General features: G+C 31.8%; 6 protein-coding genes across 6 annotated transcripts; 4 read left to right on the forward strand and 2 right to left on the reverse strand.

Annotated features, from left to right (window-relative positions):
* The first annotated feature begins 1737 nt into the window (after window positions 1-1737).
* On the forward strand, window positions 1738-19393 carry LOC124934868 (diacylglycerol kinase 1-like). Its single transcript, XM_047475362.1, has 15 exons — window positions 1738-1921; window positions 3144-3230; window positions 3330-3436; window positions 14780-15016; window positions 15094-15216; window positions 15293-15421; window positions 16220-16305; window positions 16923-17046; window positions 17774-17822; window positions 18007-18089; window positions 18406-18473; window positions 18566-18637; window positions 18726-18813; window positions 18878-18994; window positions 19067-19393. The coding sequence occupies exons 1-15, from the start codon at window positions 1738-1740 to the stop codon at window positions 19391-19393; spliced, it is 1881 nt and encodes a 626-aa protein (XP_047331318.1).
* Window positions 19394-22797: 3404 nt separating this feature from the next.
* LOC124934869 (vacuolar protein sorting-associated protein IST1-like) lies at window positions 22798-24032 on the forward strand. The gene is made up of 4 exons (XM_047475363.1): window positions 22798-22980; window positions 23062-23165; window positions 23242-23401; window positions 23477-24032. Exons 1-4 carry the CDS (start codon window positions 22798-22800, stop codon window positions 23996-23998), a joined length of 969 nt encoding a protein of 322 aa, XP_047331319.1. The 3' UTR covers window positions 23999-24032.
* A 19390-nt stretch (window positions 24033-43422) lies between these two features.
* LOC124936849 (lanC-like protein GCL2) lies at window positions 43423-45695 on the reverse strand. The gene is made up of 6 exons (XM_047477372.1): window positions 45513-45695; window positions 45245-45426; window positions 45075-45186; window positions 44879-44995; window positions 44438-44749; window positions 43423-43830 (listed from the first exon to the last, which is right to left on the reverse strand). The coding sequence occupies exons 1-6, from the start codon at window positions 45666-45668 to the stop codon at window positions 43492-43494; spliced, it is 1218 nt and encodes a 405-aa protein (XP_047333328.1). The 5' UTR covers window positions 45669-45695; the 3' UTR covers window positions 43423-43491.
* A 3925-nt stretch (window positions 45696-49620) lies between these two features.
* LOC124934870 lies at window positions 49621-51261 on the forward strand. The gene is made up of 2 exons (XM_047475364.1): window positions 49621-50370; window positions 50590-51261. The coding sequence occupies exons 1-2, from the start codon at window positions 49621-49623 to the stop codon at window positions 51259-51261; spliced, it is 1422 nt and encodes a 473-aa protein (XP_047331320.1).
* Window positions 51262-66128: 14867 nt separating this feature from the next.
* Window positions 66129-67816, forward strand: LOC124934036 (pentatricopeptide repeat-containing protein At2g20710, mitochondrial-like). Its single transcript, XM_047474496.1, has 2 exons — window positions 66129-66463; window positions 66541-67816. Exons 1-2 carry the CDS (start codon window positions 66173-66175, stop codon window positions 67684-67686), a joined length of 1437 nt encoding a protein of 478 aa, XP_047330452.1. The 5' UTR covers window positions 66129-66172; the 3' UTR covers window positions 67687-67816.
* Window positions 67817-69680: 1864 nt separating this feature from the next.
* LOC124935740 (E3 ubiquitin-protein ligase RMA1H1-like) lies at window positions 69681-70972 on the reverse strand. The gene is made up of 2 exons (XM_047476160.1): window positions 70833-70972; window positions 69681-70526 (listed from the first exon to the last, which is right to left on the reverse strand). Exon 2 carries the CDS (start codon window positions 70503-70505, stop codon window positions 69789-69791), a length of 717 nt encoding a protein of 238 aa, XP_047332116.1. The 5' UTR covers window positions 70506-70526; window positions 70833-70972; the 3' UTR covers window positions 69681-69788.
* Between the last annotated feature and the right edge of the window lie 1117 nt (window positions 70973-72089).

Raw genomic sequence — 72089 nt, forward strand, 5'->3', positions numbered from 1 at the left:
CCGCTAGGGTTTCAACCGTTCTAATCGCGCATCGCGATAAACGTTGTTGTTTGAATTCGTCTGCTTTTGCCATTTCGAATTAGGAAACATGAAAGCTTCTGCAATAGGGAATCTTTCTTCTTTGTCAACCTTTGGCTCAAGCCTGACCAATTCTCTTAAACAGGCACTTGAGGTATCAAATTCATGTTCCACTCACCCAAAGAAAGTCCAGGATGCAGATAACCAACTAGAGGGAAATAGGGGCACATACCCCATTACGTCTCATAAAAACAAAGACACTCTAGCTAAAGAAGGAAAAGATTGCACCCCTGAATTCGTGAGCAAGATCATAAATGTCAACTCTGGAAAAGCTCCAGGTATGCCTTCTTCCACTATAGCCTTCGATAATTCTTTTAAGATGAATGTCACGGAGATAAGAGCAAAAATGAAATACATACTGATTGCCCAAATAAACAAACTTTTTCAAATGAATTTGTTGCTGATTCTTTTGGGAATTAGAATCAATCCGATAAAACTGGTAAGTTATAGAGGAAAAGAGGAAAGCAAAATAAAACAGAGGCGACCAGCAAGAATAAGGAAATTATAGAGGAACAAAAGGAAAATAGTGCTGGTCTGAAAAAAATTAGGGTTGAAAACAAATGTCAGAATAATGCAGTAAACAAGAAAGTAAGGGAAACAGGGGAAATCGAAGAGAAGGCAAAAGGCAAATGGAGAGTTGGTTTTAATGAGAGGGCAAACCTCAAAGGGGTGAGAAACCAAATTTTAAGGATGCTGATGCAAGTTAAGAATGGAGAAATGATTCTCAACAAAGAAAGGGCTCAGTAAATCACTATTCAGGTAAACATGCACTACCTCCAAGATTGGAACCTTATAAAAAAAGAGAAGTATGACATTATTGTTAGCTGGTCCGTCAGCATAATGAAAGAGTTGACAAAATATACCAAGAAAAATGTTTATACTCTAAAGAAGAACCCAAATTGTCAGGTTGATCAAGTCTGGAAGCAGAATCCAGACACCAAGCAGGGTCAAAACTTAGCAAAAGAAAGTGAAAACAAAATCCCAGAAAATTGACACATTTTCCTAGGTGCGTTCAAAGCACAGGTGGACAAACTCAAAAATCCCTTTGAGTTCACGCTACCATCAGACATGTAAGAAAAATGCGTTCGATCATGGGAACAGGTGATAGTGGGTAATTATATTGGGAAAAAATCTGGCACTTTTGATGCCACCAAGGAAGAACTCATGAAGCAATGGGGAAAAGAAGGTCTAATGAAGGTCACCACTAATAGTCACGACATGTATTTCCTGAAATTCAATCAAGAGGCTAATCTTGAGAAAATTTTAGAGTTGGGACATACACACGTGGGGAAAGAATGCATGAAGCTCGAAAAATGGAAGGAGGGTACGAGCTATGACAGTATTCCAAAAGAAATAATGTAAATCTGGTTCAAGTTGCGAAATATCCCTCCCCACATGTACAACGCGGGAGCCTTAAGCCATTTCGCTAACCTTCTAAGAAATCCGCTATACATGGACAAAATCACTGAGGAAAACGAAAATCTCACATATGCTAGAATGAGCGTTGAAGTTCAACCCATAAGCATTCTCCTCAACGAAATTACAGGGGTGGATCGAAAGAGAAATGTTACCAAGATGGGCATACACTATGAATGGTGACCGTATAGATACGTGAACTGCAATACCTTTAAACATTCTATAATGAGATGCCCTAAATTAATGGCCAACCAGAAAGCAAACCAGGAACAACAAACGCAGAATGGAGAAAGAAAACAACAAAAGGTTCCTAGTAAAAATGAAACATTTGTGGAAAAACAAGCAGCAAAAGAAAGCAATGCCAAAGGGAAAGATGTTCAGAATTCGGGTGAAGGAATAAAAGGAAATCAAACTCAAGAAGGGGGAAGTAAGAAAGGAAAGGAAATTGATGAAAGAATGGATTCTGAAGAAGAATAACCTAAATGTAAGGAAGAGGAAGATGCAGAAGATGAAAGCAAAGATACAACAGAGGAGAATGAAACTAAGGTTGTTGATCCTCAAACACGGAAAACTGAAGTAGAGAAAAGTAGTGACAAAAACCTTGAAATCCTAAAAAAAGAAATATATTTTACTATGTTAGTACGAGTTCATATAGAGGAAGATTAAACAATAAGAGCAGACAAGCATCATCATCTGTTTCAATTCAATCTCCCTTCATGAAGAACACGAGTAGATTGGGACGTGGAAGAAGGCAATATGGTCAAAAGGCGGATATGGAGAAAACATATGTTGGGATAGATAGATTGTAGTCTTTGTTCATTTTAATTTGTGTTTTGTAATGTGATTTAACTGCCACCATTCATAAACTTTTGGGTCTTTTGTTTGTCATCTTATAATCAAAACTAGGGTTTGTCTAGTTTTGATTATTGACCCCTCCCACTTTTGGGCTTTTTAATGAAATGGTGTTAAACCGTTTACCCAAAAAAATGACCAAAATTAACTAGTAGAGACCTTAGGGGCGTTATGGGACATAGCGTCTAAAAAACATTTTCCCACACATAACCAAACACCGAACTTACATCTCTTAATTTCCTAATTTTTGAAATTATGCGGCAACTCTCTAGTAGTGAGAATTAATTAAAATTGAAAAAGTTAAAGTAGGCCTATGACATATTTCCCATTTAAAAACTTTCAATCTCTCCCAGATTCGACGGAAATGTAAGATATAGAGTTGTCTATAAATCCTCATTTTTTTAAAATTCAATTTTTCGAACATTAAAATTAATTCCCCTCACGTTTTCAAAACTAAATTTTTAAAGAGAGTCCCAGAATTTTCAAACTAGTCGATAAAAAAAAATGTTATCAATAAAATTGATCACAATTTGAAAATTAATTTCCCTTAAAGGAACAAATTTTCACAATAAACTGTTCAAACACTATTTGTTGAGCAGAATATTCTCCTACAGTAGGGTATGATCTTGGTTTTGATTGCTACATTTGTCAGTCCAGATGAGTTTATTTGGTGAAATTTAATAGCTTAAGAAATAAACAACTGAAGTTTGGGTACCTTATTTAGGGTTATTTCAACACAGATAATTTGTAATTAGACAGTTGATCATGCTTGTAGAATTATTCGGTAATATTTTTAGATTTTGATTCAGATTATGATATTGTATTTTTCTATCTTGGTGTAGATACTCCTCCTGTTGAAGAGAAACATGGTTCAATGGATAGAGGTATAGATAGATCTTAACAATTCTTAATTATCTTAACACACATATCATTAAGAGACAATTTCTTACAACTTAATGAAATTATTTTATGCATATTGTCAGATATTGTTCTTGCTCGAGTTTCTACATATAAGAAATCGACACTTATCAAAGCTAGGATGGCACGATACTTAGGAATTCAATCTTCGTCGATACCACTCCATGCACAAGTACCACCTACTACGTCGCTTTTTAAAATAGCTTTTAAAATATATTGATTAATTATTTATGTTAATATGATTTATTAATTTTAGTCTTATTAAAATACAGATAATGAAGAAGATAAAAATTAATAAGTCTTTCCACTTCTCATGTGAAACATTTGGTAAGAGATTACTTTAAAATCAACAATTGTTATATTTTTTACATGATCAACAAATCAGGTTATTACTTTAAAATCAACAATTCATTTTGTTTTTATCATGATCAGGGTTGTGGTATTGTTGTGCTTGTGTCTTCTTTAATGTCAGTTTAATTAATCTATTTTATGGATATGCTCAGCTTAATGAGATTTGTGATTTTACTAGTTTTTTTATTCTCTTACAATCGACTAAGATTTTTATTAGTTGTAGTAACTTGGAGTTTTGCAAAAACAGTTAATAAGATTGTTGTTTCAATGATAATGTGGTTCTATTATTTTTTATATAAAGTATTTTACTTATGTTTGCTTTGCTCTCTATAGTTTTGAAATACCTAATTTTTTATTTTCATGTGATTGTTGCAGATTTTTGGATATAGGAAGATTGAAGAAATAAAAAAACTAAACTTATATATGTCTATTCATGTTTGGGAAGTTTGAAGAAATGAAGTAACTGAACATATATATTTATATTGGTTCAAAATTTGTAAATGTCTATTCATTTTGTGAACATATATATTTTTAAATAGATTGTTGGAACATGTTATATGTTTTGTGTTATATATATTGTTGTTTAATTTGAATATATAATATGTTTTAATTTAAATGTCAAGTTTCTAGATTAAAAACTTTTTTTGTATTTTCGATTCAATAATGTCAGTAGGAAAACAGACTTTATTAATCAATAACGTTTGCATGAAAACAAACTTTATTGATCAATAACGTTTGTGGGTAAAACGGACTTTATTGATCAATAACTTTAGTAGGAAAACGGACTTTATTAATCAATAACGTCTGAATAAAATTCGGCATTTATTGATTAATAACGACGACAGAAAATTTGGCCTTTATTGAGTAATATTCGGACGTTATTAGTGATTTTTTCAATAACGACGCAGGTTCTATCGTCTGTTAACGTCCGTAATTTAACCGGACAATATTAATTAGTACGACCGAAATAATATAAATAACGGAAGAATTTCCGAACGTTAAAAGATCATTTTTTACTAGTGATGCTAAACGAGACCATACGTAGTAGGACACTAAGACCCAAAAAGGATTTTAAACCTTAGCTAAATCTAGATGCATCTAGCAAGCACCCATTCCTAGGGGTCAAAGAAGAAGGCCTAGGTCATGGGAAGAGTCAAAGGGTCTAGGTGTGATAAACGACCGCAGAACCACGCACATAGCGATCCGGTTCTCCTCCATCTTTCTTGGCGCAATAGATAGTAGAAAGGAAGACAAATTTATTTTTTTGAAAAAAGATATCTCGGGCATTTTTTTTACCATTTTTGATCAATTCAAAAATGAGAAATGATCACTAAAAGACTATAATCATTTCCCCAATTCTTTGCACGAAACCAGGGACCGGGCAAGAGCAATTTGTCTGATAAACTTTCGGATAAATTTTTTAGGAAATTCCAAAATTGAGGCGGTGGGTTGTTTGGTTTGAGGAGAGGCTAAATTTAATAGTTTTGTACTGTCATTTGGAAGAGAAAATCGAAGCTAAAGGGAGGGAAGAATAAAAAATCACCATTGTTGAGATTTTGAGTTCTTCAGATTTTTAGCTTTTGGAGTTAGGGACTTTCGTCGTTGTGGGATCGATTAGAGCTTGTTTCTAGACTTATTTAGAATTTGTGTGTCATTTTCAAGCATTACTACTCGCCTACAAGTACTTGTAATTTTCTTTATAATTTAGGTGTAAGACTTATGACAATAATATTGACGTATACTTTTAGGAATAAATTTAATCTAAACTAGACACAAGTTTAGACTTAGATTCACATTTAGAAGCATGTTTTAGGATGGAATAAATAAAGAAGGTGTAAAATAATATTCTCTTAAATGACTAAGAGTTTAAAGTAGAAACTATGATTCGACGGGCACGTGAGACATATCACTGATGCCCCTTCTCACGTGTAACTAAACACCAAACCAATAACAGAATATCTAAACTATGTTTGAACACACAAAATATTTGTATTTCCTAATTTAGAAAGAAGTAAATTAGGTGTGACTCTAAAAAATTCTAAACTAGTCTAAATTGACGGTTTTAAATGTACTCTAGTTATGGCTACAATTTCGGTTCCTCATCTAACTCGAGATTCGAGTGGAAGGTAAATAATGAGGCACGACTATCGAGTCAAAAAACCCCTTTTCAGAAAAGGGTCGATTTTTGGCGTTACAACTTTTTTCACCACGATGCTGGGATAATAATCGATGTTTAGCTTTAAACAAACTTTTGGCCATTTTTAAAAAAATATTCTTTTACGCTTATAAAAAAATTTAAAAGGTAAAAATTCAAAAAATAATAAAGGCGAAAATGGATATATAATCCAACTTACTTTTCTATGTGCATTAGTTCTAATCTTAAGCACATTTCCCTACTGTTTTGAGGTAGTATGCGATTTGTATTGTACGACGTCATTTATACACCTATTGATATACGTGAGATTTTCAATGTGGAATGACAAATTGTTACTTTGAGCAATGATGTAAAATGATTATTTAGGAAACCCGAGATAACTATTTCCTCCACTCGTGAGCATTCTTTCTTTTGAAGAGGTGTTTATGAGGGTGGCGAGGGAGAAATCTCAATTAAGATAATACCTCCCTACATCAATAATCTAGGTAGTCCTTGTCGATGGGAAACGTCTCTCTTACCTTTGGAAGTTTTAGATAAAAAAAATCAAAATCTTTATCCCAAGACTCATCGTTTGTCGTGCACAAGCGATAGAACCACGCCATAAACTTTTATGTACCTAATATACTTATACTAGGTACGTGTATACATTATAGTTAAAATAGACACCCATAAGTACATTTTGATTTAAAATAACAGAACAAAATAGAATAATGTAACGTTTGCTTATCTTTGGTGTTTGTTTTACAAATATGTCGATGTTAGACGCACGTTCCTTAAAATGAATCTTGCAATTGTGGGACACCGATTCTCATAGAGGGTTAATGACACAAATGTGAAAAAGGTGTAGCTCAATCACCAAGACCTTTTATTTTGGTGAGACAAATATGCCCCACTTTGAAAGAATTTAGAGTAATCATGATGATCAAAGCGAGGATTGTGTTACAATTTAAGCCCTCCGCCAAATTCGTGTTATTAAGGAAGATTTTTCTAGAAGAATTAGGATACACTAATGTCATGTTTGAAATACTATTGAAGAAGAACGTCATTTCTAAAAGTCGTATGATCTCATAGTCAAGGACGATGTCATTCCCAAGTTCGGGAAAGAATTCCTTTAGATGATAACAATCTTGATGGCTCATTTCCTTTTGGCTCCAAGCGACGACTTCCTATCATCGAAGTTGTTTAAAGTTTCTACATCATGCAAAGAGGAGACAAAGACATTTCGAGTTTTATACTAACTAAAACACTTGGGACTTAACGAGTCGTTCAATAGAAATATGCCAAAGAGAGGATCCCCTATGGTCCTCTACATATGGCTCCTAGACAAGGTAAACACAATCCACCACTACTCTCTAGGTTTATTTTGGACCTACACACCCAAAATTGTCATAGCGATGATCAAGCCCAAGAAAACAATGACAAACGACAAGCTCATTTGAGATCTCATGCCTTGGTATAACATATTCGAGATGACTTATATCATTGATCAACCCATAATAATTTTATTCGGGCTAAACTCTACAATGTTCTACTGCACCACTCCACTCTACAAGCAATTCAGAGTATAGGTAGATTTGCAACAAGAAAACAAGTTCGTATAGATCGAAGGAGATGATAATAAGATCGAATTACTTTAGGAAGATAAGAAGATTTGCGGTTGTGAACTAGTACAAGGGCAAAATTGAAAGTAGATGTAACAAAGGCCTTCAACTTCTTTTCAATCGACATGCGAACTGCTCAAATAATCTAACGAACATTTCTGGATCACATAAGCGCCAATCTCGATTAGTGAGGTAATATCCTTCAAATAAGATAGTCATATTGTTATTGATGGTGATATGAGAAGATGGAGCTATTTATGGATCCAACCCTAGGAGAAGACGAAGTAATGAACTACCTTATTATAAAAAAATTAAAAATTAAGAGTCCTAGGGTGGAGAGTATTTATTTATAAACCTTTACATACTCATAACATGTGCCGGAAATTACGTGTCGATAAAAGTATAATTAATTTTGGTGTAGTGAGCAATTCATTGTGGATATACTAACATGAAAAAAAAAATACTAACTCGATATTGAGAATCGAGAGATGATGCACTCTATTGATAAGAGACCTATTATAGTTTGATAGAGCCTTGACAAACTACCATATGTATAAGTGATAACATATCAAAACAACTCAAGTGTCAAGTGTGCGAAGATGTTAAGGACGAATATCTATCTATATATGTAAAAAATACATCAATCTATTTTGTTCAAACGTGCACATAACATTCTTAGCGGCTTGAACAAGTATAAAAAAATTGTCTTATGTCTTGATTTGAATGGTTTATGGAGTAATGGTTGTTTATATATTTTGTAGATTTTACTTTAAAATGTTAGTATTCAAATTTGTTATTTAATTTATTTGTTATTCAAATTATTATAACATTATTAAGAACTTGTAATTTTCTTGTTAATGTTCTTTTTGTTGGACTATGGTACGATTTTATGAGATAATATTGTTGACGAGATTTAAGAGTTTTTTTTGTTATTATTTAAAATGAGTAAGCAAATGATCATTTATTTATTTTTTAAAAATTACAAAATTGGTTAAAAAATTAAAAAAATACAATGTTAAATATTAAATAGGCTCTCGGCGACGCTTAAAAATAAGCGTCGTTAAATTTTTGGTCAACCCTGTATCTGGCGACGTAAAAATAAACGTCGGTGATATTTTGCGACGCTTTTGATGAGATTTTATAAGTGACTGAAGGATGTGAAAAAATCTATATTTTGATATGAACATGGCCTTCTATGCGAGACAAGTAAGCCTTGAAAACTACTATTTGAAGGAAGTAAGAGAGGAGAAAGAATATATAACAAAGAATCATTCAAAAATAGTGAACTTCCACATTTCTTTACCAAATGGAGACTTAATGTACAAACCATTAGGTAACAAACGAGGACAAAGTCATATACTAAGTAACAATATTGTAACTCCCTAAAAACGAGATTGTCTCCCCATCCCGTTTTGCTTATATTTCTCTCGAATATCGTAAAACGATACGAAGGTTAAATGATATTTGAATGCCCTCGTAAAATAAGATGAAGAACTAAAGCTCGTTTCTAGATAGTTTTGACTTATTAAGAGTTGTTTTCGGTTTTCTACCTGAGAAACTAACAAAAAGTGATAATTCTCGATAAACAAAAATAAGAAATTTTGATTATATATAGTTCGGTGGTTGGTTACACTTTAGAAATGATATCGACATTTTGTCGTCGTACCCTTGTTATGATGTGTCTAATATTAATATTTGGTCATTTAAAAGAACTGATATTTATATTTTATTACAAGTTATTCCAAGACCTATACAGGTAACTTATAATAAAAATATAAATATAAAATTTGGTGTATATATTATGCGTTACGAATTCTATTATATATGCTCTCTATGTGAACATATCCTCCTAGTCCTGCTTTTAATAATTTTATTATTAATATAGAAAATTAGAGTTAGGACTTAACTAATGTAAAAAAAATTTAAAAGTATTTGAAGTTAGTATAAAAGAATCCAATAAAAAATACACTTGATAAGAATTAAAGTCAGAGCATAATATTCACTTTTTTTTAAACTACTATTTTTAAAATTTTGGTTACATTTAAATAATAAATATACCAACTTAGAAAATACCCTATAATTTAGATGACCAGCAATGGATAATCTCCCGTATATTGATGCGTTCTTCAAAAAAAATTCTCTTTCTCCATAATTCATAAATAAGTACTAAAAGTATTTATTAAAATAATCTCCAACTCACAAATTTATTCTTTAACTTAAAATACAGTAAATATTACTTTAAATAATAATTCATCTCCAACCCAAAATTCATTTCCAAACTTTAAAAAATACTATTAGAATATTCATTTCTTACCTTAACTTTTTTACATTATTAATATTATATATATTTATTAACTTTATATATTTAATCTCAATCTTTTCTCAATTATTTAATAAAATAAAAATAAAAATAATTATATATTAATAATTCATAACTAACAAAATAATACATTTTAAAATTATAAATTTATAATCTATAAAATTTAAGTTATAAAATATAATATAAAAATATAAAATAAATTATAAAATATAAAATAAATTAGATAAAATTTTAATTATAATGATTATATATTAAAAATATTATAATATTTATGTTAGAAATAAAAAAAAAATAGATTTAAGGATCAATATATAAATATCAAAAGTTAAAAAAAAAAAATACATTTCAAAGACCATTTTAAAAAGATGGCCAAAATTACGGATGAAATATGCGTTAGAAGAAATAAATCAAAATGTAAATTGTGTTGGAGATGACCTAAGTTTTAAATCACCTCTTCAACCATTGACTTTTAAATAATCAGTAAACTATGAAATTGTTTTAAAATTGTCTAATTTTAAAATTGTCTAATTTTAAAATGGTCCAATTTTAAAATTGTCTAATTTTAAAACAGATTTTTTAACGGTCAATTCTTATATACAAAAATAATAATTGACATAATAAATTATTAAAATTTAGGTGTCCTTAAATAAATTCGAACTTTTCAATCTTCATATTAATTAAATTTGAATAAAAAATAATTTATTTATCAAATATATAATTTATTTAAATAATCAAACTACTTAGTATTTCTTTAAATATATATATAGATAGATATTTAAGGAAATTATATATATAATGATGCTTAATTTTGATGTAGGGTGGAGAGCTGTGGTTAATTTGGATATATATGTGAGAGTAAATAGATATTTTAATCGGATTCTGGGTTGACCCGCCCATAAACTTAAAACGGTTAAAAATAAAATTAAATATTCTATAGATATGTTTCAAACTCGCAACCTAACAAAAACAAGTACAACTCTTTAACCAACTAGGCTAATAACCCTTAATATTTTAAATTCAACACCAAAATTGATGAACGCGGGACATTTTTAACTAACGAATTTATCTATATATATATATAATGATGCTTAATTTTGAAAGTGTCCGAATTGTCGGGTCGAGAGTTGTGGTTAATTTGGATATATATGTGAGAGTAAATGGATACTTGGATCGGATTCTGGGTTGACCCGCCCATAAACTTAAAACGGTTAAAAATGAAATTAAAAATGTTATAGGTATATTTCGAATTCGTAACCTAACAAAACAAGTACAACTCTTTAACCAACTAGGTTAATAACACTTTATATTTTAAATTTAACACCAAATTTGATAAACGCGGAACATTTTTAACTAACTAATATATATATATATATATATAATGATGCTTAATTTTGAAAATGACCGGATTGCCAGGTCGAGAGCCGTGGTTATTTTGGATATATATGTGAGAGTAAATGGATATTTGGATCGGATTCTGGGTTGACCCGACTATAAACTTAAAACGGTTAAAAATAAAATTAAAAATGTTATAGGTATGTTTCAAATTCGCAGCTAGGGATGGGCATTGGGTGGTTTAATCCGAAATCCAATCCAATCCAATCCGAATCCTAAATACTAATTCGGATTGGACTGAGATCAGATCGAATTGAATTAAATCGGATTGGATTAGGATTATCCAAATTATCCCAACTATCTAAACAAAAATATATTTTTTAATTATTTTTTTTAAAATTAAATTTTATCTCAATATAATATATATTTTAATTATCATCACTTGACAACGATATTTATTTTTATTTTTTTATTATTTTTTTATTATTTTTTTTCATATTCAAATATAATAATAAAAAAATCGAATTTTTAAAAAAATTTTAAAAAAAATTTAAAAAAAAAATTAAAAAAAAAATTGTTGACTAATTTTAAGTTGATATATATAAATATTTTTTAGTTTGGATAATCCAAACCATTTTCAATTCAATCCGTATCCGATCCGTATTAATTAGTAAAATGGTTTGGATTACGGATTGGATAAACTTAATTTGAATTTAATACGGATCAGACAAAACGGATTGGTTTTACCCATTTGTTCACCCCTACTCGCAGCCTAACAAAAACAAGTATAAGTCTTTAACCAACTAGGCTAATAACATTTTAAATTCTAAATTCAACGCTAAATTTGATAAACACGGGACGTTATAATAATATATTTTTATCCGTGTGCATCGCACGGGGATCTTACTAGTTTAATTAATACTATACTTTTAAAATACGCGATGATCCGATAACCGCAAAATGGGTGGACGAATATTTCAGGTTTTAACTTTAATACAGTAACCTTTCGAAGGGTCGAACTAAAATTTTCTAGTTCAAAAAGTTAGAGATAATTTTCTTCATTTCTTCTTACTCCACCTATTGCTTCCATTATGTCTTTAAACAAATCGTGGTTAGTCGCCTTCCCGCCGGAAGCACCATACATGGTTGTTGGGACAATGGACGGCGATTGTGAGTTGGCATTGGCCGAAGAGGCGACGACATCCTCTATAAGACGGTAGAAGTTATACATGGACCTGCAGACTAATTACGCCGTCGGAAGAATAAGTTATACATGGTTACCATGACGATTGACGTCTAATGATCCGATGATGACAACAGAAACGATTTTTTCAGCATCGGAAGTAGTTAGAAATTTCTACGAAGGAATCAATCACCGTGATTTGTCTTCCATTGAGGAACTCATCGCCTCTGATTGTGTCTACAAAGACCTTATATTTGCTCAACCATTCGGTGGTTGAAAAGGTATGTTAGGTTTTTTACTAAATAAATTTAAAATTTGATCCGGTGACTCTGGTCGGACAGGAGTTCGAAAAAAAACCGGGTCTGACTGAACCATTTTTAAAATAATTATTAATGTTTACATATTTAACTTGTTAAATATTAATATTTTATTATCATATAAAAGAAAATATTTTAAATATGAGAAAAAATATGAATTGTTATTAGAATTTTTTATTTATTATATATATATATATATAATGTTTTGAACATGAGAAGAAGTATTTATATGATTTAATTGTTAAGACATTATTTTATTTTATTAAAAGACTTTATTAATTTTTATATCATTTAATTAAAAATAATAATTTAAATATATATTTTTAAATTATATATTTAAATGTTCTAAGTATAAAGATTAAGGATTACTATTGCGCAGTAACCGAACCAAATTGTCCTGTGAAGGTTTTCTCCTGATTTGACTAGTAGTTGATCGGAGATGAGGATAATATTTGTGTCTCCTGTAGGATGTCCCGTCCCGATTTTATCCTAATATTGTCCCCGAACACTATAAACATAATTAAATATATAAATTCATTAATATTTTTATTTATTAATTATATTTTAAAAGAGTTTTAAGTTTTTTTTTATAAAAATATAATTTTTTAATATATTACAATATATATTTTATTAAAAATTTGTTTATATAACTTTATTATATAAATTTTTTTTTTTTAAAAACAATATGACATTAATAATGCCACGTGAGAATTCCTCAAAATCAACTAGAATAATAATAGGGGAAGAATACTAATTTTATTTATAAAGTTGGAGGAAGTGTCAAATTTATTTATAAAGTTGTAAAATTTTATTTTTGTATATAAAGTTGTCAAAAGGTGTCAAAATTATTTAAGATAACGGAAGTCATTTAACGGCGTTAGATTTGTATCCATGTGACATCCACATATAATCCACCTATTATATATATATATATTTAAAACTATTTTCCTTTTTCATTTCAAACAAATCCTATTTTTTTACATACCTATCCTCCATCCTCTAGCAGCCGACCTCTTTACCAGCAACATCCATCACCGCCCAATACTGCAAATTACACATTCCATTTGACTTGAGTTTGAAAAATATGAAGATGATCAACGCACTGCGATACTGAACTCAATACTGCAAAACGCAAAACCAAAACCAAGCTCATTGTTCTAATCATCTTCAATCTAAACATCATATCCATCTTACTCATCATACGTTTCGCCCATCCCAAAAACCACAATTCATCATTCAAGATGCCACTGTCTTCACCTTCAACCTCTTGTCATTGCCTTCTCCACATTTGAATCTTCTCTCCTCCACTCTACAAATCACCATCGTCTTAAAAAACCCAAACGAGAATTCCAGTATCATACAATTAAGTTTGACAGTCATGTCGATTGGAAGATCGGGGCGTTAAATACCCATAAGTACCATATTCATGTACTTTGTTCTACTTGATGGCGACTGCTGATGAATCGGGCGGCGACGACAACTGCTGGTGAGGAGGGAGTCGACGGGCGGTTGCTGGTGAAAAGGTCGGTAACGGCGCGCTAGTGAAGTGGGGATGGGGTTTGGTCTGTAAAAAAAGAGAAAGGGTTTGTTTGAAATGAAAAAAGAAAAATAATTTTAAGAAATATATATATTAGGTGGATGCCACGTGGATAAATATTAACCCCGTTAAATTTTTTCCGTTATCTTAAATATTTTTAATATTTTTTTTGACAACTTTATATACAAAAATATAATTTTACAACTTTATAAATAAATTTGACACTTCGCTCCAACTTTATAAACGAAATTGGCATTCTTCCCATAATAATAGTAATAAAAAAATTTATTGTACACTTATTATTATTATTATTATTAATACAAAATCATTTTCTTTATTTTAAATTAATACAAAAATTGGCTTAATTAATATATTTTTTCTATCATTCTTCCATCAACCCGCATAATATGCATGTACCGAACATTATTGTAAAACGGGGAATAACATGAATCATGATATCTCTAATTGATTCTATCTCTCTATAACTAACTTTCTTCATTAACATTCTTCAATGGCTACCAAATACTATTACAATACTTTTCACTTGATCTTCTTCGGTTCATAAGGCAGATTGCTTGATTGATCGATCAAACCCATATTCTAGGTACGTTTCTTCAATACAAACGAAAATTTGTTTGCCATCTTTTGTTAGATCTCTTACATTTCTATATCATTCAATTCGGAACATTGGCTCTGGCTGATGCCGTTTGAATAAATTCTTTGTCTTTGCAGTTGTTCCACTAGTGGAATTAAATTTAGCCAATATGGAAACAGAATTACACAGTTTCTTGAAAAAATTCTATATACCTAATCACATTCTTTTACCTGATTCGGAGAAAGTTACTATTTCTGATCCACCATCATGCCCAGTACTGGTGTTCATTAACTCCAAAAGTGGGGGTCAATTGGGTGGGCAGCTTCTTAGTACATATCGTTCTATTCTGAATAAAGATCAGGTTAATCAATAATATATGACTTCTATTGGTTCTTTCCCATTGAATTTCTCTTTAATTTGTATTTTTTGTGTTTTTAGGTAATAGATTTGCTTGAAGAGACTCCTGATAATGTTTTACGAAGAGTATATGTCAACTTAGAAAAGCTCAAGCACAATGGTGATGAACTTGCTTCTCATATTGAGGAGAAATTAAGAATTATAGTGAGTTACTCTGCACAATTTTCTTGCAATATGTAACTTCAAGAGTTACATTTTCTGATGTCTTGAATGTTTTTAGGTTGCTGGTGGAGATGGAACAGCTGGCTGGTTGCTTGGAGTTGTTTCAGATCTTAAATTGTCTCGGCCACCAGCGATTGCTACGGTGCCTCTAGGAACTGGAAATAACCTCCCTTTTGCATTTGGTTGGGTAAGTGGTACTCTGGTAGCTTCTCCTTAAGGTGCATTAGTTGATGATCTAAGTTTGTGTGACTAGTTTTAGTTTTAGGCAGGCCTCATATGTATGATCTAGTATAGAATGAGTACAAATTGTTCAATTATTTGTTTGTATTTTTTGAAAATGATCATTTCATAATTATAAAATGTCGTTTAAGCAACAATGGTAGGAGAAAAAACATAGAAAAGAAAAGTAAAGAAACATAATCAAGCAAAACATAAAAGACAACAACGATGGAAAAGGCCAAAAGGACGAAAACAAGGCCAAAGGATAACAAATTAATGAGCCTTAAGATCCTCCGAGAGGTCCACAAAGTCCCCAGCCGGGGTTATGGAACTTAGGACCAAATGCACAAGCCACACCTTACTATCAAATGTTTTTTTGGTTCATATCGAGTCAAATAATCCACTAGAACATGAGCAGAATGAAAACAATTGAGTACAAATTATACAATAATAGACTGGATTGAAATACACAAGAAAAATCTGACACTGCTTCTGAAGCAGGTTATGAGAGCCTTTGCATCCATTTTTATTTTAGCTTTTAATGTCTTCCATCATTTATATATCCATTTATTTTCGTGTCTGTTGAATAAAAGTGTATGAGAAGTTAGATGATATCTAATTCCTAGCTGCACGAGTTTCTGATTATCCTTTCATCTTCAAGTTCTTCATTGAGCCTTGGCACGATCATGTTTGAACTGTTGGTTTATTTTCCTTCAGATTTGTTCAACCACCTTGCATATAGGTGACAAAGAATTCTGGTTTGCAGGGAAAGAAGAATCCTGAGACTGATCTTGATGCCGTTTTGGCATTCTTAACTCAAGTAATGAAGGCCAAAGAAATGGAAATAGACAGGTGTGTCAAAGTTAAATGCATAATTTCTTTACTTGATAAACTCACATGGTCACAGCCATCTAGCCACATTCATATTCCCTCTACTGTTTTATTTTTCCGTTTCCAATTGGGGGGGTGGAAACTAGCTACACTTGATTATAAGGATTACATCTCATTGATAAAGCTTAAGGATTACATGTAGAATTTCTTTAGTGGAAACTAGCTACACTTGATTATTCATTTTCAGATTGTTCAAACAAATAATATCTTCTGAGTTATAACCATTGTCAATCCTTTATGTTTGAGGCTATCATGTGTCAAATAAATTTCTAACAATGTCAATCAACGATGCATTCACGAATAAATAATTTCTTCAAGAATGGTTTTTTTTCTTCCATAAGACAACTCTTTTTCTTCTTCTGAACACCCATGATCATAATAAAGCACTGATACTCTAATAATATATGTTGTCCACTAATATCTATTTAATTAGCAGGTATTCTGTAGCCTTCCAGTATTCTTAGCTTTTATTTACAGCTTATTTAATGCCATTCATACTTTCTAAAGTTCAACACTTCCTGACTTCATCTCAATATGTTCCTCTAATGTGAATGTTCTTGTAATTATGACTGATCTAGCTGGCACATTCTAATGAGAATGAGGGCTCCAAAGGAAGGGTCTTGTGATCCTATTGCCCCTCTCGAATTACCACATTCCTTGCATGCATTTCAACGTGTTTCTGCAAGTGACACTCTCAATGTTGTAAGTCAGTGAATTCTTGTTTCTTACTGTTTTGTGTCATTGAATCTGAATTTACCTAATGAAACTGTATTCAGCAAGGAGGTTATCATTTGATTTACCTACAAGAAAATTATGTTATTATATGTTAATTTATCTGAGTTCTTTTTCAAAATAGTAGATAACAATGTGCATGATTCTTAAGATCTTTATAGTTTGGTTTTATAACTTGATCACAGCAAATGAAATGCATCAATTGCTCCTGAAAAAGTTGAGATTTTGTGTCAGTGCTTAGATGAATTCTTATTGCTGTATAAGTTAGCAATTTTGGATAAAATAGTTTAATGTTTAGAACAATACACCTTAAATTTATGGTGCATATTTATCTTTATGAACAATAGAAATCTAACGTCTAAACTTTCAACCTCTATATCCTGGTAACTAAGCATAGAAGGAACCTCTACAACATCTTACATTAGTCTAGAACATTCTATATTATTTTAGAACATTTTGGTAAATGGTCCGAATAGATGACTCGAAACTACATACAATGTTTTAGAATGTCTGTGTGTTTCATATGCTGAGAAGCCACATGCATTGTTAAAGAATAAAGATTACTCTTATTAAATTGAGAATTATTCCTTCATTCTCATCTTATTTTTATCAGTGAAAAAAGAAGTCAATTACTAAAAGATATAATCAATTATCAGTTGTGGATGGTAACTGGATAATATAATTTATTTTCTTGCAGGAGGGTTTCCATACATTTCGTGGGGGGTTCTGGAATTACTTCAGCATGGGTGAGTTCATTTTTTCTTCTTAAGATGCACACAAACACTTTTTTATTTGTATCAATGAATCATTGTTATGGTATCCTTGTTTGTTATACTATTAATTTTTATATTACCCAAAATAAATTTGTGTTCTCGACTTTTAACTGAATATTTGGCCAATACAATATCACATATATTAATTTTTGTACAGGTATGGATGCTCAAGTATCTTATGCTTTTCATACTGAACGTAAGCTAAATCCCGAGAAATTCAAGAATCAGTTGGTAAACCAGGTATACCTTATATTGTGTGGCTGATCATATATGTTCCTGTTTGGTGCTGAAGGAAATAATTTTGGTAGTTTGTTTCCTTATATTAACCTTCATTACACTTAAAATTGAAAAAACAAATATTTAACTCAGTGATTTATGTGACTGGTTCAAACATTAAGAGTAACATATTGTAAATTGGATTTTGAAGGGGTGTGCCTCTATGCCTATTTGTCCATTTTAAGTAGATGAAAATAAATCATCAAAATGAATGTGGATTTTCACCTTTGAAATAAACAAACAGAGTGATTTATCTTTTAATTATGTTAAATTGATTTAGGGTACTTATGCGAAGCTTGGATGTACACAAGGATGGTTTTGTGCTTCCCTTATTCATCCATCTTCAAAGTGAGTATTTGAAAAATGCAAGTGGATTTCAATTTTCTTCCTTTTTATGTTTTTCCTACTATTCAGAAACTTGTATTATATGTTCATGGTAGGAATATAGCTCAACTCACAAAAATTAAGGTAATGAAGAGTGGACATTGGCAAGAACTGTCCATTTCTCCCAGGTGAGGTGATCAGACAGACATGTTTCTTTCTAATAATTATACCCATTATCTATTATAAAGTTAATTATGTATAGTTTCAAACATGCAGTATTCGATCGATTGTCTGTCTGAACTTGCCAAGCTTCTCAGGAGGCCTCAACCCATGGGGAATGCCAAATCAGAAGAAAACTCGTGATGTTAGTTATCATGATCTCTCAATCTTAATGTTCTTCGCTAATTGTATAATTGTGTGATGCACAGAGGGACTTGACTCCACCATATGTAGATGATGGACTTATTGAAGTTGTTGGCTTCAGAGATGCTTGGCATGGGCTCGTTTTGATGCATCCAAAGGGTCATGGAACTCGTCTTGCACAGGTCTAAACATTTGCTTAGTTCACAATCATTTTGAAAATAGGAAAAACATGAAAACCATTACATTTTTTCCAGGCCCATAGAATCAGATTCGAGTTCCACAAAGGTGAGACTGACCATACGTTTATGAGAATTGACGGGGAGCCATGGAAACAACCTCTCCCGGTTGATGACGATACAGTGACAGTGGAGATATCTCATCTTGGACAAGTGAAAATGCTGGCCACCCACGAATGCATATCGAAAAGCGTGAACGACCCATCCTCGCCCAGCCATCACGAACGAGAGGACGAAAGTAACAGTGGAGAAGAGGATGATGAATCATGGGAAGAGAAGAGAAAATTTGGAGCTGCTGACACTTTTAGAATTCCAGATGATGCACAGATTTCTCACATCAGTTAGTTTAGGTGGTGGTTGATTAAATTTGTATTTGGCTTAATTTGATTTCAAATAAATACATGTTCAATGTTGAACTGTTAATAACTTAAAGTTGGTAATTGGGGTTATTCAATTATTTGTAATCTCATGAGATTCTTATAAATGAATAATAATGGTGCAAGTTTGGATCAATTTTATTATGTATTTGTATTAATTTTAATTGATGATGTTTTTCTCATAATGTTACGATGTTATGTGGTGACAAAAACATATATGGTTTAATGTGATGCATTGTTATAGTTTGTATGTTGTTTTGTCTCCGTATGAATATTATTGTGTGAATATAAGATTCTTTTAAATATTTCGTTTTTTTACTATAATGTTATTCATGATGAAATTTTGATGGACGGTATGGTATATGTCTGGAATTATATTATGATTAGTCATTTATGTCTCATGTTGGGTCGGTCTTAGGGTAAGTCCAACAAGTCCACGAGTCAAGCCAACCAACTCCTTAGGACAATCCATTTAATAAAATAAAAAAATATTACTCGTATTTAAGCATAAATAGAAATAGTCTTGGAATTCAATATGAAAACTTACATGTTTATTATTTGGTCATGGTTCTAATTTACCAAAATCTATATTTTTATCAATTTTTTTAGTTGTCAAAATTTACGTTGTTCTAGGCTTGGGCAGCCCAAAAGTCGGAACCGACACTAGTCTTATGCATGTTGAATCATCATCTCACATTCTTCAGCATTGTCGTGGGGTGACGAGTATTTAAAGTCTTCTTTAGAGAATGACTGAAATTCAATAAGTGATGTCTGAGTCTCTCTGTAATTGTTGTGAAGTCTGAATGGAATCAACAAATATGACGGGTCCGAATCATTGGGTTATTATCTTCATTTGTCTTGAAAGAAATCGTTGTATTTTCAGTAATCATAGTCGACCGATACGATATTGAGAAATTATATATTTAGGAAATACTTTATTTGAAGTATGGAAAATTAAGATAAATATTGGGGAAATTTGACGAAATGACCCTAAAATTAACCTTAAATAGGCTGGTGACCGGCTCATAAATTAAATTACGCAAATGATCACTTCAAAATATTCTGAAGAAATTACTCCGTCTCACGCGAAGGGCAGGATCGTCACGTGAAGGGGCATGATCGTTACGCGAAAGGCATGATCGTCACGCAAAATGAACGATCATTCTGGACTTTTCACATGCTTCCCTTCACGTGACGATCCTCCCATTCGCGTTACGCGAAGGGGGTATTTTCGTCAAAAAAAAAATTCAAGTGGTCACCAGCGCAATTTAATTTATGGGTTGGTCACCAACGACAACGCATTTAACCCATTTTTTAGGGTCATTTCGTCAAATTTCCCTAAATATTGAGATATTATATATTTAGGAATTCCCCGGTCGGCCGAATCGGCCACTTTCGGCGAATCGACGTCGACCGTTCTCGATTTGAAGACAAATATCAAGAGAGCTTGAATGAACACCTAAAAAAAAAAAAAAAAAAAAAAAAAAAAAAAAAAGAAAAAAAAAATATATATTACAACTCTAACTCCCCAACCTATTTTTGAACTTCCAAAATATCATCTAAAATCTTCTATTGCGGCTCACTCTCATTAACTTCATCTTTTAAAATAATCAAAATTATTTCATAATTTGAAGTTAATTTGAACACTTTGAAAACTTTAAGGTTTATTTTAGATGTAAATAAAATATAGGGGTCAAAACGAATATATCAACATACTTGAGCCTTCAAAATATATATATATATATTAATTTGTAGCGGAGAAATTGGCTCCTTATTAATAGATTAGGATAATTAAATCATTATTTTTTAAGTTTATTATCTTTAAATATTATATATATATCTTTAATTTAGCTAGCAGGTGATTTATTTCTTATATATATTCCCTCTCTTATATTTTTAAACAGATTATCGTCTTCAACCAGGAAGCAAACACCCCAAAGGTATATATATTTTTTCTTTTTTTTATTTATTTATTAAGTTTAATAATTAATGTTAATCAGTATTAGATCTCTTAGGGTTTCACAATTATATTATTATTTGTACTTCCATTGTTCTTCTTCTTCAATGAAATTATATTAGTTTCAAACAAAGCTATATAATAAATTAATTAAGACTTTATAATTGAATTGAAAGATGGATTTCTTGTTATTAATACAAATATATGTATCATCATAAGTTAAATAACATAATAATTGAAATCAATGATAATCTGGTTTGGGTTGCAAGAAAGTTAGTGTTTTTTTCTCCTTCCCCACCCATCATTAATTTTTCTATCTTAATAAATTCTATTTATTTTTTTTTCTTTTATAAATTTTTTAAAACTAGTTATAATATATTATATAGATAATGCAATTAAACTGATGGATATGTTCGAATCATTATAACGACTTATTATAATTGAAAAATTATCTACTATGTTTGCATATAACCAAAAATTGAATCACAGAAATTTGTTGTTTAATTTTGTAATATACAATAATTTGTTTTCAATATATATATACCAACTTAAATTTTATGTCTATGTATAATAACTAAACTAGTAAATTATTATTATGTTGTATTTTTAGTCTAGATTTTATTCAACTGTTTTTCAAATATATTTTAAAATATATAGATATAATTATTAGATATATTAGTGCAAACCATGTTGTTAGGTTTTTAAGCACGAAATTATTCAAATTCCAGCCCAAGTCAAATATGTTAGCTAATATTTGGAATTCAATATATTTGGTTCAATTTACTCAATGTTTTTATAATATTTATAATTTTTTATTATATTACAAAAAATAAGTAAAATAGGTAAAAGGATCCTAATTTTTCAACTAATTTGAATTATTTTGAGCTATGGTTTGAATAATTTAAATCAAACAAAATTTTGTTAAAATTTTGAGGTTCTTATTCGAATTCGTAAACCGTTCGGTTCGGTTCGTTTCGATTTGTTTGCACGCCCTTAGAAATATCATTAACTATCCAAATAATTCCACGTAATGTTTAAATTATCCTTATCCAAACTTTTAGATATAAGCACGCCATATGTGATAGAATAAACTTAAGTATAACTCAATTTAAATTTATCCAAACTTTTTTTTGATAAAATCCTCCTATTACCCATATGTTATTAATGAAATATTTAATTATTTAAATAAAATTTTATAAAACAAACAGCAAGAAACCTGCATGACGTGCAAAATAGATCAGTTTTTTTTCCACTCCCACCACTTCTTTCAAATTGAAAATAACTTCCCACCCAGCTACCAGCTCTATCTATATATATATCTATCTTTATATATATATAATTAACTGCTTCTTCATAAAATATAAAGTGTTATTAATGGATTCTTTAGTTAATTTTCTTTTTCAGTTCTTACAAAAATGCTGCTAAGTGAGCTCTTCTTCTTTGGATGGAGAAAAGCATCCAAATGCAAAAAACTAATCAAAAGTGTGCAATGTCGATTAAAACTTCTCAAGAACAAGCGATCCGCCATGGCGAGAATCCTTCGTCAAGACATTGCTCTTCTTGTCAAAATTGATCATTACCATCTTGCCCTGTCTCGTGTTAGTAATTCAAATATTGGGTTATGATCATAATCCATAATTATCTCTTAATTCAATCTAATTTGTTTTGGTGATTTGCAGGTAGAAGATCTTTTCCAAGACGAAAACTTAGTAGAATTGTATGATCTACTCGATAAATACTGCGAATTCCTTCTACTCAACTTCTCCTATATCCGCAAACATAAGTTGGTGATTCTATTCTTTAGATTCAATGCATTAATATTCTTAAATTATAAACTAATTCTATGTGATAATTTACAGGGATTGTCCAAATGATATTAATGAAGCAATATCTAGTCTTGTATATGCATCAACCAGATGTGGAAACCTCCCCGAGCTCTCACAGATTCGACAACTTTTATCAACCTATTATCGTCGTGACTTTTTCGTATCCCTTCCCGGGAGTTTAATCAATTCTCAGGTCATAACATTATCTTTTATCTTAAAATCTTTAGGAAATTAATTCGAGTTTCTGATTAGTTATTAGTGAAAACAGATTATAGAGAATGTTCTATGTATGGACATAGCTGTACCGTATGAAGTGAAGCGTAGAATGGTGGATGAAATCGCGGGGGTTTCGACAGAGATGATTCGTTTAAGCTCGGGTAGTTCAATTTTCTCGATGGAGAGTTCAAATGATGCGAAGGAATCGTCTTATTCAAACTCATCGCCTGCTATGGAGAGTTTTATTGTGTTGAATCCAAAAGATGGGAGGATTATGAAATTGGATTATTCATTAGAGAATAGTTCGTCTTTGGAAATGATATATTTGGATGACATTGAAGATATGATGCAAGAGAAACAGATGATTCCATATCAATGGAATAATAAAGAAGAAGATGAGATGAACATGAAAGACACTGAATATGCAATGTATTACAAAGGATCATTATGGGATTTACCCATCAAAGATAAAAATCATCCTTCTAATTGTAAGCACGTACATCCCAAGCTGCCTGATTATGATCAATTGGCTGCTAAATTCACTGCCATTAAGAGATCTAATCTTTACAATTAGCCTATAATGGCAAGAACTTATGAAAATCAACAATTTTTACATTATTTAAATGTATTCTTCTTCCATTTTCAATATATGAAAGACGTCTAACATCGGTCTTCTACACGATTTCAACTACAATTCTCGAACTTTTATTGAACTTTTTTATATTATTAGAGAGTTTTATTTAAAAAAAAAAAATTTGATTAGTCTTTTTTATTAGTTATCAAAACTTTTCTAATATCACTAGTATTATAGTAGTTTAAAAGGGCTTTTGGTTGATTTTGTTTTAACTAATGCCTACTAATAAAAGTGTTAATTTTTGGAAAATGGATTACAATTGACACAAATATGCAAAATAATCCTAAAATAATTGATCAAATGGGTTATTGACTATTCTAATTTTAACAAAGTAATCTAGGGACATTTTGATATATAAATATATTATTAAAGATGCATATATTAAAAAAATATTATTTATTAATGAGATTTTTTTATTATCAAATAAATGAGTTTCATTTGGTCAGGTACACCCATTCCCAACTTGCCATTTAAGCCTAACGGGACAGGAGATAGGAGAGTTTGTGAACGAAATTAAGACCACGAATTTGACATATCCTAACACTTATGTAGAAGATTGAGAAATAAAAAAGTATTCCAAACATGTCATGAATTCATGACCTCCTTTTCGTTACCCAAATTATTTATATTATTATTTATTTATGGTAGCTGAGATCATGTGAAAAATATAAAATTTTCTTTATCTACATCTCGACTATACAGCCGAAAACCCAAGGCGGTTCTGAATTTGTAACTCAAATTGATGTATTAATTTATCCACTTTTGTGACTTTGCACTCATAGAAACTTCCTAATTCTTGAATGAGAAATAATAATATTATTGTTAGAAATTGTGGTTCATTTCGGATTAAAAAACATTTTTTTTAAGAAGGGCAGAAAAAACAAAGGAATTATCCATAGAAACTAAAGCAAGATCAAACTGGAACACCAATTCACGTCCATTCCATCAAAGTTGTCCATCAAATTGATAAAAACAAAAAGTATTGCAATAGACATCATAAAGAAAATGAATTTGGAGATTAACATTAATTTTGCACAGGGCCGCCCTATAAGCCCAAGTTTTCGGGGTCAGCCCACTCCATTTACTAAACAAAATGTAAGATATTAAGAATATTTATTATTTTTTTAAACATAAACGTTTACAAAACTATAACTTTTGATTTGTTTATTGGTTTAAATCTCATATTTTTTTTTATCAATTTTATAAACTAAATATAAGAAAAAAAAAGTCCACATTTTTTCTAATCTTATGTTGAGTTGGCTTTTATAGAGAATTGAATGTTCAATATTAATCTTATATAAAGTTGGCCAGTTATTGTTACATTCAGAGGGAGAGGTAGGGGTGAGAAAAATTATTAATATTATAGTTATATCAAAAATATCGTACCGTAATATATCAAAAATATTAATTTTTAAGGTATACCGAAATTATTGGTACGATAAAGATATGAGATTTTTAAAATTTTGGTATATCGAGATATACCGAAATATCGAAATAGTATTTATAAATTAAATTAAAATATAATATAAATATATAATACTTATGAGGAAATAATTAAAAAATTTGATATTAATTTAATTATAGAATTATAATTTTTGTTTTGAATAATATCAAAATATAATTATTTTAAAATATTTTTTAATATATCTAATCCCTACCTTATTGATGAAATTGATTTTTTTTAAGTTAATATGTTTTTTTTAAGTATAATGGTATAATACCGATACCGTACCGAAATTAAAGTATACCGAAATCAAGTTAAAGTAAATGTATGATTTTTTTGTATACCGAAATTAAGGTATACCGAAATCAATATATACCGAAATCAAGAATATGGTAAATATATGAAATTTTTGTATACCAAAATTTTCGATAAGGTATAAGATATGAATAAAATATTAAGGTAACTTGAGAGAAAAAATTAAATAAAATTCAAAGACCTTGAACGTGAAGAAGCAGAATGCATGCCTTGATGACCTTAGAGTAGAGATTGAGATTGTTGTTATAAGAGCACCGATGTAGAGACCGTAAACTTGTTCACGTCGTGGCTGGCTAATTCCCTTTGTCTCTAATTTGACCTAGACATAACAACAAACACTTAGTTGGCAAAATAACTAAACATTTGTATAGACATTAAAAGGATGTGAGAGGAAGGAGCTACAACTTTTAAAAGGTTCATGTCAATTTTATTTAGTCCATCTTTTTCACTCAATTTTTAAACTATCCATTTTCATTCTCTCACAAATTATTTAATTTTATAAATATAATATATAATTAAAATTAAAGTTATTATATTAAATAATTAAAATAAAATAAAATAAAAATTATTTTAAATATTATATATTATAATAAAATAGAGAAATGATTAGGTGAGGGAATTTGGTGAGAAAATGACTTTACATAATTTCTCTCTTTTCTCTCTTTTCTCACACTTTGATATTATGCCAAGTCATTCCCTTATCAAATTCACTCTCTTTATCACTCCTCTATAAAATATATTACATAAAAACATTAAAATAAAATATATTAAATAAAAATAAAAATAAAATATATTATTAATATTATAATTTAACAAAATACATACTTTATCAAAATAATGAATTGTATAAATATTTAAATAAAATATATTATATAAACTTAAAATAAATTATATTAACAAAATATAAAAGAAATTACAAAAGAAATAAAACTTATTAAACTAAAATACATATTATATTAATATTAAAATAAAATATATAAATTAGAATAGAAATAAGACTTATTAAACTAAAATACATATTATATAAACATTAAAATAAAGTATATTAAATAAAAATTAAAATTAAATAAATTACAAGAGAAATAAAACTTATTAAACTAAAATACATATTTTATAAAAAATAATGCATTATATAAACATTTTAAATAAAATATATTAGTAATCATTAAAATTAAATTAAATACATTTTTAAAGAAGTTAAACTTAATCAATCTTATTAAAACAAAATACATATTTTATTTAACTTTTATTGTATAATAAGTTTTACAATTAATTTGATTTTTATTGTAACATATTTGATTTTATTTTTTATATAATATTTAAGTTAATTTTTATTTTCATTTTAATTATCTAAAGAAAATAAAAGGTGAATAATTTATAAACGAGAATCAAAATGTGAATAATTTGAGAAGAAAAATCAACACTGCATGTGTAAGCTAGGGATAGGTCATGCAACATTTTATCAATTATTTGGTTATCTTTATTGGGGTCAGATCTTCTGTTACAAATGCTATGTTACACTTTGTTTCAGTTTCAAACTTGATAATTTAAAAATAAAAAATTAATTTGATACTAAACTTTATCAAGTGATTTTCCTTTCTCTTCTTTACTTTCTCTCCTAGGTATTTTCTATGAACCTCATACATGTTTCTTTTCTTCCAATCCAGGGTTAGAATCTGAATATCATTTTTCTTGATTCACATCTTCTCTTCATAAGATTCATTGATTTAAGGTTACATTCTTGAAAAGCGAGAAATCGTCATTTTTCTTTGTCAGTTAAAAAACAGCTACCCGTCTACAGTAGAAGGTAATTTCGTATTCTTATTCCAATTTGTAATTTCCCTCATGTTATTCGAATTCTTGTTGCTTGCGAGGAATATTAACGATGTCTAGGACTGTTTATTGTCATATTTCTTTTTTCAATTTTGTTCTAATCTGAACATCATCAAGTCAAATTAACACCAATTGAGGACTAATTTCTAACGAGGATTTAAATGACAACTTCAAAAACCAACCTTTGAATCTTTTACTCTCTCCCATTTCGAGATGGTAGTTCTATTTTTCTCATTATTGTAAAACAAAACTGAATTATGTTTGAGCTATGCAAATTCTAATATCTTTCGCCTGTAAAATTTTGAATCTTCCAAATTGTTAAGAATAAATTTACAATATTACAAATATGGTATATTAATGCTATACAATCTTAGTATAAGGAAATTATATATAAATTCAACAAAAGAGAACTATGTTCTTTTTGGTGTATAATCTTAATATTAATAAATATGATTAACACAAAAGGAAAGTATATATTTTGTTATGGAAATATAATTATGAAATATGATAAGAATATTTTGGAAACTCTTTGAGAGATTTGAACAATATAATGATAATGACCTAATTGAGACTTATTTAAAGGTGCAGTAAGACACTTTAAAAAGTCAAGACTTTGCCTTGAGAGCATCATTTCCTTGTGAGTTGTGTTTGATATTTCATTATGAGAAAATCATTGTAATACTTTTATAACAATCTTTATAATAAATTTGAGAGCATCTCGTGTGCTTCAAAGTGGATATATGCCTGTTTTGGCCGAACCACTATAAATCTTGTATTTGCGTTCTTTAGTTTGCTTTCCTTCGTTTCCCCAAGTGATTTTGGTGTTGTTATTTTTCTTTAATTAAGGGAAACTTCATCTCCTGGTACCCCATCAAGTGGTATCAGAGCAAGGCTATTTTAGAGGAGAGGAAGCTATAGAGCTTGGATGATCCTTCGAGGGTTCTTAACAAGTTATAGAGAGGTTTCTAAAAGATGTTCAAGTTGTAGTTCTTGTTTGTATGAATGACTGCCAAGTTTGAGGTGGAAGAAGTTCGAGTTATTTGATGTCCAAGGAACAAACTAAGAGTGCAAATTTTAGACAAGAAGACAATGGAGAAGGCATATTTGCAAGTGGTAAACAACATCATGAGAAAGAAGGCATAGTAGTAAGTCTTTTAAGTCTATCTTGAAGACTAAAGAAAAGGTAAGAGATGGATCATTGCTGGTGCGCAATGTACTTTAGTTGTTATGGAAGGAGTAAATAAAAATAATGTGTATTCTTTTTAAGGCAACTCACAAGTATCTTTAATTATTATCTCCGAGGTCACTCAATATACATTAAAGTTCTGGCATTAGAGGCTTGGCCTCAAAAGCTTGCAAGAATTGAGTTAGAAATGAGTTTGGTGCAGAAATTTTAACTCATGGTAATGCAAGGAAGCTGAATCCAACGACAAAGAAAAATTTCTTTATTGGATTTCAGAGAATGTTAAAGGGTATAGATTTTGGTTAGAAGATGGTGGAGATAATGTTATACTAGATCAAGATGTGAAGTTTGATAAAGCTGGAGTACCCACAACGAAGATACAAATATTGATTTAAGATGAATCACAAATCAAGATGGAGATATGTCATTAGAAAGGAACACTACCAAAGGAGAATTTTTATAGGACCATTGAGATTTCTTCTAATATTGGGGAGGAGGATGACCTTGGTAAAGAGGTATCCTTGACCATGGATGAAGAAAAGAATGGTACACAACAAATCTGATTAAAAAGGCATTTACTGATAACAACATTATCGACAAGGCAATCCTTCAGGACAAAATTGCTAGATTGTATTGAGTTGGCGGGTGATTAAGGATTGACATATTTTAGTTAACACGCAATATTAATGAAAGACCAAGAAGAGAAAGACCAATGGAAGACACTTATAAATTTAGGTGGAAACATCATGAAGCAACTCTCAAATGAACTAAGAAGAAATCATTGCATTATCTTTCAATGTGAGAAGATGAATCAGACATTGAGTGAAATTCCTAGTCATGAAAAAATGGTCTAGATGGGAGGCTCGGTTAATTAAAAGGTGATGATTTGGGTACTTCTTTTATTCTATCGTTGTTTTCCATGTATTGTGGATCATAGTTAAACTTAAGGAGATGATTGATGTGTCATCTTATTAAGAAGAGGATTGAGACCTTAAATGAGATTCATAGTCATGAAAAATGGGCTAGATGAGAGGCTCGGTCGATTCGAAGGCGAATGAGATCATTGAATTGACATCTATGCGAGAAGATGAATGAGACATTAAATGTGATTCCTAGTCATGAAAAATGGGCTAGATGAGAGGCTCGATCAATTCAAATTGAAGGACATCGCTATTTCTTTCAAAAAAACTATGAAGCATGGTAAAAACAATTGAAGAAATTAGAGAAGTATGCGGTTCAAGTTGGTTGAGTGTATAAAGTTCAAGGCAAGATGGGTGTCAAATATTTTGCTAGATCTTGAGCTTGAGTTAAAAGATGTCATTGTATTAGTATATCTAATTATTTAGACGTTGTAAGTTAGTCTTGGGTCTTCTCAACTTTTGATCAGTATCTAACTTTGAGGAAGTAGACGATGGATGTTCGTCTAAGGTGTCCTCAGTTTTTGACAAATATCTGATTTTGAAAAGTAGACGATGGAAGTTCGTCTTGGGTCTTCTCAGTTTTCGATTAGTATCTACTTTGAGGAAGTAGACGATGGACATTTGTATAAGGTGTCCACGGTTTTTGACAGACATCTGATTTTGAAAAAGTAGACGATGGAAGTTTGCCTTGGGTCTTCTCAACTTTCGATTGATATCTTATTTTGAGGAGTAAACGATGAAAGTTCGTTCTAGGTGTCCTTCATTTTCGACAGATATCTAATTTTGAAAAGGAAGAAGACATGGTAGAGGGAGGCGAATCTAGACGAATGCAGGTGTTAGGAAGAAAATATCAGCTACTTTATCTTCACTCCCTAAATACCTATGATTAGGTAATTTCCACAATTTGTGAAGATACATTCCATATATATGTACCATCTTTCATGATGATGTTATTCTTGAGGATATATGTAATCTATGAGATTATAAATTCCAGAGACAAGAACAAGATAAAGAAAGGGAGGCGAATCAAGATGAAGGCTGGTGTGAGGAAGAAAATCTATGTTTCTTCAACTACTTTCTCTTCACTCCCTTACCTAGGTTTATGTATTTCCACCATTGGTGAAGATTCATTTTATATGTATGTACCATCTTTGATAATGATTGTGAGTTTAAGCATTGATTGTTAGAAAGTTGAAAGTTGTAGGCCTTTATTGTCTTGTATACAATTAGGGTTTATTTTATTATTAATGGGCTTGGGCCTGTATGTAATTACAATCTCAATGATTTAACTTCAAAAGATGAGATGATTTATTTAAAGCCAACTTCAAGCTGACTGAAACTTGAGAGAAGGACAACCAGTTTGTATGTCAAAGAAAAACTTGACAGAAAGTCAAGAGATGTTTACCGAAAATCATCTTTTAAAGTTAAATCATCAGCAAGTAGATATACTATACATACACACAACGGGAAGTCCATCAAAATAATCAAAGTATGGATTCCCAAGGGACTATTAAGCCACAGACCCAAAGAAAAATAGAGACCAGATTTTCTATTGTCTATGAATGTAGATAAATCAAGACAAAAGTTTGCATCCGGATAGCCGGCTACTGACGGACACATCACATGAAGAGAACAAGAATGAAGTGACTAACATCCTCACAAAGCCACTTCTCGAGCCTAAGTTTTCTTCCCATAGAAATATTTTAGGATTGTCAGATTACAATAACACCTAAACTGATTTAAATTATAAAACCCGCATAGTTTTAAATATTTATTCTAAATAATCAAAAAGGGATAAATTGTTAAAACATACAAAAAAATTTTTAATTTTCCTCAACTTTTTCAACCGGCCAAATAAATACAACTTCTTGAAACCGGCCAACGATTGCAGGGTTTTGAATATTTAAAGTAAATAATCAAAAGCGAGAAATTGTTAGAATATAATCGTTAAGCTTTAATAATGAATAAGATAAAAACTAAGTTTAAACAAATATATATGTTAAACTGCTAAGTCATGTCAAGTATATTAATTGTTTTAAATATAACAAGAAGGTGTTGTAGTGTAATGGTAAGAACTTCTGTCGGTCAATCGGTATTTAATGAAGCATGCCGGTCAATTAATTGTCTTCAATATTAAATGAGTTCTGGTCATAAATGAGCTCCGATCAATTAATTGCCTTCAGCTTCGGTTATTAAATGCCTTCATCTCCGGTTATTAAATCCCTTTAGTATTCTCAGCTCCAAATTAAGATTCCACTGTGAGCAGTCTGGCAAAGATACTTTTATATGTCCAGACTGTATCCTTTCCTTCAGATACAAGTCTGTTAATAGACTACAAGTCTGTTAATAGACTTCAGAGCAACGATTGCAGGTAACCTCCAGGCTTGTCTACCTCTAGAAGCAACCTCCAGACAACAGGTAGCTGTTAGGTGTACAGTCACCTAGCTTGGTACAAGTCCAAAAGCAACCTCTTTTCTTGACCATCCATTTAGAGAGAGAAATATGACCGTTGTCATATTTCCATTATAAAAGGAGGAAGCTGGAGAGCTGAAGAATGACTTGACACTCCAGGACGTGCTATCAGGTTACGAAGTTAGAGAGAGAGAAAACTATTGCGCGATCCTTTCACTCTTGAGAACATACTTTGAGAAATTTACAAAGTTATTGAGTGATAAAAACAAATTGTTAAGTTTTGGGTATTTACATATTTGTAAAAGTGTATTACAATACTTTGTGAGTGTTGTAAAGTGAACATCGAGCAGTAAATAAGATTCGATTGTGTGGTGTATTTGTGTTGTTGAATATTCTTTAGTGAATATCCTTCTCACTGTTTGAGAAGAATGGGTGGCGTATGAGTTTCATCTCCGAACATCCATAAAACATTTATCATGTGTTCTTTACTCATTTTCGGTCATTTAACTAACCAAACCGGTTTTCCTTTAGTCTAACCGATCCTTCTCCATTCTTATCTCTATCCGATTCGTGTGTGTTGCTTCAGGCTGAAACAAACATTTCCGCCCTTGAACTCGGTTCAAGAGTTTGTGATAGTTATGTGGTGTTAAGACCGATATTAATTCCTAACCGGATTAGCGCCAACCGTTGTGTGTGTGTAAGAGGTTTCCTTTAGCCGGACCCCGGTCCTTTATCGGCGATACCGATCCTAACAATATGTAATTAAAGATTAATTATGATTAAAACTTAGTTGAAAATAAAGCTAGGTTGTCTATTTGGTTTGTGAAGGTGCATAAGACTATGCCGAATTAAACGTCGTATAAGTAGGGTAAATATACGTGTAACATATTTAGACGTTGAAGTCTAACTCCATTAGACATGGTGGTCTAATGGGATGCGAAGATAGACGTTGACTTCTAACTCCTTTAGACAAGTTTGAAAGAATGCGTAATTAGATGTTGTAGTCTAACTCCATTAGACTTGGTGGTCTAATGGGTAACGTAGTTAGACGATGAAGTCTAACTTCATTAGACGTGGTAGTCTAATGGGATGCGAAGTTAGACGTTGACGTCTAACTTCTTCAGACAAGTCTGAAGGGATGTGTAGTTAGACATTGTAGTGTAACTCCATTAGACTTGGTGGTCAAATGGGTAACGTAGATAGACATTGAAGTCTAACTCCATTAAACGTGGTACTCTAATAAGATGCGAAGTTAGAAGTTGACGCCTAACTCATTCAAACAAGCCTGAAGGGATGCGTAGTTAGACGTTGTAGTCTAACTCCATTAGACTTGGTGGTCTAATGGGTAACGTAGTTAGACGTTGAAGTCTAACTCCATTAGACGTTGAAGTCTAACTCAATTAGACGCGGTAGTCTAATGGGATGCGAAGTTAGACGTTAACGTCTAACTCCTTCAAACAAGTCTGAAGGGATGCGAAGTTAGACGTTGTAGTCTAACTCCATTAGACTTGATAGTCTAATGTGATACATAGTTAGACGTTGTAGTCTAATTCCATTAGACTCGGTGGTCTAATGGAACGCACAATTAGACGTTGACGTCTAACTCCCTTAGACTTGGCAGTCTAATGGAGCACGTCTAATGCCTCGCTCCAGCAGCCGTCTGAAGTTAGCATACGTCTAACCACGATCAACTAGATGTCTGCTACTCTCCTCCACTCACTCTTGTGTAGTCTGACAAGCCATCTAATTGTATCCAATGAACGAACTCCACGTACGCAAATGTTCTTCCAACGGTTGTCCAGTACAAGACAATATCAGAAAGGATATTCGGCGCACTACCAGTTTGGTACGACCACGATCCATTTGCTCAGAGTCTGTTGTACTCATGTACTATGGATGGCCTTCCAATGGATGCTTGCCATGTGTCCATGAAGAAGATTCTACTATTGGTGTCCTTCTACTACAAATGGATGTTCAAGGACAATAGATGAATTAGCTAGTGAAGAAATTCACAAGCTTATTCTTGCCTTACTGATTTATTACATCATTCTAGCTCAAGAGAGAAAAAATCAAATTACTGTCTAGCTGTGAGAATATTGTTGATAATATTGTAAGTTAAACAGAGATTGTTTTGTTCAACAGAGTGTTAGCCAATTCAGTAAACTATATTTGATTCAAATAATTTAGTGAAATCCTTCCGGCTATGGAAGAAGGGGTAACGTAGGAGGGTTTGCTTCGAACATCCATAAAAAACTCCCTATGTTCTTTACTTTTTGTCATTCATCTTTCATTGGTTCAAAGCTTTAAATCCGATGAACACTTCCGCACTTGAATCTGTTTCAAGAGTTCGAAGAATTTGTGAAGAATAGAAACATATATTAATCCCTCAAAGGATTAGTATCGAATCGTTTATCATAAGTTGTTATCAATAGTCAGACGCTAGTCTCTATTGGAAACACCAATCCTATCAGAGTCTAACCACCAACTATTTCTCTGTACTAAAACAAAATTAACTTCATAACTGACTAAATTAAGAATCTACATTTCTTAGCACACCAAATACGGTAATTATGACATTCTTTCTTTTGATGTCCATTTTTCTTACAAAAGAAACAATTTTTTTATCAATTTTTGAGGTTAAACTTGAGTTTGTTTCTTTTTTGCTGAAAAATTATCTTTAAAAGCCTCATTTTTCCTCTTTATAACCTTTTCTTTATAGTTGCTTGTCAAATGGGCACTTTCAGTGTTGTTTTGCTTCAATCTCTCTTTATCTTATACACAAAATAAAATGTGTTCATTAAGAGACTATTTCACTTTTTGATAGTTATAACTGACTTGAAATTGACTTAATTGAACAGGAAGATATATAATCACTAAGTGAACGAGCAAGTCTTCAAACATATCGAGTTTGAGTACTTTCAACTTAGAAGCAACATGAGATATTTCCATAAAGTACTCCTTTATTCTTTCCTTACATTTATCATTGGAATTACTCTCTTTAAAAGAGTGATTGTTTCTACTTTATCACTTTTCTTAAAGTACTTTTTGATTTTGGGAAGGAAATCTTTGACATTGGTGATCTCATTAGATATCACACCCCTAAGAGTCCCAAGTATGCGCTTTATGATCATAAGACTCAAAAGATTAGAGTGTTCTCACTCCTTATATATTTTCTTATCATGATAGTTACTATCATCCATAGTAGGAGTCGGCTCATCCATTCTAACCGAAAAGTTGATATCCATGCATTTGAGAACAATAAGAATGTTCTCTTTCAAATCTTTAAAATTGCTTCTATTAAGGATTCGTAACTAAATTAACATTATCAGATACAATAACAACAATTGTACTATAAAAAAAATAAGTAATAAATTATATTTAATAAATACTCATATTTATAATCTTAAATAAACTATGATTTATCTAATTTCAAAATACTTAACACAACATTAATATCAAGTCTTTAGACTGTAATATTAATTGTTAATAGTATTTTATTATAATGATCCAACATTAAGAAAAGTCAAATAATTAAATATATATTTAGATAGATTAATTATTCACATAAATAAAACATTATAATTACTAATATGGATTCCTACATTTACACGGTAAAATATAAACAAAATATTATTTTTATATAAATATTTTAAATAAAAATAATATTATTCAAATCTTTAAATTGGTTTAATTTATAAAATTAAATATAATGCAAATATTATGTTTATTTATAATTTTAAATTTTAGTATATAAAATTATTTATCAAAAATAGAAAAATAAATAAATTTAGAGAAATGATTAGGTGAGGGAATTTGGTGAGGGAATTTGGTGAGGGAATGACGTGGCATAATCTTATTCGCTGAAAAAATCAAATAATTTTTCTTTTTTCTCTCTTTCCTCTCACTTTTACATTTTCCAACCAACCAATGAAGGTGATGCCACGTCATTCCCTCACCAAATTCCCTCACTAAATTCCCTCACTCTATCACTCCTCTATATCTCATAAATTCAATATAATTAATTGTTTAAAAATAAATAAATTAATGTAACACTTAATTGAACAAATATAAAATATTTTAAATTAATATATATACATATATAAACAATTTAAAAAAATATGATAATAAAATTGGTGTATAAAATATCTTAATTTGTTTTTTATAATAATAAATTATTATAATAAATAATTGGACAAATATTAATAATAATTAAATATTTAATATGCGCTAATAAAATAGTTGTTCATCAAATGTCCTAATTTATTTTATAATAATAAATGATTAAAATCTATTTGAAATTAATATATATATATATATATATATATATATATATATATATATAATTTCATATATAAAAAATATAATAATAAAAAAATATTTTTTCAAGTATCTTAATTGGATTTTTTATAATAATTAATAAGTCTTAAATATATTTCTTAATAAATTAAAATTTTAATATATTTAAATAAATATATTTTGAATATTTGAATTTAAATAATTTTATTAATTTGTTTACAATTTTTTTATTTCTCTCTTTTTAATTAATAATATTATATATATATATATATATATATATATATATATATATATATATATATATATATATATAAATATTTTGATATTTTCTTTCTAAATTTTTGATAAATTCTAAAATATTATTTCAAGTATATAATGTAAAAATAGATTACTTTGAAAACTTAACGTATTTAGTTATACATATTTTTTAATTTATATATTTTTAAAAATATTATAGAGACATTATAAATTAAAATAACAAATATTTATTATATTTTATGAATTTTTATAAAACAACATTAGTGAGAAAACTTAAGGGTTCATCAACGGAGGGTCAGAGCCTAAAATAATGTTGAAACGTGTAATCTAATGTTTAAGAATGCATCTTGAAGATTGCAAATTTCTTCCATAGGGTGCACAAAAGTCAAAAGACATATTTGAATGTTTAAGTATTGTGGGAATTGAAAATGGTTAGTGTTAATAATACATCATTCAAAAAATAATTTAGATGATATATATATATAAGAAAATTTAAAAGTACATTTTTTTAGTATTAAAATTAATATATATATATATATATAATACTAAAAAAATTTACTATTAAATTTTCTTTTATATATATATATATATATATATATATATATATATTAATTTTTGGCATCATCTTAGACCCAAAATCACCGTCCGTGGACGAACCTTTAGATTTTCTCATAAATGTTTGAATTACTCAAGTCGGCATTTCCAACATTAAATTACACCTTTCAACTTACATTATCGCTTACATTTCATCTAACAATGTTCGCGCACCAATATATAAAAATTACTTTGAAAGAGATTTGAACTCTATTCTTAAGTACGAAATATTAACACTTTAACAACTAGATCACTTATTATTATAACAAATAATTCAATGTAAATTTATTTTTGTAAATTATATTTTGAATAACTATATATATTATATAAATGTTTTATTCTCAAACAAAAAATAATTAAATCTCTTATTCTAATATTAAATAAAAATAATAATGATATATATATATATATAACATTAATTATATCATAATTTCTCTCAATATATTATATATTTATTAACAAAAGTAAATTTTATTTTTTTCTCGTATATATATAATTCTAATTTAAAATATTTATCTCCTAATTTATTTTTCAATATATAATAATTATATAATGTTAAATATTTATTTATTTAATTTTATATATAAATTTTTATATCATATTTTTTCTAACTAATGTTTTACAAAAGTTTCTAAATAATTTTTTATGTTTTATAAATCTTTTTTCTAATTTTTAATTTATATGCATATAATATTTTGAGTGTTTCAGGAACATTTTAGACTCTGTTAGGTTCAGGTAACCGGCCTCAAAAATAGCCTTAGGATCGATGTTGCATTTCTCGAACTCGTCTGATAGGCAATTCAACTGTTCTTCCATATCTTTAAAAGCTTGTAAGACTTTGGATGTTAACATCTGTAGATTTTAAAAAATATAATTTATTAGTCTCAAAAACAAGAAAGTATATGAAAATGTTAGTCAATTTCTTATTTCAATATACCTTGTCTTTGTCTTCCAGTAATTCCAATAAATTAACTGGAATTTCATGTTCTTCATCTGTTAGGCGTGCCCTTGCCCTGCCTTGCCCAGCCCAAAACCACCAGTGCGAATTTCTAACGTGGTAATCTCTAACAATGTGGTGTCATCCCAGCAAGAGATGATTGGTACAAACCTTTCATAAGGATGACGTACACCATCGACAAAAACACCGTCTAGGTAGCAAATCTGAACCAAAGGAATGAGAAACATTTAAGTGAATATTAAATATCTATAAATCATATACAAGAGAGAAATTATTTACCAATAATAAGGTTAGAGGTCCATCAAAATATGGTATTTTGTCTTGTTTATCTTTTTTTTTGCCAACTTGCCACACTTTCAACCAATCTTTGTAGTGTGAATGAGCACCAGTTCAGATTCTTTATGTTATCAACATCCATTAAGGATTTAAGAATTTTCTACCTGATTTAATATAATACATGGTAAGTATTCACAAATACAAATAGATATATAATAGATATGAAAAAATGATTACCTGGCTCGTGAATTTTGAATTGGACATAAAAAACTCGAGACAACAAAGACTACAAAGTCAATTTTGAAATTGTTGTCTGCACTTGTGTTACTTAATATTTTGGGTATCATAGAAAGTGTTTCAGGAGATGAAGTTGATTCTTTCCCGGTCCATTTGACCTTCCAGTCCCTCGTGAAATTAAAATACTCAGGGTCATTATTCTTGTCCGCCCCAGCGGCCTCAACTATGTTCATTGGCCCTCTCGAGAGGTTCGGCACAGACTGGACAAGGTCTTCATTGATAAGGATCTCATCACTATTGGCCAATACGAGAGAGGTCTTCTTGAGGTTGAAACATCTGACTATGTGTTTCGAAAAATGACCAGGGCAATTGGAGACACCCAATGTAAAAAGAGAACCGAACCCGATTTCCTTCACAGCTTCCTTCTGTTCTACGCTCAATTTAGGAATCATGTGAAAAAGGCCATGAGGGGATGATCTTGTTAGAAATGCTACTTTCCTTTTTTATGGTTTTGGGAGGAGGAGGTGGTGAATCTTCATCGACGGGTGTAGCTATAGCAATATCAGTAGCTTCCACGGCAATAGTAGAAACTGATTCATCAGTCGATGACTTCATCTTTGTATTTCTCTTCCTCTTACTTTCATATTTATTCAAGTAAAGCCTCCAACGGATTATTTTCAGTGAAATAACAAAAATCAGCATTTTACAAAAGATATGGATTAAACGGGTGTAATATTAATCAAAAAATTATAAACACAATATGATTAACATACCTCTCTAGTTTATTGTCGGGATTGTCGTTGGATACAGGATTGGGGGCGGTTTCGCTTATGCTGTTACAAACCGCCATGACGATCTCTCGGGAGTCGGAAGTAACCAATTGCATGTTGTTGGCTTCGTTTTGTGACATTTTTACAAAAAATAATTGTGGAATAGAAGAAAACTCTAGGGTTTCAGAGTTCACACGAAGATGATCGCTGGGAGAAAGAGAGAGAGAAGGTGAACAGTTTCTTATGAAAATTAAGAGTGAGATTTGTAGCGGGAAAAATATAAATAATCCTTCACAGAAATGAATCAATTTCAACTTCACAGAAATTAAAAATTTAATGAAGTTAGCTTCGCAAGGTTGATTTTATAATTTCATAAACGAAGCTAGTTCCGCACGGTTGAGCTTTTAAAAAAATAAACGATGCTGGTATCGCACGGTTGAGCTTTTAAAAAATAAACGATACTAGTTTCGCACGATTGAGCTTTTAAAAAAATAAACGATATTGGCTTCGCAAGGATGAGCTTTTAAAAAAATAAACGATGATAGCTTCACAGATTCTGTTTTTAAATTTATTTATTATATTTTACTTCTTTTATTAAAACATACATTAATGATTAAATGTTTTTACACGACAGTTAAAAGGTCTTTACATGGGTGTGCTGGCGGTTTTACATGAACGTTAAGGGATTTAAATGAATTGAAACGAAGTATGTGTCGCTCGAAAAGGGTCTATTCAAACTAAATAAACTAGGTGAATTTATGTATTTACAAACATGAGTAAATGTTTTTACATGAAAGGTAAACTGTCTTTTCATGGATGTGTTGGGGGTTTTACATGAGCGTCAGGGTAAGAAAATACTTAAAGTTAAGTTTTGTTCGCCCTGAAAGGCATATCGCTTCTTTCCGTTTTACATGGCTCCTGAGCGAAGGAAGTTTCACCCGATTCTATAAGAATATAAAGTAACTAAAGCGAAGTATGCTTCGATCTAGTCTCTAAATTAGTATAATTTTTTAGTTTTTTTTCTAATTTAAAAATAAATACTTTTGGTGAATTTTTTGTATTTACATACATGAGTAAATGTTCTTACATGAAATGTAAACCGTCTTTTCATGGAGGTGTTGGGGGTTTTACATGAGCGTCAGGGTAAGAAAATACTTAAGGCTAAGTATGTTTCGCTCTGATAGGCGGATCTCTTCATTCCGTTTTACATGGTTCCTAAGCGAAGGAAGTTTCACCCGATTCTATAAGAATAGAAAGTAATTAAAGCGAAGTATACTTCGATCCCGTCCTTAGATTAGTATAATTTTTTATTTTTTTTCTAATTTAAAAATAAATAATTTTGGTGAATTTATGTATTTACATACATGAGTAAATGTTTTTACATGAAAGGTAATCTGTCTTTTCATAGATGTGTTGGGGTTTTACATGAGCGTCAGGGTAATAAAATACTTAAGGTTAAGTATGGTTCACCCTGATAGGCAGATAGATCTCTTCATTCCGTTTTACATGGCTACTGGCGAAGTACACTTCTCTCCGTATCTCATATCTATATACACTGTTATTACATGGCGCATAGAGCGAAATGAGCTTCGCTCTAAACTTATATTTGCATATCTTTTGAAATGGGGCCTGGGGGAAGGGAGCTTCCCTCCATACGTTAACTAGACATTCCGTTAACGACGTTTTGGGTAAACCCGGATAGAAATCCGGGTTCCGGATACTCTCTCCCTCCCTTAAACCCAACTTTGATTTATTATTAAAATAATGCTCCTGCAATTTTATTGGTCCGCAACACGTGAACACTGAAATCGGGGGCAGAAGATCCGGGTTAAAGACTTTCTCCAACTCATAAATTCATTCACAAACTCAAAATGTATTAAATATCACATCAAAATAGTAATTCATCTTTAATCCAAAAACTCATTCTCAAACCAAAATAAATATTCTTAAAATATTCTTATTCTATACTAATTTTTTAACTTTATAAATATTATCTACATATTTATCAAGTTTATATATTTAACTCAAATTTTTTCTCTTTCATTTAATAAAATTAATTATATATTAATAATTCATAAGTAGCAAAATATTATAAAATTAAAATATAAAATTTATAAAATATAAGTTATAAAATATAAGTTAAAATATAAAATAAATTATAAAATATAAAATAAATTAGATTAAATTTCAAGATAATAAATTTAATAATTTAATTATATATTTAAAAACAATTTATTTTTTTATCTTAAAAGTAAAAAATATATATAAGTTGAAGGATTAATTTAAATTTAAAAAAATTAAAAGTTTTAAAAAAATATAAATATAACGTAAGGGCTATTTTTTTAGAATGGTCAAAATGCAGTATCTACCGTCTATGCGTTTGGTTGGAAGAGAGGCATGACATAAACCCATTTTGGGTTTTTTCTTACAGTACGGTTGGAGCTAATAAGGCACGAAAAACTCATTATGCGTGTCCGTTGGAGATGTGTCCGTTGGAGATGTGTCCGTTGGAGATGTTCGAAGTAATATTTTTTTTTAAATGATGAATAGAAAGAGCAACGCTAGGAAACGACTAACTATGGAGTAATTGCCACACGCCTCTCTCTATTATTACTCTATTTTCTAAATTTATTTTTTATAATTACAAAATTCATTATCTGAATTCATTTAATTTGATAACTACTATATTTTTTTACTGTACTTTTTTTTTTGTAAAATAGTATAAACTCATAAAATCTTAAATTTAAAATCGTACAAGGTTAATTAGTTTAATAATTTATCAAACCCAAAACCGTTAATCTTTCTTTAAAATCGTAAAATTTGAATAATTAAATGAATATTTTACAATAAAATCGGTCTAAATTCAAGTGGAAATTTGACGAAATGACTTTAATATTCACTTATTTGTAGACTTTTCACACGGCATTCGGTTGCGTCTCGCAACAGAGACATTTTCGTCCAAAAAAAATAAAAGTGTCACCAGCGCATATATTTTATGCGCCGGCCAAAAAATCAAATAAGCTGATCTTTAGAGTTATTTCATCAAATTTCCCAAATTCAAGACCCAAATAATTGTTTAACAAATAAATCGTACACAACTAACTAATTTATAATAAATAAAATAACTCAAATAAAAATAGTAAAGATCTCAATTATTCTCACTAAAATTGGACAAGGTGCCTCAATAAAAATGTAGTAATTCGGTGAGAGATAGTTCAAAAGAAAAAATTTATTTCCAAAAATTAGATAATTAATTATAACAATTCATTCTTATTATTTGCTAATTTTACATATGCAGCAAATAGTGTTTCCATGTTCCTTTGTGAGAATATCTAGTCAATACTCAGTTTAAAATGTTTCAGATTAAAGAGAATATGAACAAGTGTACCAATATGATGTGAAACATAGATTAGTGGGTTCGACCGAAATGATTCATTCAAGCTCAAATAGGAGAGTCTAAACAATGTGAAAGAATCATCTTCTTCAATCTTATTGCATGAGATAGAGAGTTTCAAAGTGCTGAATCCAAAAGACGGGAGGATTTTGAAACAGGATTCTTCTTTAGAGAGTAATTTATCTGGATTTTGAAAATTATATATCTGGATGACATTGAAGCCATGCAGCAGGAAGTAGGAGAAGCAGCTGATTCCATATCAATGGAATAATAAAGAAGAAGTTGAGTTGAACACCAAAGATGAATATGCAATGTATTACAGAGGATCATTATGGGATTTACCCACCAAAGTGAGAAATAATAATCCTAATTGCAAGCACATACATCCCAAGCTGCCTGATTATGATCAATTGGAAGCGCAATTCACGGGAATATACATATCTAATCTTACTATTAGCTAATAATGTCAAAAAATTATGAAAAACAACAATTTGTACCATATTAAAATGTATTCTTCTTCCATTTTTCAATATATAAAAGATTTCAAAGTTCATAAGCAGGGAATCTGGCTTTGTTTGGTTCAGCCATGTCCAAGAAAAGATAAGCCATTCCTGCTAAGCCTTCAAAGAGTGAGTATGGGTTATCACCTCTATGCATTTTCCCTTTTGAGATAAGGGTGTGAGCTCTTTCGAGGAGAAAGGAAGCAAACGCCTTGGCTTTGTACAAATACTCTCTTTTGCCTGTCAAACGATGAAGAGAAAGGAAAACGTACGTGTTTCCGCTGATTCCATGACAAATGCCAACCCGATTGAGAAGCCCGCGATTCCAGATTACTTCTGCAGTGTCGATTGCAGCTTCCATGAACTCTCTATCTCCAAAAACCTGAAAATATAGTAGATGGGAAGTCACAAAATAGTATAAACTTCTTTACAATTACAGTAAACATGCAGAAATCCTGCATCCTATGGTCGTATTCTTTTGTTGATATCTCTAAAATTATAATACAAGTGAACTGTTTTCTTAGAATTTAGTATACTTAAATTCTTATCTATAAACTATCTATTTATGATTAGTCACTTACTTAACATGTGGAACTAAAAAAAGTATTGGTAAGACCTTTTCTCATAAATTATTGATATTAATTCTCTCTAAATATAAACAATATACTGGTTTTGGTTTAGTGATTAGCAGACACTCTTGCCTTATAGCCTACCTACACCATAGGGATATAATTTTCATATGTATTGGGGATAATGTCTTAACAAATTGATAATAGCTTGTTTTTACCCCCATATGAACCTACAATACGTGAAATAATTGACGTACAAGGTTGGGTTACCATCATTCTCAATCAATTTCTCTAGTAGACATTAATCCCACCCCCCTCGATGTACTCCTCACTAGCCTCAAGCATAGTGAAATTCAATGAATTAAGATTGTTACAAAAAGAAACACTCTAAAAACATTCAGTTTCAAACTACACTTTTACCTCAGCAGCCTTGACCATTGTGATGGCAACGCCAGGAGCCCCATGGCACCAATGCACAAGAGCATCGTTGTTATTTTCCTCGCTAGAAGGGTAGTTTCCACTCGGGAAACGATGTCGGATCATATACATTAATGTTCGTTTAACATCATCAGCTTGATCTGGTTTAAGTTTTGCATGCATCAGGACATGCATTATACCAGCTAATCCATGGGCAGCACCCCAATACCTTTTACGATACCATTCAAACATCAATGGGCATTTTTCATTCCCCAATCTTCTTCCATGTGCAATAATCTCATCAACAATAGTCCCCTAAGTGGATTGGGAACCATATCATTTAGTCTCTCAATCAATACACATTAGCCTTTAAGAAAGTGATATCATGCCTTTTTTGGGGGGATTCATATTTCCTAATACATATTGACCAAGAATTATACTCACAATGAAAGAAGATGGAATCACTCCCTCTTTGATATTCTTGTTCAGGAACAAACAAGCATACAGGAATCCAGCTCTCCCATACAATAACTCATCAGATAGATCTTTGATTAAGTTAATCTGGTTTTCAGAAAGTAATTCAATTGTCCATTCAACTAGCAATAAGGATAAAACATATACAAAATCAGAGATACATTACCTCCTTGAATTTGGTTATGTAGTGACGAACCAATTGATCATCACCCATGTGCTTTGCAGCAAGAGCCCCAATGGAATAAACACCAGCCCGTCCGCATATAAATGTCACATCTCTGTAATAGGCAAAAATTGAAAATAATCTTGATAGAAAAATAAATAAAATTGGAAGACCTTGAGCTGGAAGAAGCAGAATCGCAAGCGTTGACGATCTCGGAGCAGAGATTAAGATCGTCTCTGTTCTGGTTAACTTGATAAGATTTGAAAAGAAGGAAAGCGGTTCCAAGAGCACCGACGTAGAGACTGTAATCTCGTTCACGTAGCCGCCGGCTAATTCCCCAGGTCTCTAATTTGACCTAGACATAAGAACAAACACTTGGTGGGGTGGGGTGGGGTAAAGAACTAGACAATTTTGTAAAGAGATGTGAGAGGAAGGAGCTACAGCTTGTGAAAGGTCCAAGCCAGCCCTCTTTAGTCTCTGTGCAAGCTCAGGATAGGGCATGGAAAGGAGCTTCGAGAGGGAAGCTTCATCAGGAACAATTTCATCTCCTTCTTCAACAAATCGAGGCATTTCATTCGGGAAAAACCGGTCAGACATCTTCTTCTCTTCTTCGCAGACTCGCAGTTCCGGGAAATTTGACGAAATGACCTTGCAAACCGGGTTATTTGACCTGGTGGAATTTTATAATTTTTTTTGCGCTCGTGGTGTTATATTTTTTTTTATACGATTTTGCCCTTGTCGCGAAACGCTAAGTCACTTAGCGTTTCGCGAAGTGGATTAGAGGTTTGTATAAATACCCAAATATTTTCATTTCACTAAATTTTTTTTTCTCTCTTCCTCCAATTCTCTCCTTCACTCACGGTGGCCGGCGGCGACGGCGGCCGGCGGCGACGACATCTCCGTTTCCTCCAATATCCATACAAATCAAACCCGATCCGAGCTCTTCTAACCTAACTAATTCATTTTTGTTTATCTATTGCCGATTTCTAACCCTAGATCTATTTTGCATGCAGGTTTCTTATACTAGGGTTTATGTGAGTTCTCCGATTCTAACTATTTGAACGGTGTCGAGGTAGATCTTCATTCTAACAGTTATGTTCTTGTTTACATTTTCTTCATTTCAAAAACTTTTTCATATTTCCTTTATGTCCATCATTTTCTCCGTTTTGGTTGATTCTTATTTCTTATATGGTTCATATTTGTTCATGTTTGAGCATTTCGTTAGGTTATTATTTGTTATCTGTTCATATTTGCAGAAAATCTCTGTCTGATAACAGCGTATGTGTTTCCGTTTCAGATCTGCTTAACGTTTCGCTACGGACTTACCGTTTCGCTACGGACTTACCGTTTCGCTAAGTATACCTCGCGATTCGCTAAGTATACCTCGCGATTCGCTAAGTATCAAGATTTTTTGTTATTTATAGTTAATCATGAACTTCATTTGACAAGGTATTTACATCACTTCATGGTTATGAAGAGAACATGTGTTAACAAAACAAACCTTCTAATTTTACATTGGAAACATTTAGATTCTTCAGAAAATGCCTTTGAAGAATCTATCATTGACCTCCAGATAAGCAAAGATTGGCTGACTTTGATTTCGTTAGTCGTTAAGCTAAAGAAATAAATTTCAAACAATTTTCTCTTATCTGGAGTTCAACGATCGCTTCTTCAAAGACTTTTTCTGAAGAATCTAAATGTTTCCATGTAAAATTATAGGGTTTGTTTTGCTAACACATGTTCTTTTCAAAACCATGACTTTGTTGTTGATACCTTGTCAAACGAGATAGATTGCCTATGAAACCAATAAAAAATTTTGTACTTGACGATTCGCTAAGTACTACGAGCTCCAGCTAGGAGAATGGTTTGAATTCGATTTCGTTATTAAAATATAGTAGCGAAAACGTATTCAAACCATCTTCTCTTAGCTGGAGCTCGTTGACCTCTCGATTCGCTAAGTCCCTCCCGATTCGCTAAGTCCCTCCCGATTCGCTAAGTCCCTTCCGTTTCCCTAAGTCCCTCCCGATTCGCTAAGTCCCTCCCGATTCGCTAAGTGCCTCCCGACTCGCTACGGAAGTTGAAGAGACGCGCGTACTCACACGCGCTAGACCTTATATATTCAAAAAATTCATTACATTTCATTTCAACCGCCCGACTCTCTCTCTCTAACCCATTTTCTCTTCACTGAATCTTGTCAAGCCCGATCATTTCTGCTTTCTTCTCGTTCGTCATTAAGGTTAGTTCATTATCATTTTCTGCTTTTTTGTTCATTGGTGGTTTTTGCATGTTAGTGTAATGTTCAGTATATATTTTTTTGCCAGTAGGGTTTCTGTTCAGTATATTTTTGTTGCCATCAGGGTTTCATCAGGGTTTCGCTAGGTACCTTCCGATTCGGTAAGTACCTTCCGATTCGGTAAGGACCTAGCGATTCGCTAAATACCTAGTTGTGGTCGATCATTTTCTGGTTTCTTGCTTATGGATTTTGGTCTTTGCATGTTAAGTTTAAGTGTTTGTTTCAGATTTTTTGTTTAGGGTTTTTGCATGTTAAGTTTATTGTTTGTTTCTGATTAGTTTCGTATTGTTTCCGATTCGGTAATGCTGTCTTATGTTCAGTTAACGGTTTCGCTCGGTACCTCTCGATTCGCTAAGTGCCTCCCGATTCGCTAAGTGCCCGGTCGGATTTCGTGGAAAAGTGCCCTCACCCTGAAGAAGATTGTGAATAAGTTCGAGGAAATGGATCTTCTGGAGAGTGTGTACAATACCCAGTTCAGATCCTTATTCACAGCCCCCCTCCTGCAGTTCTCAGGAAGTATTGTACATCAAATGTTGTTGAGGAGGTTAAGCTCAAACTCCAAGGAGATAACTTTCACTGTGAATGGGTAAAAGCTTGTATTTGGTATGAAGGAGTATGCGTTGGTTACCGGCCTATGTTTCGGCGTTTATCCTGAGTTGGACCAAGAAAAATTGCGCTGTTGTCCACCTCTCTCGGTTAAATACTTTAAAGGGAGCATGAGTGTAAAAATGTGCGACTTCGAGAAGGCTTTTTTCAAATGCAAAGACAAGGAAGATGCATTTAAGATGGGGCTGGTAGTACTGATTTGCCAGTACCTATTCACATTTGACCCAAAAAGAGTTATATTTCCAAAAATACTCAACATGGTGGAAGACAAGGACACTTTCTTCCAATATCCATGGGGGAAGGTCACCTTTAGAGCCACCCTCAAGGGTTTAAACAAGAACATGAAACATCTCTGTACCTCATTTTTTGACAAGAAGGAGAAGGCTGAAGATCCTTATGCTCCTTTTGCATATAACATCTATGGGTTCGCATTGGCACTTCAAGTGTGGACGTATGAGGTCATCGAAAACTTTATCCCTAAATTCGCCAGAAGGAATCAGATTAATGACCCTCTACGCCCAAGGTTGTTACTCTATCATTCCAACAGAAAAAACACATCGATGGAGGTAAAGACTGCCCTAGAGACCACGGATGTGACTGAGATGGAAGAGTCCTCCATGGAGAAGAGGTTATACAGTGGTGATGTATTTGAGCAAATTGACGAGACAGCTGATGATTTTTTTGAGGGATTTACTGATGGGAAGGTAATAAAAGATGATTTTGCTGAAGATGATCAAAGTGAAGATGAAGAAGTTACTCCGATTCCCCCCAAACCTGCCACGAGGAAGAGAAAGGCTGATGCTACTCTTAAAGAAGCAGCCAACTTGAAGAAGAAGCTTGCTTATGAATCGATTCCGGCCCGCATTCTTACTCCCCCATCCGCGACCTCAAGTCCTCGGGCTGACACACCTTCTCCTCGGGCTCCAACACCTACTGTTGGATGTGATTTTAATGAGATGAAGGAGGAGCTGAAAATAGAGATGAAAGAGGAGATGAAAAAGATGAAAACAGAGCTCATCAAAGAGCTAAAAATCACAATCCAAGAAACTCAACAAACTCACGTTGAGTCGTTCAAGAAGATGGTTTTTAATATGTCCACACAGTTGTTAGAAAAATCCAACAAAAGGATGTCCATATTATTAACCAGATTAGATGATATGGAGGATAATATAAAGAAGAAGAAGAGTAAGAAGAAGGATTCTAAGAAGGCTGTGAAGGTCGAAGAGGAAAAGAATACTGAGGTATGGAGATATTTTACATTTCATTTCGCTAAGTACATATCTGATCTAACCAGTACATATTTTGCAGGTTAAGGATTCTAAGAAGGATGTCGAAGTTGAGAAGAGCAAGGTTGAACAGGAGGAGGAGAAGAAAGAGGTATTCTGCGAACTTTTCGTTTCGCAAAGTAGTTTCCGTTTCGCTAAGTTAGTATTTTTCGATTCGCAAAGTAGTTTCCGTTTCGCTAAGTTAGTATTTTTCGTTTCGCAAAGTAGTTTCCGTTTCGCTAAGTTAGTATTTTTCGTTTCGCAAAGTAGTTTCCGTTTCGCTAAGTTAGTATTTTTCGTTTCGCAAAGTAGTTTCCGTTTCGCAAATTATTTGTTGTCGATTCGCTAAGTGTGAATTTTGTCTATTTTGTAGGAGATGATAGCGATGCAGGAGACTGTGGGGGATGATGAGAAGGTGAATGATGGGACTGATGGGAAAGACGATGTAATGGAGGACAATGAGAAGGTGGAGGATGAAAAAAAAGAGGACGTTGAGAAGGTGGAGGACGCACAGAAGGTGGAGACCATTGAGAAGGGGGATGATGATGAAAAGATGGATGAGGATAAGGTGGAGAACGATGAGAAGGTCGATGATGAAGAGAAGGTGGAGGATGAAAGAAAAGACAACGATGAGAAGGTAGATGATGATGAGAAGGTGGAGGATGCGAAGGTGGAGGACGTAAAGATAGAGGTTGAGGCTAAATTGGAGGACGGTGAGAAGCTGGATGTTGTGGCTAGGGTGGATGATGTGGAGGTTGATCTGAAACTGAAAGATTTGAAAGTGAAGGTGAAGGATGAGAAGACTGTGGGGGATGTGAAGGCAAATGATGACAATGATGACAATGACGATTTCCAGTTATACAATACTCCTCCTAAAGGAAATTATGGGAGGAGAGTGAGGAAGCCGAAAAAAGATGACTCGTACACCAACCCTTCCTTGTCAAAAATGCCCAAGACAAAGGATCCTATGAAAGTGAATCACCTTCAAAAATTTGATGATGAGCTACTTCATAAAGTAAAGGCGTGGTTGGATGATCGAAAAACCGATAATTCGACAACGGATTTACATACGGTTCAAGCAAAGAAGGAAGTGTTGGTTAGAGTTGTAACAAGGCTTACATGGATTGAAGACGAGGTAAGTCGTTCAAATCAATTCATTAATCTTCGTTTCGCAAAGTACTCTTCGTTTCGCAAAGTGCTTTTCGTTTCGCAAAGTACTCTTCGTTTCGCAAAGTACTCTTCGTTTCGCAAAGTACTCTTCGTTTCGCAAAGTACTCTTCGTTTAGCAAAGTACTTACTTAGTCAATGTTGTTTGATATGTACTCAATGTATGTTGTATGCTCCCATTGTGCAGGAAATCGATGCATTCTGCCATCTTCTGCGGAAAAGGATTTCCTGCTATCCCAAGACATATAAAAATACACATGCGGCAATTGGGGATTGCGTATTGTCGGATAGAATCAGGCGACTGCACAGGGATTTTATTAAGGATCCTGCCAAATTTCTAGTCGACGAATTCAAAGACTATTATATGGGCGCACCACATAGATATATGCCAGAGTGGTCAACAATTGACGACGTCTACATGCCAGTGAACATTAACCAGAAACACTGGATTTTATGTGTAGCACGTCTTCAAAAGTACCGCATTGACGTGTACGACTGTGACGCCTATCTTTATAAGAATCTGGATCCTTATTTGAAACCCTTCTGCGACATGATTCCATTTATATTCGCCAAAACAATCACTCCCGGTGAGAGGGTAAGGTATCCTAATTTCAACTTCGAAGGCCCCCTCCAACCAATGACATACAAACGGTTTCCACACCCCAAAGTGAAAACCGCTGCTGCTAAGGTTGGAGAAGTCCCGCGGGCAACAGAGAGCGGGGACTGTGGGGTCTTCACGCTAATGTACATGGAACACTTGACCGCTAATCAACCCGTGCATAATGTGACCTCAGAAAATATGGGATTTTTTAGGCAGAAGATGGCGGTCCGGTTATTCCATCAGATTATGGAACCTTAAACATTATTATTTGTAAATTGGATAACTTATTTTGATGTATTGTAAACCTTGATGAATATGTTGGAAGTTGGATTATGTATTGTAAATTATTTTGTGTAAATTGATGTATTGTAAATTCGCAAAGTACTCTTCGTTTCGCAAAGTACTCTTCGTTTCGCTAAGTCCATCCCGTTTCGTTAAGTCCATCCCGTTTCGCCAAGTCCCTCCCGTTTCGCAAAGTACTCTACGTTTCGCTAAGTGCCCTCCCATCAGATTGATTATATTTTCCATCTGTTTCTTTAGCAACCTTAATTCATTTCTCAATTGAGATTGGTTTGGTCGGTGGATGGATATATTTGAAATCAAGATTGAACAATTTTGTAATTTGTTAAGGTTGAATTCAAAGATTTATAACGATGGGATTAAGTAGAACAAGGATTATATAATGCCAATTGACAATATTTTAAACAAGCATTAAACCTCAATTAACAACATACCAGTACCATAGTTCAATTAACAACATATATTACAACATAGTATCTATCAAGCTAAAGGTTCATATTGTTGAGATGATGACTCATGCTGCTTAGATGATGAGTCATGCTGCTTAGATGATGAAGCTCGTGCAGTAGATGGTGCAGGCATCACTGCTTTGCATGTTGCCCTATTATGTCCAAGCCCATCACATGAGCTGCATCGTCTCGGGATCTTACGGACCTCACCCTGGGATGACCTACGCTTTGTTTGTGGCCTGCCTTTCTTAACCTTCACATTTGGTTTAAGACATGAACGTTGCTTGATATTTTCGGGAACATCCCAATTTTCTTCATCACCGGGAGGATAACATGTCTCGGCATATGAATTTATCCAACACTCAGTTGTGTAATACCTGTGTGTAGGGAAAATATAACGAATTATTAATTGGTTAAACAGAATGAACACGTGAGCTAGATATTAATACCTTGAACAGAAGTCATAAGAAACCAAATTCCGACTACGGGCAGCAGCCATTGCATGCGTACAAGGAAGACCCGAAACTTCGAATACTCTACAAGTGCAGTTCATGTCTTTCAAATTGACTTTGAAATGGGACTGATTGTCATGCACATAAAACTCGAATCGGTTAAGCGATTGGACTGTATAGAATCTGGCCTTCTCGAATCCCTCACGTAACACCTTCTCATAATTTGGAGATAAAACTTCTTCGTGATTAGACGCTCTTTCTCTTCTATCGTTAAACCATTGTTGTATTGTGAATCTTAAATACTCAGCCATTTCTGAAATGGGATACTTTCTGGCTTCCCTGCTCTGACTATTGAAACTCTCAGCATAATTGCTTGTCAGTTGATTGTATCGCTTACCGGGAAAAAATGCTCTACTCCATCTTGGGAACCCAATTTCTTCCAAATAGGCAGCAATCCTGTGATCTTTAACCTTGATTTTCTCAAACCACCGATTAAATTCGTGGACAGTGTATGCCCTTGAAGCCGAATCAAACTCCGCATGACACTTATCACTTTTAAATTTGGCCACAATATTCATCTTTATGTGATATGTGCACGCGCCGTGGTCTGCTTCTGGGAAAACAGCGCACAAGGCATTAGCGATGCTTGGGTGTCTGTCGGATACGAAGACGAGATCATCAACTAATCCAATTGCGTCTCTCAGTTTTTGCATGAAATAAGTCCAGGAGTTATTATTCTCTGAATCAACAACGCCGAATGCGACAGGATATAGTTGCTCATTCGCATCCAATGCAATAGCCACCAATAATTGACCACCCACCTTGTGCTTAAGAAAACTAGCATCAACACATAATACAGGACGGCAAAAGGATTTGAAACCCCTAATTGAGAGGCCTAGGGACATGAACATATACTTGAAGTGACCGAGCTCGTCTGTCTGTATGTCGGTTATGGTACCAGGATTACACTTCTCCAACATGTAAAGGTATGATGGCAGTATTCCATAAGAATCCTCTACCGTTCCTCGCACCGCTATTAAAGCATTTTCCCTTGCCCTCCATGCCTTATTATAAGTCAAAAATATCCCATAAGTTGTCTGCATGTCTTCAATTATTTTCTTAGGCAAGTGGTTATGATGATGGTCCATGTACTTGCTCTTCACGCACTGCCCAATAACCCATGCTGGTGTTTGCATTTTTTTCTTGGGCCTCGACAAAGTTGAGCATGAGTGTTGATGCTCAAATGTCCGGATCTCAAACATCTCAGAAAACTTACCTTTCACAGCCCGCAAGCTCCACTTGCATGTCTCATCCAAACATTTGAGTTCCCAAAGATTTTTCCTTGACTTCTCCACTTTGAATTCAAAATGATTGGCCATCGCATATTTATATAGAGCAAGTTGAAGTTCTTTTTTATTTTCAAACAACGAACCGACTTCCAATACGGTTTCACTAGTTAATGCCATCGCAAATGTGGGGTCTGGCGGTGATGTGTCTGTCGGGTCTGTCGATGGTGTATCCATTGAAGATCGTCTTGCACTAGATGGTGTACCCATTGATGATCTTCTTGCACTTGTTGGTGTACCATTTGATGCCTTTCTTGCACTAGTTGGTGTACCCAATGATGATCTTCTTGCACTTGGTTGTATAGGTATTGATGCTTTCTCACCACTATTAACATGCAAGTCCTGAGTAAGTGGGATGTGAGGCAAAGAGGTTTCTCCGGCTTCATTTTGACTTTCAACAAAGAATTCCAAGGGTACAACAGGTGGAACAAATTTCTGAGTAAGTTGTGGTGGTAGTATACTTTCTTGAGTTGGGTATGTAAGTAGTGGTATCTTTTCTTTAGTAAACGCTGACTTCTCCACTACAGATACACACAATGGTGACACTGTTCGACCCAAAATCAAGCGTGATAGATATGTGTTCAAATCCCCATCATTATCAATAAAAACAGGTTTTGGATTTCTGATATTCGGAATATCATACTTCACTTGGAGCACTAAATCGTATGCTGATAACTGGAGATTAAGTCTATCGTAGAGTATATCAAGTAATTCAGCATAACGAGTATTTTGGGGTAGATCAAATGTTTTGATTGAAGATGCATCAAAATACAGTATTCCATCAGCATCAAGTTTCCACTCTCCATTATAGAAAACGAAAACTTCAGCTGCAATATAAAAACATGATTTGATTTAGAGACGTATAATTAATACTTCGCGAATCGAAAGGCACTTAGCGAAACGGGAAGGGCTTCGCGAATCGTAAGGCACTTAGCGAAACGGGAAGGGCTTCGCGAATCGTAAGGCACTTAGCGAAACGGGAAGGGCTTTGCGAATCGTAAGGCACTTAGCGAAACGGGAGGTAAACCCTAACCAATCTCAGAAACCGAACATCAATAAAACATGCTTCAAATAGACGTACCTATTGGAACAGTGCTCGTGCACGTCGTCGAGCTCATAGTGGATTTCGAATGAACTTCGCCGCCGAGATCTCCGCCGAGTTCGTCGCCGCCGCCGGAGATTAGAGAGAAGGAGGAGAAGAGCGGGAAGAGAGAGAAGGAGAAGAAAAGAAATGAAAAAAAGTACGGAGGTTATATTAAATAGTAAGGGCAATCTGGACATTTCACATATCGTCACTTCGCGAAACGCTAAGTGACTTAGCGTTTCGCGACGAGGGCAAAATCGTCCAAAAAAAATAAAATCACCACGAGCGCAATTAAATTATCAAAATTCCACCAGGTCAAATAACCCGGTTTGCAAGGTCAATTCGTCAAATTTCCCCGCAGTTCCAGTTATTTACTTCTCAGTTCACAGTTTACACACTATGATTGTTAATCATATTTATTTTCAGCTTGTAAGCTAATCAAGAATATTGAATATTGTATGGTTAAATTAATTTTCATTCTAAGTCTTCTATCATATTATCATACTTATTCTTAATTCGATTTCAGAATTCAAATATTTTTTTTTTTCAATATTGTATTAGGTTAAGTCTTATTTTATTTAAACTCTTAAATATGTAAATTCTATTTTAAATTTAAAATAATTAAATTTTACAATTTTATGAGTTTATAAATAATTTTCATTTAACAATTTTATACGATTTTATTTTAAAAAATAAATTTATTTTAAAAATTAAAATATAAAGTTATTATTTACTTAAATTAATTAATTAATATAATTAATTTTGTAAGTATAAGTTTTTATAGTGTTATTTATTTATTATTATTTTTTTAATTAATTTGATATTAAAATATATAATTTTTTTAAATATTATAAAATACTTAATTATATAAATAAATAATAAAAATATATAACTATTATTTTTTTAAATTAAACTTTTACAATTTCATGTAAATTTTAGATTTTACGAGTTTGTAATTATCTAACTGAGTTTATAATTATCTAATGATTTAAGGTAAGCTCATTGATTATATATAATAATGTAAATTTTAACGAAAACACACATAAATCTCATTTAAATGGATTTCCAAAGTGATTACAAAGTGGAAGCCAAGATGTGAAGAGACTTCATTACATTTTACTAGTTTTTATTTTTATTATTATTATTATTATGAAGTGTGAATGTGGAAAAAATTTGAGAGAAGGAATAAGGAAAAAATTTGAAAAAAAAATGGGAGGGAATAAAGTGTCATTATATCATTGAATTGAATGAAAAAAAAAAGAAAAAAAAGAAAAAGAAAATTTTAGCCAATCAGGTTGCCATATCATTCCTTCTCATTCTTTTTACAAAATCTCTCTCCCTATCTGAAATTTTATGAAATGACCTTAATAAAACATTTAATTGGGAAATCACCAGCACCCAATAAAACATGCGAAAATTATCATTTCCTCTATGTTATGAAGAAAATAGTCGTCGCGTCAAGCAAAGTTGAGTCTGGATGAAGCATGTAAATCATGGTGGTGCTTTTATTTTTAAAAATACTATTGTTTTTTATATTAATCGATTCTACATAAGGGAGAAAGAGAAACTTAAGCATGTTTTCGCTACCATTAAAAATAGAGTTTGTTTAACTTCAGATTTGTGGGCAACATGTACTAGTGAGGGGTATATTTGCTAGTGAGGGGTATATTTGTTTGACTGTCCATTTTGTTGACAGTGATTGAAAATTGAACAGCAAGAATACTTAACTTTTATCATATGCCTCCTCCACACTCAGGAGTTGATTAGCTGCTAAAGTGTTTGAATTCTTGAAGGATTGGGGGATTTTAAGAAAGATTTTCTCTTTGACATTGGATAATGCATCTAGTAATGATAGTATGCAAGTTCATTTAAAAGAGCAACTCTTTTTGCATGATAGTTTATTGTGCGATGGTGAGTTTTTACATGTTCATTGTTCCGCTCAAATATTGAATTTAATTGTTCAAGAAGGTTTGAAAGTTGCCACTGTAGCTTTGAGTAAAATTAGAGAGTCGGTCAAGTATGTTAAAGGTTCAGAGACTAGAATGAAAGAAGTTTCAAGAATGTGTACAAGCAGTTGGTAACATTGATAATAGTGTTCGATTGAGATTGGATGTGTGTACTCGTTGGAACTCAACATATTTAATGTTGGAAAGTGATGTCAAATATAAAAAGGTTTTTGCTTCTCTTCAATTCAATGATAAGAATTATAAATCGTGTCCTACAAGTGAAGAGTGGAAAAGAGGAGAGAAAATATGTGAGTTACTTGAGCCATTTTATGACACTACAAAGTTGATATTCGGTTCTTCTTATCCTACCTCAAATTTGTATTTTATGCAAATCTGGAAAATTGAAGTTTTGTTGAAGAAAAACTTAGTGAATGAAGATGAGGTGGTAAGTCGTATGTGTAAAAGAATGATGGAGAAGTTTGAAAAGTATTGGAATCAATGCAGCACAATGCTTGCATTTGGGGCTATTTTTGACCCACGTATAAAGCTTTCGATGTTAGAATTTTTTTATTCTAAAGTTGAGAGTGATTATGTTAAATGCCAAGAGAAGATGGAACTTGTGAAGAGAAAATTGTATAAGCTTTTTGACCAATATTCTGACAATAACGAAACAAGTTCTTCACAACCACGATCTTCTACCACACACATACCTCTCCAAAGTGTAGGAGCAGTTAAAGGAAAGAACAAGAGAATCTTTAATGTAAGTTTTCTAATGTTTTTTTACTTGTACTCTCTAATTAGTTTATATTTTTTTATTATAACTATTTAAATTAATGTAGGAAATGATGGCATATGAGAGCCAAACAATTACAAGTGCTGGAAAATCTCAATTGGATCTCTATTTGGAGGATCCAAAACTTGAATTTGTATATTATCAATGTTTGGATGTTTTGGAGCATTGGAAGAATCAAAAGAATTAGTACACAATCCTTTCACTTATGGCATGTGATGTTTTGGCTATTCCTAAAACTATTGTTGCATCAGAATCAGCTTTTCCATTGGTACTCGAGTGCTTACCAAGTATAGAAGTTCCACTCTTCCTGAAAATATGTAAGCTCTTATTTGTACTCGCAATTGATTACATGAATATGTTATCGGTAATTTTATTTACAAATTTTTAATTATGTTTTGACTTATTTGTGACTTCATATATTAGTTTATTTTGATTTGAATTTTTAACTACCTTCATTTTTGTGTATTTCATATGTAGATAAAAATCAAGAAGACAACGTAATAGTTACATCAATATTGTCCAAGCAAGGATCAAATGTTCTAGAGGATGTTGATACAGACATTGAAGAGAAAGACGATGAAGGAGAATGATTTGACATGAATTATATCTCAACTGATGATATTTAAAGAATTTTGACTTTACTGAAATTTCTATTTTATGAATTTTTCAAATTTAGTTACTTTGTTGAACTATTTGGTCAATTAAAGTGTAACGATAGATAAGACTTTTGTTTAATGTGTATTATAACCATTTGATCATGTTCTTGAACTCTTGTTTTCTAGAATTATTAATGATTTTTATTTGTAGTGAGACAACCCGCGGGCTGGCCCACCTAACTCGCAACCTTAGGTTGGATTGGGGATTTTCAGCCCGCCGAGATTGTGGGTCGGTCCGCCGTCGACCCATCAAACAATGAGTTTTGTGGGTAGGTCCGTCCTACCATGGGTTGGCCCGTTTGGCGGCTCTAATCATACTCATTCTCATTCCACACATCTATCAATCACATTCCTATTCTAATTCCCTTATTTGAACTAAGTGTCCCCTAAGTATTATTAGGAGCAGTTAATTAACTACTAAGTGTTTTTAAGGACATTATTAAGAGAAATTAAGTAACTGCTATAAATTTTAATTGAATTGAAAGTTCAGGGACCACTTTGTGTAAGTATAAATATATGATTAAGAGAAAGGAAAGATTATCGAATTATTTTTTCTCATTTCACTCTTCATTAATTTTTCCAGCTATTAGTTCATCTTGATTAATAAGAAAATTCAGATTGAATTTATTCATGGTATCAGAGCCTAGTTGAGTGAAGAAAGAAGATCAACTCAAAGTTATTCAAGACATGACATCAAATTTCCTAACTCTACCAGTAAGTCCTAACCCTAACTCAAGCCCTAACAAAAATTCGATGTTATTTCCTCCAATTCCTACTGTTCCAATTCCGATTATGACAAATCCAGTCCAGATTCATGTTGATACACCGATTCTGATCGTCAACCACATGCCATAAAAAATAAAATATAACAATGATCCACTTATCATTCATTCAGCTGATCATCCTAGTCTTTACATTACTACAGTGATTATCACGGGTAGGGAAACCTACTTCGGATGGAGTTTAAGTGTGAGACAAACATTACAAGCCAAAATCAAGATAGGTTTTATTAATAGCTCTTATTCACAATCAAAGGAAATAGATGAAGGTGATCAATGGGGACTATAGATGTGCTTATAAGAGAATGGATTATGAATACGATCAAACCAAAGATTACAAGAAGATTTCAGTCAAAAAAACAAGTCGTGATATGCGGCTTGAAGTTAAATCCCGCTATGAAGGCAATAATGGACCAATAAGATATGGATTACAAAAGGATATAAGTTTTGTGCAACAAACATATATAGACCTTGAAGAATACTCTAAGGTAAGGCTTCTATGGGATGAGATGATGGGATTGAAACCACTTCGTAGGTGTAGATGTCAAGGAATGAAAATTGATTGTGATGGGTGTTATCTTGAAGCAGCACAAATGCTTCAGGATGACGAAAATTTGAAACTCTTATAGTTTCTAATGGGCCTAGAGGAGAGGTGTGAGTATGTGAAGGATCAAATTCTGCTTCAAGATCCTTGACCGGATGTTTACAAATCATTTACAATGTTGCAAAATGTGGAGTAGAAATAAAAAATAGAAGAGACATTACCAAAAGTCAGCAATGATCATGAAAGAATAAAATTCAAAGACTGTAAATTAGTTTATTGAAAAGAATAAGAACAAAAATGCATATTGTTCTCACTGTGGAGGAAAATGACATATCAAGGAAGGCTGTTTTAAGCTTGTGGGCAACCCGATTTGTGGAAGCAGCGCAGCCTAAGGAAGGAACTATGAAGAGAAAGAACACATGAATTGCAGTAAATTTAGCTACTGAAAAAGAAGATGTTGAGAACATGTCGATGGAGGAATATCGAATGTATAAACAGTTTTTGAAAAATATGCGAGAGATTAAGAATAAAGGAAGTAGCTCCACTTCCTTTGTAAGTAAGTCATTTTATCATAATCCATTTCATATGAATATATTTGATTATAAACATAGCATGAATAAATATATAGGCAAAGAAAATAGATGATTAATTGATTCTGCAGCATCATGCCAAATATGTAACAACAAAAGTTTTTATACTAATATTAAGAATCAAGATTTGTCTAAGACAATGTACTTAGTAGATGGAACTTGTATAAATATAACTAAAATGAGAACAATGAAACTTTTTGAGAATATTGAACTTAAGGATGTATTATTTTCTTCTTATTTTAAATATTGTTTAATAACAGTATCTAAACTTACAAAAGAAAAGAAGATGGACTGAATTTTCTCATAATTCAATTGTTTTTTACAGGACATTAATAAATAGGTCAAAGTGAGTATGGGGAAAAGATTAGAATCTATATTTTCTTGAAGACAGTTAATCTTTGAACAATTATTTTTATCATTTAAATTTTGTTAATAATGTTATTGATTTCTCTCTTTTCCATAAGAGACTTGGACACCCAACATATGGTGTATTAAAATCTGTATTTCCTGAGTTGGTTAATAAAAAAATCATTTTTCCACATGTCCTCTTGCAAAAATGAAAAGATTATCTTTCAAACAAAGTTTCTCTAAAACTAAGATTTTTTTTTGAATTAATACATGTTGATATATTTGGACCATATCGAGAACCGTACATTATAAATTTATATGTTAACTATAGTGGATGATTTCTCTAGATGTACTTGAATTTTTTTTTAAATTTCAAACTTGATTATTGTATTTGATCAATTATAATTTTTTATGTTAATGGTTAAAAACCAATATGATACCACTATTAAAGTTATTAGAACAAATAATATAACTGGATTCTTGAATGAAAAATGTTTAGATTTGTTTAATTTCTTAGGAATTGTTCATCAAACCTCTTGTACATATTCACCACAACAAAATAGTGTGGTTGAAAAGAAACATAAACATTTGATACAAATTACAAGGTCATTAATGATTGAGTCAAAATTGGAATCAAAATTTTGGTCATATTCTTTATTGACCGCATCATATCTTATTAATAGAACTCTCACAAATTTTTTAAATGGTAAAACACCATTTGAAACATTATGTGGAAAGAAACCAAATTATAAGACACTTAAAGTCTTTGGATGTATTTGTTATGTGGCAATAATTATGCCTAACAAATCAATATTTGATAGTAGAGCTAGCAAATATATTTTTTTTGGAATATCCTTTAAATAAAAAAAAGGATATACAGTTTACAATATCAACACTAGAGATGTATATATTGTTGGAATTATTTCCAATATTTAGGTACATATATTATTTAATAATTATATATTAGTTGTTATTATAATAAATATTAAAGTCCAATTAAAGTTATCTATTAAAATATAAAGGTTATTGACTTATTTAGACATCTATAATAAATATGGGGATATATTTGTGTAGAAGCATAAATATCATTTACTATTTCGTTGATGGGTCGAATAATAATTGAGTATATTAGGGCTAGGTCCCCAACCCATATAGACAGTCTATCTATTATGTTTCTCTCATCAGACAAAAGGTCTAGTTTGTTCATCTCTCAAGAACACTCAAGGACTATCGATAGGGATTGGAAGACTTAAACCTTACCCACATCAGACATTTCGATTCAGGTCCAGATTCAGAACAGAATAACGAATAATGACTTAATGAATCGTTCTTCATTTCAAATTCAGGTATGTTTCCGCAACTTATGTTTGTCTCAATTTATTGACATAGAGTATTAATAATGTAGACTTAATGAATAAAGATTTAGACTAAGATTCTAACAAGTGGTATCAAAGCCTTCTCTATGTCGATCTATTGATATTTAGGCTTGTAAATTTTTTTAAGAATATGAACAAACATTTTTTATATGTTTTTGATCTAATTTGGCTAGAACGAATAATGATAGAATGAATTAATGAATTAGAAATAACAACATTTGATTATATATTGATCTAAACTTTTGGATTAGATTAAAATAAAATAGCAAGACATCAAATATCTAAACGGATTTACATATTCATTCAAGAAGATGAATAGATTTTGTGTAAAGAATTATGATTAGTGGGTGTATAGACTAAAGCAAGATGAGCATACTTCAGCTCCACGATACAAAACTCGTTTGGTTGTCAAAGGGTTTAGTCAAAGAAAGGGTATTGATTTTGATTAAATATTTTATCATATTGTTAAAATGACTTCAATTAGAGTTGTCTTGAGTTTGACAACTAGTATTGATTTGGAAGTTGAACAAATGGACGTGAAGACGGCTTTTCTTCACGGTGATTTAGAAGAAGAGATTTACATGGATCAACCTGATGGGTTTAAGGTGAAGGGTAAAGAGAATTATGTTGGCAGATTGAAGAAAAGCTTGTATGGCTTGAAGTAAGCTCCACAATGATGGTATACGAAGTTTGAGTTGTTTATGAAGGAATACGGCTATAAGAATACTACATTTGACCATTATGTGTTTGTGCAAAAAAAAACTCTTATTGACTTTATTATTATCTTAATTTATGTTGATGACATGCTTATTGTTGGTCAAAGTGTTGTGAGAATTAATAGGTTGAAACAAGACTTAGAGAAGTCTTTTGCGATGAAGGATCTTGGACCAGCGAATTAGGTTCTTGAAATTGGAATCAGTCGTGATAGAATGACAAAGAAATTATGGTTGTCTCAAGAACGATATATTGAAAAGGTGTTGCAGATAGTCAATATAGAGGGCCAATAATAGTATTTTTCACATCTCTTGCGGCACATTTTAATTTGAGTTTTGAACTTTGTCCTTCAAACGATGATGAGAAAGAAGATATGAAGAATATTTCTTATGGTTTTACTATTGGAAGTCTTATGTATTCCTTGGTTAGCACAAGACCAGATATTGCTCATGTCGTTGGCACTGTGAGTAGGTTCCTTTCCAATCCAGGAAAAGAACATTGGGAAGCTGTTAAGTGGATATTGAGATATCTTCGAGGTACATCAAGTTTGAGACTTGGCCTTGGAAATGAGAATCCGGATTTAGTTAGTTATACCGACTATGATATGGCAAGTGATGTTGATTCAAGAAAATCTACTTCTGGTTATTTGATTATTTTTACAGGGGAGCTTTTGCTTAACAATCCAGACTTCAAAAATGTGTTGCGTTGTCAACAGTTGAAACTGAACTTATTGTAGCAACTGAAGCTTGTAAAAAATTAATTTAGATTAAGAAATATTATTTGAACTTGGTTTTGTGCAGGATAAATACGTGGTTTTTGTGTTAGTCAAAGTGCGAGTTACCTTGCGAAAAATTTAACATTTCATTCTAGATTGAAGCACATTGATGTGAAGTATCATTGGATACGTGATGTTTTAAATGAAAAGTTGTTGGTTTTATAGAAAGTGCATACACATGATAATTGTGTTGATATGCTAACCAAAGCACTACCAAAAGGCAAGTTTGAGTTGTTGTTTAACCGTGGGTTTGATGACAACCCTTCCATAGTTGTGATGAGGGAGTTTGTTAGGTTATTTGTTTGGGCTCCAAACTATGTAATAAAAAGTCCAGCTTGTTTAAGAAGTCCAAAAGCCTAGAAGCCCAATAGTCCATTTGTGTTAAATAAGGCATGATTGTCTTATTGGAAAAAGACAATTGAGCTGTCCTCGTTCTGCTATAAAAGCTGGAGGAAGCGGCCTTATTAAAACACATCTTAGTGACATCTATTATACACTTGTAGAGAGATAGTGAGATCTCTTCTTTGTTTAGCTTTTATCTTCATTTGTTTCGTGTTTAACATTTGATTATAGTGAAGCTTCTTTTGGACAAAAGTCTCTTAGTTTTACTCCTTAATTTGAGGAGATTTTCCACGTTACAGTTTTAGTGTTCTTGTGTTATTTATATTTCTTTTTATATTTGTTGTTTCTCGCTCCTAAAGATCCAATCAAGTGGGGATAGTTTATTATCACAAGTTTGATTATTCCGCTCTATTCCCAATAATAATCCCATAGTCTCTCAATCAATACACATGTAGTTAGAATGAATAGTTTGCAATGAATATATGTATCCATCAAAATGAATACATTAGCCTTTAAGAAAGTGATATCATGCCTCAAAGCATTTTTTTTGGGATTCATATTTCCTTAATACATATTGACCAAGAATTATATTCACAATGTAAGAAGATGGAATCACTCCTCTTTGATATTCTTGTTCATGAACAAACAAGTATACAGGAATCCAGCTCTCCCATACAGTAACTCTTGAGGTAGGTCTTTGATTAAGTTAATCTGGTTTTCAGAAAGTAATTCCATTGTCCATTCAACTAGCAATAAGGATAAGACATAAAAAATCAGAGATATATTACCTCTTTGAAAATTTGGTTATGTAGTGACGAACGAATTGATCATCACTCATGTGCTTTGCAGCCTCGGAGCTTCGAAAGGGAACCTTCATGCATCAGGAACATTTTCATCTTCCTCTTCAACACATCGAGGCATTTCATTTGGGAAAAGTGGTCAGTCATCTCTTTGTCCTTGAGTAGTTTTTCTTTTTCATTTTTATTTTACACTTAGAATTTAAATTATATCAATCAGGATAGCAAAAAATTGAAGCACCCTTCCACAAAACGTCATTGGAAGGGTGTATGAGTTTGAATGTTAATATGTATTTTGAATGGAGTTAATGTTTAGAAGTTGATTAATTTGCATTGAACAAAAACTGTCCAAAACTATATTGTCATTAAAGTTTATTTTGCCCATTTCATTAAATTATATTTTTAAAGTTTAGGAGTTTATTTAAACTGATTTAAAAGTTCAGATACCTCTTTGATATTTTTTCACTTTAAGGTTTCGTAAATAATGAAATTTTAACTGTAATTTGAAACTATTTTCTATTTATAATTCTCAATTTCACATTTTTTTTAACTCATAATTTAATTCTAATTTTTTTTTTCTACATTTTCTAAACAAAATTATTTTATTATTTTATCACTTAAAACATAGTTAACATGTTAAATCGATAATTTGTTTGAATTTAAAATTTTAAAATGTCGAACTAATATTTTTTAATTTAATAAGTTAACATTTTGAACGGGTATATTCTATTTTTTTTTATTTTAAAGTTAACCTGTTGAATCGATATTTTTTTCTTAACGAGAATTGACATTTAAATAAAAACTCTTAACCTAAAATCAATATTTTAATAGTATAGATAATATTTATTCAAATTATTTTTATTATATATTTTGTTAAACATTGAAATTGAATTATAATTTTTAATTTTTTTCAAATATCGAAATTGTATTGTAATTCAATACTTTAATGTAAATTTTAATTTGTAGAAATTGAGTTGTAAATTCAATATTTTAAAAATGTTTCGGTTATAACTCGAATTTTTGGACGAATTTCGGTCCGAACGATTTTTACCGGTCGTATCACCCGAACTTTTTTACTTTTTTTTAGATGTATTGATTCATTAAAGGTTTAATTCTGGAAAAAACAACTATAAGTAAGGATGAGAAAAAAGAAAAAAAAGTTATACATGTTCTTTGATTGATAAAGGATAATTGACAACAAGAATTAATATTTTTTTCTCTACGGTAAATTTACAGCTATTATTATTTATTATTAATATTTTTAATCTTTGATATATTTCTTATATCTTTCACTTTTTTTCTCACTAACTATACCAATTGAATCCATTGTTGACAATTCTGCATGGATCTAATTGGAGCTGCAAAGCCGCCCTGTTTGGAACCAATCGGACGTAGCTGTAAAAGATCATAGTCTTTGGGGGAGAATAGTCGCTTGTTTGAAGCCAACCGGACCGGAGTTGCAAATGGCCACAGTCATCGGAAGAGAGAAAGAGAAACGCATCATGTAGGAGATAACCTTTCTAACCGAAAAATTCCGGTTTGGATTTTCAGTCAATCTGTCCGGTTAGACCGGATTTTGAACGATTTAAAAGGTAATCGTATTATAGTTAAAAGTCCGAACGTTCATTTAATCGGTTCGTGGTCTGACTGAATGGATCGCCAATTCGAACCCGTAATGTCAATTCTAATTTGTATTCGACATATTCAAATATACCCAAAAAAAATGAATACATAAAATCACGAAAGAACAAGGGTTTTTAGTCTAATTTGAATATATTTAGAAAGGTTAGGGTCTACCTTGAAATCAGACCGACAGCCATTTTGCCCAAATCCTTAAACCCTTCCCTGCTCCCAACTGACGTTCAATCTCTCTGCGGCATGATGATGAAGCTTCTCCAGCTTTGTGTGTCAAGAACCTGCTTTAATGGCTCTACGAATTCAAGGGTTTTGAGCAGCTTCACTTATTCCTTAAATCATAACACTTCCATGAGTTCTTTGGCTGCAAAAAACACACTTTACAGTAGACTAATGCCACATGGAAATCCAACCGATTCCATGAATCCCATTCTCGATCAATGGGTTAGTGAAGGAAATCCAATAGAGAAAAACGAGTTCATTCAGATCATCAAACTACTCAGAAAATACCGCCGCTACGGTCACGCTCTCCAGGTTCGCCCTTTTTCTGTCTCTACTCTCTAATGAACATAGGATTTCTCCATTACATCTTTCACAAGATTTATTTCCAGGTACTTGATTGGATTCGCAAGGAAAAACATTTTGAACTATCGGCTGCTGAATATGCAGTTCGTCTTGACATTATGAGTAAGCTTCACGGACCTGAACAAGCAGAGAATTATTTTGATAACGATATTCCACTGTCTTTCAAAGGTTTAGCCGTTTATGGGTCTCTTTTAAACTGTTATGCCCATGCCAAGTTGGTAGATAAGGCCGAAACCCTAATGCAGAAAATGAGGGAATTGGGTTATTTAGAAAATTCTCTTCCTTACAATGTTATGATGACACTCTATAGTAGCTTGGGAAAACACGAAAACCTTGACTTGTTATTGAAAGAGATGGAAGAAAAGGGCATCCGTTTCAGCAAATTCACCTTCACCATTCGATTAAACGCGTATGCATTGGCTGCTGATATCTCAGGAATGGAAACTTTCTTCAAGAAAATCGAGACGGATCATCCAACTGTTATAGACTGTCATACATATCTCGTGACGGCAAATGGTTACTCGAGAGCTGGTAATGTGGAGAAAACTAAGGAAATGCTAAGAAAAGTTGAACAATTAGCTAAAGGAGGACAGATTCTCAAGAAAAAGAAAGCTTATGAAATAGTTCTCTCTATGTATGCTAGTATTGGCGACAAAACAGGGCTGTCTCGAGTTTGGAACTTGTTTAAACAATCGGGACAGATTCAAAACATGAGTTATCTTACTATGATAAGCTCATTGTTGAAACTCGATGATATTGTTGGTGCAGAGGAGATTTATAGAGAATGGGAGAACACGAAAACATTCTTCGACCCTCGAGTTCTAAACACGCTTATAAATGGGTATTGTAAGAAGGGTATGATGGGAAAGGCTAAAGAATTATTAGATAGACTGATACAGAACAATGAGGAGATAAATGTCAGTACATGGGATCATATGGCAACTGGTTATTATCAAGCTGGTCAAATGGAAGAGGCGGTTGAGGCGACAAAGAAGATACTTCAGGTCAGCCGATCGAGCTGGAAACCTAATGTTAGTACTCTAGCTGCTTGTGTCGATTATTTGAAAGGAAAGGAAGGTGCAAAGGAGTTTGAAGAACTGTTAAGAAATAAAGATCACATTCCATCAGAATTGTGTGATAGATTATCAAGTGGATCAATAGATGGGATTTGATAGGAGCCCAATGGGACTAATGTAAGTTTCAATAGCAATGTTTAAGAAATCATTTTAGGATTTATGTGTTAAATCTGACATATCTGACAGTTTTTTTTTCAAAGGGTCTATGGTGATGCATTATTTCTTTTGATGTTGATGATGTTTTTCATTTGTGGCAAGGCAATTGTTGAATCCTTAAGGTATTTGATGATTGTTAGCATATATTCATGTGTGTCTTTACTAGGTATGATCAGGGATTAGTTAGATCAAATTTCTGGATATATTTAAATCTGACCATATTACATAAGTTATATTTTATCAAAACTCTACCTCTCTATATATCCGACCAAATTATTAGATCGGTTTCATAAGGTTTTAGATATCTTGATCTTATATATCCAATAATTCATATTTGATGTAAATTCATTTTTTTAAAAAATTAATAAATAAAATGTCAAGATGTAAATGAAGTCTATAAGTAAACTTGTTCGGTTATTTAAAAATCCCTATATCTCAACCTAATATTTCGATTTTATTATATACAAACTCTATATTCGACTAATAAATGTTTTTCGACTCAAATGAGTCACTATAACATATAAGCGGATTAGTTTGGATTTTTTTATGATCCATCGTTGTCTTTATCACGAGCTTCTAGATCCATATGCATTTCATAAAGAAAAGAAAAAATGTAGTGGTGCATCAATACAATAATGTATTTTCATCTTTTATTGGTTTAAAGGAGATTCAATTCATTGCATTAATGAAAAATAGAAAACTTGATGAAAATGTGCAAATGGTCTATTTAGATTTAAATGTGAATGTGACACACCAACTAATAATTATTGAAATGGGCAATAGATGCGGATTGGGTCTTTCTCCATTGTCACTATCTCAATGATGATTAATACAAGGAAAACAAAAGTCAAATATGGATACTGGCCTAGCCATCTGGTTTTAGCTGGTTAGTTGAATCTCATGACTTCCATTTTTTTAAGGTTTTAAATTTGTTAACATGTTGAAAATTTTATCACTAGAGTTTTAGAGACCCATTGTCCTATGTGGCTGAACAATGATTCGATTTATTCGGTTATAAAATCGATTTTGTTATTTCAATTATAATATCTAAATTAATTTAGAAAAAAGACAAATAAAAAAATGAATTTCAATCACTAACCAATCATAAATAGATTGAATATAAAATGTTTGAGTAGGGTTTTAACTGAAAAAATGCATCCTAAAAGGTGACCTATGATCTCAAAAAGTATTTAGATTGAACTAAGAGTATATCCAGTACATATCAAAGCGGGCATATATGGTACTTGAGCAAAACACTGCAATGTTTTCGCTCTTTTCTCTGAATAATTAAAATATTATTTTTATTTGGTGCCTTCAAAATGGGAAAAAATAGGGGCCCTGTATATTATATTATATAATAATTAATAAAGTCAGAGTTGGGCATGTCCGGCATAAAGGGCTCTGCTCTCCTTTTGCTTTTACACACGCAGAAAATTACACAAAAACAATGACCGACCCTTTTACATGATGTCCAATGCGGACACAGCTCATGCGCTGCATATGCTCTAAGGTTCAATTTAATAGGCTATTCAGTTCCAATTTTCACTCCCTATGCATCCTGATTTTTATTGTTTTATTTAAGGAAAAAACTTTTTTGAGTAAATTATTTAGAGGTTTTAATTAAATAATTGAATTAGTTTAACATTTTAATGGATGAATTTTAGTTATTGAAAATAAATAAAAATGAGTTTATTTAAAACTAGGATAACTCTTCACAATCTACTTTCAATCCATCTTAAAACGGTCTAAATGAGAATCGAACCACTCTTGTCACTAATTTCATTTGAATTCTTTTCAAACAAAACAAAGTTAAACATCGTCACCTAGTTTTGGTCCAATTCATGTTTTCCTTGTACAAAATAAGCAAAATTATGTTCTTACAAACATCCCCAAAAGAGAAAAACAGTATATTCAAAATACAAGTCATATATATATATCAGCAAGAATGTAAAAAAGATATATTTCCAGCTGAATAAGAAGTTGTGTTTAATCCTATACAAAGTATACAATGTTGGAAGTTTAAAAATTTAGCATAAAAGTTTTCAGAACAACAAAAGGCAAAAGATTACAAAACAGAAAAGAAACAGACATACTCTGTCTAATGACTTATCTGTCTCCAACAAATGCCTTCTCAACCTAGGATTACCACTTTCCTCAATATGATGATTATACGAATTCAATACCGAAGCTTCCGAATTCCCAAAAAATCTAGCATAAACCCTTTCTCCATACATTCCAAACATGGGTTCTGTCGTAATGTATTCTCCATCTCCAGAAGATCTTCCAACACCGAAAATGGGAATTGATTGAAATCCACCACTTTGAGGAGGCGAGTACTGTTGTCGCCGTTGTTGTTGTGAGATTGTGGCTCCATGAGGAAATGAAGGTCTGTTGGGAATTACATTGCCTAGATTTGAAGAATTCTCATTAGATGGTTTTGCAGACTGGTTTTGACTATTATAAAGTGGGATTAACATTTTCTCTGAAATGTCTGATCTGCATACAGGACATTGTGGATTATGTGGCTCGGTTTTGTTCGATGAAATCCATTTGTAAATGCAAGGCCAACAATAGAGATGACCACAAAGTGTTACCACTGGATCCTGAACAAGACCTAAGCAGATATTACAATCAAATCCACCAGAAAGATTGACTTCTTCTCTTGTTTCTTGTTCTTCTTCCATTTTGGACGATACAGATTTACAGTTCTTCAATGAAATTGTATCGAACATCATAGATTCCTCATAATACTGCTCCATTTGTCCGATTAAAGATTAAAACTGTGCAAATAACATAAAACTATTAGAAAAATTTTGTCATTAACAGCTTAGAATTATCCGGATCTCATGACAAATCAATCTGATTACGAAGAACGTATAAAAATCAAAAATCGTCTCCGACCTAAAAAGAGGAACGTAAAGGCTAAATCACAGGATAATTCTGATTGAATCGAAAGATCTAAACGATAACATTGATTCATCAGGATGAGATTTAAGATACTAAAGAAACAGGAGACGATCGCGTTCATCGGCAATAAATATGGAGAAACGAAAAAATCGGAAGAATCAAATTGAACGCATTCTTACCTTTAGTTGTGAAACTTGCTCGAATTGAATAGTTCGTTATTCTATTACTGGTTCTTCAGAGCTTGAACAACGTCTCCGATCTCCGGTCACCGGTCTCCGGTCTCCGATCAATGGCTGCTTTGATAAGAGAGAAGAGGAAATCGGAAATCTATACAGACCCTATATATAGAAGCTTTTGTGTGAGCGTACAATATTTACAGTTTCAAAAAAATAAAATAAAAATTAAAAAGATTAAATAAAATAAAATAATGGAGAAGAAGATAAGCTCACCACCTACAGACACTTTCCTAGCTGATGACGTGGTGGCTACGGCTTCATAATAATATATTATTAACTATTTATAAATTATTAAATTATAAAATTAGACTTTTTTTTATTTGGGTTAATTAAGATTTCAAACATTTTTTTTATAACTTTACAATAATTTATGGATCATTGTTAAAGTTATAAATAAAAATAAAAAATTTAAAAAAATTGTTTTAACCGTTTCAAACTTCTTTCTTATAAATAAAAAAATATTTATATGACTAGTTTTAGTCTCAATTTTTTAAATTCCGTAATCAAAACTATTAATTTATTAAAATTTGGTGGTTAAATTAATAATATAAATTTTTTATTTTTTATTTATAAATATCACATAATTAATGTAATTAATAAGTTATCGGTCTCTTTTCAATCCCTTCATATAAAATCTCGTTTAATATAAAGCACACTATTTTTTTTAAAAAAAAAAATCTAAATTAACCATTCAACCAATTTTATATTATTATTTTTTCAATAAAAAATATAAAATTAATAACAAATATAAATGTCTTTAATTTGATTATTATGAATCAAAATTTGAACAATTAAAAAAAACTTGGTTACATCATAATTCAATTCATTTAATGTTAAACTATATTTTAATATAGATTTGACTTTTTGTTAACCCATTTAAATTGATATTTAATGTTACTGAGAGTACTTCTTTATGCATGATTATATTTCAAACAAAACCAAATTAAATCATTCACATTTGTTTTGTTATTAGTAAAATAAATGTTTGTAATAATATTCTTTTATAATTATCTAAAACTAGAATAATTTAAATCAAATAAAAATTATTATAATATTATTTTTATAAAATTAAGTAATCCAAAAAAAAAGGGTTCTGGATAATGACCAAATATATATATTGAGGGAGACTTATAACCAAAATAAATAGTCTTTTCAATGCAATAAAAAAAGTTTTTGTCTTATAAGCGAAATATATAGATT

This window comes from Impatiens glandulifera, chromosome 4 (genome assembly GCF_907164915.1).
Source record: "Impatiens glandulifera chromosome 4, dImpGla2.1, whole genome shotgun sequence".
Classification (NCBI taxonomy): Eukaryota; Viridiplantae; Streptophyta; class Magnoliopsida; order Ericales; family Balsaminaceae; genus Impatiens; species Impatiens glandulifera.

What these genes read in the sequence shown, in the direction of transcription:
- LOC124934869 (XM_047475363.1), top strand. Translation starts at nt 22,798, where the DNA reads ATGCTGCTAAGTGAGCTCTTCTTCTTTGGATGGAGAAAAGCATCCAAA. An exon ending in TCCTATATCCGCAAACATAA is followed by an intron (nt 23,166 to 23,241) that starts GTTGGTGATTCT and finishes GATAATTTACAG; the next exon opens with GGATTGTCCAAATGATATTA. An exon ending in GGAGTTTAATCAATTCTCAG is followed by an intron (nt 23,402 to 23,476) that starts GTCATAACATTA and finishes TAGTGAAAACAG; the next exon opens with ATTATAGAGAATGTTCTATG.
- LOC124936849 (XM_047477372.1), bottom strand. Translation starts at nt 45,668, where the DNA reads ATGTCTGACCGGTTTTTCCCGAATGAAATGCCTCGATTTGTTGAAGAA. An exon ending in ACATAACCAAATTCAAGGAG is followed by an intron (nt 44,996 to 45,074) that starts GTAATGTATCTC and finishes TCTGAAAACCAG; the next exon opens with ATTAACTTAATCAAAGATCT. An exon ending in TGATTCCATCTTCTTTCATT is followed by an intron (nt 44,750 to 44,878) that starts GTGAGTATAATT and finishes CAATCCACTTAG; the next exon opens with GGGACTATTGTTGATGAGAT.
- LOC124934036 (XM_047474496.1), top strand. Translation starts at nt 66,173, where the DNA reads ATGATGATGAAGCTTCTCCAGCTTTGTGTGTCAAGAACCTGCTTTAAT. An exon ending in GCTACGGTCACGCTCTCCAG is followed by an intron (nt 66,464 to 66,540) that starts GTTCGCCCTTTT and finishes ATTTATTTCCAG; the next exon opens with GTACTTGATTGGATTCGCAA.
- LOC124934868 (XM_047475362.1), top strand. Translation starts at nt 1,738, where the DNA reads ATGGCCAACCAGAAAGCAAACCAGGAACAACAAACGCAGAATGGAGAA. An exon ending in AGGAGAAATTAAGAATTATA is followed by an intron (nt 15,217 to 15,292) that starts GTGAGTTACTCT and finishes GAATGTTTTTAG; the next exon opens with GTTGCTGGTGGAGATGGAAC. An exon ending in AGAATCAGTTGGTAAACCAG is followed by an intron (nt 18,090 to 18,405) that starts GTATACCTTATA and finishes AAATTGATTTAG; the next exon opens with GGTACTTATGCGAAGCTTGG.
- LOC124935740 (XM_047476160.1), bottom strand. Translation starts at nt 70,505, where the DNA reads ATGGAGCAGTATTATGAGGAATCTATGATGTTCGATACAATTTCATTG.
- LOC124934870 (XM_047475364.1), top strand. Translation starts at nt 49,621, where the DNA reads ATGCAGGAGACTGTGGGGGATGATGAGAAGGTGAATGATGGGACTGAT. An exon ending in TTACATGGATTGAAGACGAG is followed by an intron (nt 50,371 to 50,589) that starts GTAAGTCGTTCA and finishes CCCATTGTGCAG; the next exon opens with GAAATCGATGCATTCTGCCA.